The sequence below is a fragment of the Mirounga leonina genome, unplaced genomic scaffold, assembly GCF_011800145.1.
Source record: "Mirounga leonina isolate KUSES-001 unplaced genomic scaffold, KU_Mleo_1.0 Mir_94, whole genome shotgun sequence".
NCBI classification, from domain to species: domain Eukaryota; kingdom Metazoa; phylum Chordata; class Mammalia; order Carnivora; family Phocidae; genus Mirounga; species Mirounga leonina.
Genome location: NW_023270855.1, coordinates 13,486,513 through 13,558,601, shown reverse-complemented (window position 1 = coordinate 13,558,601; position 72,089 = coordinate 13,486,513). Strand labels below are relative to the sequence as shown.

At 38.0% G+C, this 72,089-nt stretch overlaps 1 pseudogene; it reads right to left on the bottom strand.

Moving 5' to 3' along the window:
• Window positions 1–13,774: 13,774 nt before the first annotated feature.
• On the bottom strand, window positions 13,775–68,152 carry LOC118005465 (annotated as a pseudogene).
• Between the last annotated feature and the right edge of the window lie 3,937 nt (window positions 68,153–72,089).

Here is a 72,089-nt window from a genome sequence, read left to right as displayed (position 1 = left end):
CCACCTACAGCACATTTGGCCACTGGTGATAGTTTGATAGTTAACTGTAGGTAAGTGTCTGCTGATAATTGTGCCCAAGAGGTTCCAGGGTGCCCCTCTGTGTAACAGCAACTCTGTACCATGCTAACCCCCACCCCACATCTCCAGTTTTCAGTCTGCTTCAAGTTAAAATGCATCTTCTCCTATGTGCAAATACCACTGGCCCCAGACCGTTTCAAGCAAGCAAATTTCATGTGACAAACTATTACTTTCTTAGCATTCCCCAGAATGGAGGCTCAGGGATTTATATACAGTAAATACCCAAGGGATATTTCAATAATGAAAGAGTGGCCATGTACCACATTACAAAGCTCTTCAGTCTCCCAAGTACCTCAGTCTACATGTAGAGGCCCAGCTGACATGCATGCAAGCAAACAACACTAAATAGTCCAAATTGCTGGGGACCAGAGCTCAACTGACCAAAACTGATGGGCCTGTCAGATCCAAATCTAGGTGACCTTGACTGTGAGCAGTGAGTAGGGAAAGGTCAGCTGAGGTTAAAAAAGCTTCAGTAAGTTCTAAGAAAAATCCGTGAAGTGCAAATATTCAAAAATGCAGAGCTCAGGAAAAGCCTGTACAGTAAACACCTTCAGTTAATCCCACCTATAAAAGTTCATTACAATGGTCAGATGACCTTGGTTAGAGATCACTAGGTTTACAAGTGTTTGTGCTTATTGTAATGCTATGCATCAAGGGCAGCCAATAAGACAGGAACATACAAGAAAGATGACTCATCAGAAAGCAGGGGAGTGGGAGCAACACAGAATACGAGGTTGGACATTACACCCACTATCTCCCAAGTCATACAGATGTCTTATCAACCTTTACCAATGGTCCCTTGGCTTGGGAAATTTTCGACCCACTCCAAATACACAAAGTCCATTAATTCTCCATTTATAAGCAATAGTGGTAAGCATTCAATAAATGTTAGCTACGTGGGAGGCACTGTGCTAAGCACTTTGTAAGCACCAAGTTAACACTTGGAAAAAGCTTGGCATCACATTTAGACACTTAGCAAGGGCTTAATAAATGTTGGTTACTATAATCATAATCATTTTTTATCATCATCATTTTTAATCTTCACATAATTCCATGAGTTTGGTACTTATTTGTTATGGTTATTTTATATGGAAGCTTAGAGACATTGAGTGAGCTGTACAAACTTATTCTATTAACAGAGGAGCCAGGATTCTAAACCAGAAAACCTGGCTCAAGAGTTCTTAAACTTTCTACTCTACTCCCATCCTTCAGCTCAAAAAGGAGTTTTCAAAATCCAAGCAGCAGCCCCTGCCAATAATGTTTATATGACACAGCTGTGTAAGCATGATCTACTCACTTCTTTCTATCCCCCATTCCAGTGGTTCCAAACATTTCTATGCATCAAAATCACCCAGAGAGCTTGTTAAAACACAGGTTTCTGGGTCCCACTCCCAGAGTTCCTAAATCAGGGCCTGTGTGGGGTAGGGCCTGAGAATTCGCATTTCTAGCAAGTCCCCTGGTGATGCTGCTGCTGGCCGAGGCACCATACTTTAGCAACCACTGCCCTACACTTGCCCTCAACTCTTGTCTCTAACAATCACTGAAATGACGAAATTCCCCAAGAAATACTCCAGAGCTTCATTAGGTGTAAAGATAAGATCACAACACATCTGTCCCCCTTCTTCTCCCACACTCTGATATCCTTGACTATTCAATTCATTCATTCCACACATAATTACCAAGCTCCTATATGCCAGCCACAGGCACTAGAATACCACTACGAACACTGTAGAACTGACTGCCAACCTAGAGAAGCACACAGCAGATATTAACTAAATGAACACATAAAATACACTAAATTTCAAATTGGACAAGTGCTATGAAGAACAACAACCATAGGGGCACCTGTGTGGCTCAGTTGGTAAGCGTCTGACTCTTGGTTTCGGCTCAGGTTGTGATCTCATGGGTGGTGAGATCGAGCCCCTGGTCGGGCTCTGTGCTCAATGGAGAGTCTGCTTAAGGTTTCCCTCCCTCTGCCCCTCCTCCCACGCTCTCTCTCGCTCTCTCACTCTCTAAAATAAATAAATAAGTCTTAAAAAAAAAAAAGGCAAAGAAAAACAACTGCATTCTAAAAGAGAAAGCCATGAGGGAGACTACAATAGAGCTTTCTGGCTTTTGTCCATGTAGCATGCATTCCTCCGTGTCTCCCTTCCACGCTCCTCACCCCTCTCCATCCCATGCACGCACATATATGTTCTCCACACTACATTGGGAAAATATCTCAAAAAAAGGCTCCATGCCCTCCCCAAACCCAGGCCTAGCAAAGCCCTGGAAAGAGGAATATAAAGTGGTCTTTAGACATACCTCCTTCTCCTCCCCCTCCAACTACATGGTAGGATAAGCCTCTAGACAGAGAAAATGAGTTCAACAGTGTCACCAAGCTGAGAGATGGGAAAGACAGAGGAGAGCTAGAACCTAGGAGGTATTGTTTTTGAGTCCCCAGATCCAGTCATGCCTGAAGCTAGCTCCATCCCTGGGCTCCCTGTGTCAAAGACCAACGAACACACTTTTCTGCTGGATTTTTATCATCTTATGAGACATAATTATTACAAATATAGAAACCTTAATTGTATTTGAGAGCAATGCTTGTTTGAAGAAGTAACATTTGAGTTGAGACCTAAAGAATGAGCAAGAGAAGTAGCCATGGGAAGAGTTGAAGGTTAAGGTTCCAGGCAGAGATGACAAATATGCAAAGGCCCTGCAACGGGAAAGAGCTTTCTGAAGGAACTAAAAGTGGGAGTGGCATGGGGGGTGGGTGCGGTGCGAGAGGAGGTAGGAGAGGTATGTGAGATCAGATGCTCCAGGCTGCGCAGAGGACCCTGTAACTCATTTTTTAAATATTATCCATGACTACAAATTTATGTTTAATAGCATGATTTACACTAAAATTACTTCAACCAATAGATTTTCCTAGACACCTGCTCTAACTCAAAACATAACTATGCCCACACCAAGCCACTCTACCATGCCTCCCTGACCCTCTCAATATGCGTATTTCCTACTGCACTCAGCTGAGTCCAAATATCCCTCATCCTACAGATGGCAGGAGACAGAACACTCAGGGTAACACTGCTGTTCCAATAACTTAGTTCATAGAAAGTGGCCCCCATGGGCCCAATTAGAGCCAATACCCAACTTTAACTAATAGCGGTAGCCATGTTCTCTGATCTGCCCTCACCTTCATGCAGCTCTGCTTCACTGCTTCTCTAGATCAGATGTAAGGGGGATTTAAGGATGGTGGAAAATGTGGTTACAGAGAAATTAAAACACCTGCTCCCTCTAAGTAAAGAACATTCAGTATTCTTTCCTCTAGCTTTCTAAGGTTCAAAATCCCAAAAAAAAAAAAAAAAAAAAAAAAAAAAACACTGTAAATTCTTAGACCCCTGACATATCAATTCTTTTCTTTTTTCAATTCTTTTAAATGGACCACTTTAGTTAGTAACAGAAGTACCTGTGGCACCAGCATTAGATACTGCTTACAGTCATTACCAGATGTCAGTCTCTGAGAAGCCTCTACATGCTTTGTCTCATACCTCCAAGAGGTGAATGTTCTAATTTTTCCCAAGTTACAAAAGAGAAATTGAGGCCCCCAAAAGGGGAATTATTATGACTAAGGATACCCAGTAAGTAAACGTAGGAAATAAGAATCAAACCTGGATGCAAAGACTATGCTCATAACCACTATGTTATATAAACTTCACCATCAAGAAAGAGTGCTGACTGGTTTACAAAGCAATCAAGATCAAGACAACACCTAGTTCTAGGAACATAAACTCTAAATAAATAAAACCAGTAAAGGATATACAGAGAGATAAGTAAACCACTAGACAAATAAACACACAGTGCATGGCCAGTTCCTCCCTGGCTGGCCTAAACCTAGGGCTCAGGATAAGGCCTATTCTTTCCTGCATTCTTCTCTAGTTGTCCATGCATATACTGTTTCTACTCACAACACTTCTGACACCAAATGGGTGGGTTTTTACCTCACACCAACCAATTCTCCAACTCTCTAAATATCAGCTGGGTGGCCTACAATTTAACTCTGACACTGTGCAGTGTTGGCATCAGACTTCATAGGTTTAAGAGCTCAATCCCACAAGACTACCCTCATTTCAGATGCCAGTTCCAAGTATTTGGTGCCCATGGTACCCACACTTCTGTCTGACCTGGTACAAAGTTGAGGGTTCCCACGACATCCCATTTTGGGTTTGATAATTTGCTAGAATAGCTCAAAGAACTCAGGGAAAGACTCTACTTATATTTACTGGTTTTTTATAAATGATACAGCCCAGGAACAGCCAGATGAAAGAGATGCATAGGGCAAGGTGGGGAGGAGATTCAGATTTTCCATCCCCTTCTGAGTATGCCATCCTCCCAGCTCCTCAATGTGTTCACCGCCCCCAGAAGCTCTCCAAACTCTGTCATTTAGGACTTTTTATGGAAGTTTCACTACGTAGACATGATTGATTAAATCATTTGCTATTGGTGATTAATACCAATGAATGCTGGAGGTCAGGGGTTGGACTGAAAGTTCCAATCCTCTAATCATGCCTTAGTCCTTCTAGTGACCAGTATTCATCCTGAAACTATCTGGGTCCTCAGATAGTTTCTGGTCTGGTCCTCAGATAGCTGACTGGTCCTCAGCCACCAGTCATCTCATTAGGATACAAAAGATACTCTGATCACTCTAAGGATTACAGGGTTTTAAGAGCTATGTGCCAGGAACCTGGGACAAAGGCCAAATATACACTTCTTATTGTATCCACATTTGGGTACCCAAAACTTAACTTACTAAAACATTTGAATTATAGAATTTAATAACCCTATGTCCACAAAAAATTCCTAGCAAGGAAAGGAATAAAAAGATCTTGTCATTTCTAGAGGATTCAAGCCAGCTAGCAGATATTTCCAAATAATGTATTGTGCAAGAGAACAAGAGAAAGCAAAACCTTCTACCTTGGAACCAGCTAGAGAGCTGGTCTGTTAATAGCTGACCACCACCCAGTTCTGAGAAGCAAGAATGAATTTATTACAAGAAATCGAGGAAGAGTGTGGTGTAACCAACCATATAATCTTAGCTAAATTACATAACCTTTATGAACTTCAGTTTCCTCACTAATGAAATGAGATAATTATAAATAGATGATTTTTCAGGCCCCTTTTTGCTTTCAAATGCAATCACCCATTGCCCGGGGAAAATAATACAGAGAATTTGTCTCAAATAACATAACCCTTCAAGTAGAAAGCATGCTGTTTTATTTCAACCTCTCACCCTGTCCCTTGCTGTTACCCTTTATCAGAGGAGTAGGTCAACAGTGCATTATATTATCCTGGTAAGGGAGAATCCTGACAATGGGAGGTACATATGTATGCCATATGGGAATCTGGGATTAAAAACCATGCTACCTTTACACCATGGTCATCAATATTACATTGACTCTCAGAGTGATCTCATTATACAGGAATTCATCCCATGTTTTATTAAGCCTAGGGAAAATATGTGTTTCTTAATCTGTCAAGTGGCAAAGACTATAGGTGAAAATTAAATGGGAATGATCAGAACAAGTAACTACAACTAGTGAGTGTCCAAGGCAAATTACTCCCAGTCCCTCATTGATACGTAAAAGGAGTTCATTTTAGGCCACTAGACTTGGACACAGGCATCAGAGGGCTTGATCATAAGCAACACAATTGAGGTTGACTAACAAACAAAAGCAAATATATTGGATGGAATGTCATAGAACCAACAGAGCCTGGGGAGGCAGGTTTAGCACCATGCAGCAACCAAGCAAACCCCAGAAAGCAAGAAGCAAGAAGCAGAGCAAGCACACTGTTGCAGGGGGAGGAGGAAGCTACTGCAGCTGCTCCCCAAGATAAATAATTTCCAACTGTATTTTGTGTCCTTAAATCACTTGCTCAGGAGAGAGAAAGAATCTGATTGCCAGGGAGAGGTCACATGTCAGCCCCCTGGACGCACAGAGCAAAGGCTCTGTCTTCTTCAGATTCCATGGAAGGAGACAGGCACCTTCTGTCCCAGAAACATTAAAGGAAATGATGGAGGTCAGTTCTCCCAAAGGAAATCAGGGTACTATACAAGAGGAAGAATTTATGCTTGCTTTCAGCCAAAAGAAAAAAAGGAAAAAGAAAGCTATAACAACAACCTGTATGTGTATTTGTTGATCATTCAATAAAACTTTCAAGGTCATATGAAATTATAAAGACAATCCCAGGGCACATAAGATCTCACCAGCCAAAAAGGTACAATCTCTAATACACTCTCACTACCTTAGATATCCCAAACTGTTGTGCATTAAGAACGAAAGGGATTCCAGTGTGGTTGCTACACCTGTATTCAAAACAAGAATGTTCAAGCATTTGAGGCTGGACCAATCCCCACAAGGTCAGTAGATTATTTTCCTTCCTTTCCTCCTTTATCTAAAGAAAGGTAAAAAATTCAGGAGATTGCACAGGTCTCACCAGGAGTCCCTAACTCTCAAATTTAGTAATTTCATATGTGCAGCTGCAGCTAACAAAAGCCTATGGATTTACATAAGGCAAATATCTGTACCCTCTGCTAAGCTAGGCTTTCAATAGTGAATCCCAAACAAATGATCTGAACTTACGAAGACTCATCCTCAGATCCAGGTACAAATGGGGTGTTTGGCAGCAGCATACCCTTTGTAGATCAATGAGTAAACACTACACTTTCTGTGGGAGCTTGGCCAGTGTTTATATTGAGATCTGCAGATGGTATCATGAGGGATGTCATTATGGCCGATCATGTCAACGTGAGTTGATACGCTTCAAAAACCATCTACATCAAATCTTCCTACTCTGCTGAACAATGAGGTGTAAGATATGGCAATAAAACTCCTTGTAGGGGGTTTTTACCTACAGTGGGCAATTTTCTTATTTTTTATAACCCATTTTCATTTTTTAATTTATCACAAGCTGTCTTTCCTATTCCATGAGGAAGTAGTCAATCTAGATCATTCCAGTCAGTGATTACTAAACTACAAAAAGTACCACTTTAATTTGGTAGTTGTTTCTTTATATCCACAAAAGGCTACACTGCTCTACTAACAGAACACACTACCAATTTGAATAGTTTAAAATAAAGTATGCAATTCAATAAGGTCTTAAACTATCACACTGCAGTTTCAAAATGACTGAGTCATGAAAAATTGTTCGGGTACAGATGAGCAGAGATGAAATGCTGTTATAGAAGTTTCTCAAGGTAGTCCCTGAACCTGGGTAAGTTAGGTGAAAATATGAATTATAAACTGAAGTCAATATAAAATGAGCCCCCAGAAAGAAGGGTAAATGGGAAAAGCAGGGTATTGCTGCTCCCTTCCCCAAAATAAAAGCATCCGTGTTTTGGGCTCCTGGGTGGCTCAGTCGTTGGGTGTCTGCCTCGGCTCAGGTCATGATCCCAGGGTCCTGGGATCGAGTCCCACATTGGGCTCCTTCCTTGGGGGGAGGCCTGCTTCTCCCTCTCCCACTCCCACTGCTTGTGTTCCTGCTCTATCTCTGTCTCTGTCAAATAAATAAATAAAATCTTTTAAAAAAAACACATCAGTGTTTCTACTGATACACCAATAAATATTTCAGTATGCCCACAGGTGCCCCAACAATTACCAGATTCTCCCAGGGACTAACCAGATCACCCCTGCCTAATTAGTTATTAAGTCCTTATTATTCATCAGTGTCCCATATGTACTGGACTGATTACATCCTAACCTTAAAAAATTACTGTCATTTTTCTAAGGTGTCTAAACTGGGAACTTGGATAACTTTCTACAAGAAACACAATGCTGTTTTATGGGTGTTCAATATATACATAGTACCTGAGAATAAAGAGATCTGGCATCTGGTCCTGACTGTTTCTAGAACAAGTCACGTAGCCTCTGTGACTCTGTGTATTCTTACTTTTAAAAATCAACAAATTAGGGACAGGTAGTTCAAGACAGCAGCATAGGAGGATCCTGGACTCAGCTGCTCTCATGGACACAACAAATCTATAGCTACATATGAAACAATTACCTCTGTAAAAAACAAAAAACAAAAAACCTGGAAACTAGCTAAACAGATCCTCCACCACAAAGCCACATTAAGACAGGAAGGAGAAGCAGAGATACGGTTTACCAAAAACCCCACCCCTGACACAACAACCCACAGCAGGAAGAATCAGGAGGGACCACAGAAATATAAAGTTTCTCTCCAAAGAGTGAGGGGTTTCTGGCTCACATCAGGCACCCCAACCATTGTAACCTGTACTGAAGAGATGAGCACCCAAAACATTTGGCTTGGAAAACCAACAGGCTTAAATCTAGGAGAAATATACACTTGTGGAGAAAGGATATTCCACTCTTACAGGGCTCAAGTGCAAACTTGTTCACTCCAGGACCCAGCACAAAAGCAGCTGACTTTAAGCATTTACACCATATGTGAAGGGGATTCATTTGTTAACTTTAAGGTGTCTGCCAAAGAGGCAGAAACCTATTGGGACCTTCTCTGAGGACAGAGGAGCAGACAAGTACTATTTTTGGCATTCTACCTCTATCTTGCTAGTGCTGGCAAGGTGGGCACCATCTTCACATTCTCCCTCTACCTTTCTGGCACTGACATAGGCAGGTATCATTTTCACTCTAGCCTGCTACCACTGGCAAGTGAGTGCCCTGTACTGTACTGTACAGTGAGTACTCTGTACTATTCCTACAACTGCTGCCAGACCCAGCACATAAGTGCAACACACACAGGGGACACCTATTGAGTGTTTGGCTCTAGTGGCCACGGAGAATTTTATTTCTGGACCCAATGGGTCTGAAACAATGAGAGAGACAGTTCAAGAAACAACCAAGAGCTAGGGCAAAGTTAAAAGATAAGGTTCATCCCCTATACAAGGCCCTTCCTTCAAGACTGTAAGAGATAGCTGTTTAACCTAATACATAGAAACAAACACAGAGAGTCAAGCAAAAAGGAAACAGAGGAACATGTCCCAAATGAAAAGAAAAAAGGATAAACCACCAGAAAAAAATACCTTAATGAAACAGAGACAAGTGATAAAGAGTTCAAAGTATGTTCATAAAAATGTCAATGAAATAAGAAGAATAATGCAAGAACACAGTAAGAACATCAACAAAGAGATAGAAAATATAGGAAAGTACCAAACAGAAGCCACAGAGCTGAAGAATACAATAAATGAACTGAAAAACTAGGACAACAAGTAGAATAACATTCATGTTATAGGGATCCTAGAAGGAAAAGACAAAAAGGAGCAGAAAATGTATTTGAGAAATAATGGCTGAAATTTTCCCTAACCTGGGGAAGGAATCGACCTCAAGATCCAGGAAGCCCATGGGGCACCTGGGTGGCTCAGTTGTTAAGCATCTGCCTTCAGCTCAGGTCATGATCCCAGGGCCCTGGGATCGAGCCCTGCATCGGGCTCCCTGCTCAGAGGGAAGCCTGCTTCTCCCTCTCCCACTCCCCCTGCTTGTGTTCCCTCTCTTGCTGTGTCTCTCTCTGTCAAATAAATAAATAAAATCTTAAAAAAAAAAAAAAAAGATCCGGGAAGCCCAGATAATTCTAAACAACATGCACACAAAGAGACCCACACCAAGACACATTATAATTAAAATGTCAAAAGTAAAAGATAAACATAGAATCTTAAAAGCAGCAAGAGAAAACAACTTGTTACATACAAAGAAACCTCCATAAGGCTATGAGCAGATTTTTCAGCAGAAACTTTGCAGGCCAGAAGAGAGTGGCATGATATATTCAAAGTGCTGAAAGGAAAAATTTCCAAACAGGAATACTCTACCTACGGGCACTTGGGTGGCTTAGTCAGTTAAGCTTCCAACTCTTGGTTTCAGCTCAGGTTATGATCTCACAGTTGTGGGACTCTGCCCTGAGTCAGGCTCTGTGCTCAGTGCAGAGTCTACTTCAGATTCTTTCTCTGAAATGGCACTAAGTACATACTTATCAATAATTACTTTAAATGTAAGTGGGCTAAATTCTCCAATCAAAAGACACAGATTGGCTGAATAAGGAAAAAGAAGACCTTCACAATCATCATCTACCTGCTGCCTAATAAGAAACTATAAATGTAAAAACACACACAGACTAAAAGGAAAGAGGTGTGAAAAAATGGATTCATGTAAGTGGAAACCAAAAGATAGCTGGGGTAACTATACTTACATCAGACAAAATTGACTTTAAAACAAAAACTATAATAAAAGACAAAACTGGGCATAACATAATAAAAATGGGTCAACCCAACAAAAAGATACAACATTTGTAAATACTTATGCACCCAAAAAAACTAAAGGGAGAAATTGGCAGCAATACAATAGTAGTCAGGGACTTTAATACCTCACTTACATCAATGGATAGAACATCCAGACAGAAAATCAATAAGAAAACATTGGCCTTGAACATAAAATAAGATCAAATGAACTTAATAGATATATAGAGAACATTTCATGCAAAAGCAGCAGAATAGCCATTCTCTAGTACACATGGAACACTCTCCAGGGTAGATCATATGTTACACCACAAAACAAATCTTAATAAATTCAGGAAGATTGAAATCATATCAAGTATTCTTTTTGACTACAATAGTATGAAACTAGAAATCAATTTAAAAAAACTGGAAAAATTACAAATTTGTAGAAGTGAAACAACATGCTACAGAATGACAATGGGCCAATGAAGAAAACAAAGGAGAAATAAAAAATACCTTAAGATAAATGAAAATGGAAATACAACACATCAAAATCTATGGGATGCAGCAGCAGTTCTACACGGAATTATTTTAGTGATATGGACCTACCTCAACTAACAAGAAAAATCTTTAATAAACAAGCTATTTTACACATGAAGAACCTAGAAAAAGAATAAACAAAGCCCAAAATTAGTAGAAGGAAGGATATAATAAGAGCACCCACAAATAAATAAAACAGAGACTAAAAAGATAACAAAAAATATTAGTGAAACTAAGAGCTGGTTCTTTGAAAAGATAAATGAAATTTGACAACCCTTTAGCTAGACTGAACAAGAAAAAGAGAGAGGACCCTAATAAATAAAATCAGAAATGAGAGAATTAAAACTAAAACCAAAGAAATACAAAGGATCATAAGAGACTACTATGATCAATGATACAACAAATAAGACAACTCAGAAGAAATAGATAAATTATTAGAAACATACAATCCTCCAAGAATGAATTAGGAAGAAATAGAAGATCTAATCAGACCAATTACTAGTAAGGCAACTGAATCATTAATCAAAAACCTACTAACAAACAAAAGTCCAGAACCAGATGGCTTCAAAGGGGAATTCTACCAACCATTCAAAGAATATTTAATATCCATCCTTCTCAGGGTGCCTGGATGGCTCAGTCATTAAGTGTCTGCCTTCAGCTCAGGTCATGATCCCAGGGTCCTGGGATTGAGCCCCACATTGGGCTCCCTGCTCAGCAGGAAGCCTGCTTCTCCCTTTCCCACTCCCCCTGCTTGTGTTCCCTCTCTCACTGTCTCTCTCTCTCTCTCTCTCTGTCAAATAAATAAATAAATAAATAATATCTATCCTTCTCAAAGTCCTTTAAAAAACAGAAGAGGAAGGAATGCTTCTGAATTCATTTTATGATGCCAGCATTACTCTAATACCAAAACCAGACAAGGACACAACAAAAAAAGAAAATTACAGGCCAATATCCCTGATGAACATGGATGCAAAAATCCTCAACAAATTACTAGCAAACTGAATTCAACAATACACTAAAAGTATCATACATCAAGATTAAGTGAGATATATTTCAGGGATGTAAGATGGTTCAACATCTGCAAATCTGTTAATGTGATACACCACACAAACGAAATGAAGGACAAAAATCATATGATCACCTCAACAGATACAGAAAACCAACTGACAAAGTTCAACATCTATTTCTATTTTTATGAATTAACATTCATGGAAAGGAACCAATTTATCAAAGATCAAAGGGAATATGAATTATTCCATGTTTTTCTCACTTCAAGTAGAAGCAGTGATTGGAAAGTTTACCTTCTGGTATTAAATGTTTTCTTTCATGTTCTTGCTTTTATTTTTTTCCTTTTACAGACTTCTTTTTAACACCAAAATCTATGTAGATGCTGGATAGAATCTTTCCATTTCTCATGTTCACCCACATATTCATTCAATAAACATGCATATAAATGCTTGTGTATATTTATATATGTACAGAACTCAGCCTGCTGCGATCAAATATGCAAACAAGAATTACTATACATCATGATAATATATCCTCATGGAAGAAGCAAAAACATTTCCCTAGGAGGACTTATGAATGATACCTATCCCAGATGTCAGCGATTAAGGAAGGATTCAAGGAGAAAAAGATATGTAAGCCAAGTCAAGACACAAAAGATGAGAATGAGTTACCAATTAAAGAGGAGTAGGCATAATAGTCCAGGCAAAAGAAATAAACTGTGTTACATTCCAGAAACACAAGAGAGCATGGCATAATCAAGGAAAAGAAATTCTGGGACACCTGGGTGGCTCAGGTGGTTAAGTGTCTACCTTCAGCTAAGGTCATGATCTCAGGGTCCTGGGATTGAGCCCCACGTCAGTCTCCCTGCTAGGCAGGGAGTCTGCTTCTTCCTCTCCCTTTGCCTCTCCCCACTGCTCAGGCTCTTTCTCTCTCAAATAAATAAATGAAATCTTTAAAAAAATAAATAAAATTTTAAAAAGAAATAAATTCTTCTAGCAAGAAGAGGCTAATGAGATCTGGAGGCACATGTCTTCAAGGGTATGTTTGTGTGTATGTGTATGTGTGTATATGGATAGATATATGGGCAGACGGATGGTGTATAGATATAGATGATAAAGATTAGATATCTCCATATTGTGATCATTAATTTTACAAGTCAACTTGATTGGGCTAAGGAATGTCCAGTTGGCTGATGAAAATATTATTTCTGGGTGTGTCTCTGAGGGTGTTAATGAAAGAAATCAGCATTTGAATCATTAGACTGAGTAAGGCACATGGCCCTTACCAGTGCAGGGGGGCATAATTCAAATTGTTGAGGGCCTGAATAGAACAAAAACATGCAAACAGGACAAATTCACTCTTTCACCTTGAGCTGAGACATTGATCTTCTCCTGTACTGATTCATCAGTGCTCCTGGTTCTTGGGCTTTTGGATTCAGAGACTTAGACTATCAGTCCTCTGATTCTCATGCCTTTACACATAGCCTGAATTATACCATTTCCTGGTTCTCCAGCTTACAGACAGCAGTTGCTGGGACTTCTGGGCCTCCAAAACCACATCAGCCAATTCCTATAATAAATCTCTTCCTATGTATCTCTCTGCCTCATTCTCATTGGTTTTGCTTCTTTGGAGAACCATGACTAATACACACATTTTTATATTAGAGATTTAAGCAGGAAAGTAACACTGATTGAATTTGTATTTTAGAAAGATCATTCTGGTTGAGCACAATGAATAAATTTAAAGAGAGTAACACTGGAGGCAGAAAAATCAGACAGAAAGCTGCTACAGTAATCCACTTGAAAAACACAGTAACCTGGACCAGGACAATAGTGGTAAAGATAGAAAAAAGTAAATGGAACAGTAAAAAAAAAAAAAAAAAAAAAAATGTAGCAGGGACAATCAACAAGACTTGACCAGCCAGATGTGGGAAGATAAAGGAGATGGAGGAGTCAAGGATGACACCCAATTTTTTTGCCTGAGCAACTGTTTGAAAGTGTTACCATTCATTGAAATGTGGAAGATTAAGAAGTTCTGGAGAGAAAGGACAAGTGTACTTGTGATTTTCGTAAGTCTGAGGCACCTGTTCAAGGAGAGTAATAATAGACTACACTAGAGATGCAGATTTGGGAGTCATCAGCATACTGCAAGTAAGATCAGTGAGGGAAAATGTACTAAGAAAGAAGAAAATAGGGCCCCCAAAAAAGCTCTCAGGGATAATCAATCAGTAAATGGCTAAATTAACTATTATATAACTCTGTAGAAAATATGCAAGTCCTAAAACTATAATTAGAAAAAATGCTTAATAATATTCTGTTGGATACCTCATGTCCTCAAGTTTCTTATGAAAGTGGAAGGTTGGAACAAGAAGCAAGGGAGGCTATCTGCTGATTTTTTTTCTCCAGTTTACTATATAGCATTTTATTTTCCTCACACAATGACACATTGCTGGGAGCCTAATGTTTGTTTTCAGATGACAGTAGAAAACCAAAATTTGTTGTCATCTCTTAAAGAATTGTGCATAAAAACTTTACATAAATTAAAAGGATGAATAAATTTATAGGTGTAAATGCAAACTGTTTTCCAACTCAAGGCAGTAACAACCCACAGTGTTCTGAAATGGGTCCTAAGGCTCAGACCTTCTTAAAGCTGTCAGATCAACAAGACATAAAAATGTCAACTGATTCAAAAATCTTGCCAGCCTCTAGAGAAATCCTGGAATAGGCAGCTCTTACACATCAATACCCTACACAGATCAAGAATCTTATGGAGGATGCTCATCAAACCAATGGATTTCTCGTCCATAAACATGTTTTTACCTTAGCCATGAAGTGACTGAGCCTCATGTACAAGGGGTTTAAATCAAAGGTATGTACAGGATATTAAACACATACCAAGGGAAAAGTTAGTTTGAATACAAGGTCAAAATCAGCAACAATTCTACCATCCAGTGCTGACACCAAATACAAGCTTCAAGGACAAATTTCTTTTCAAAGGCTTATTCCAGTTTATGAGGCCAGCATGAGGTATATACAGTTGCCAGGGCAAATTTATACTTAGGAATTAACTCATGCAGCAAATGCTACATATCTGCTTGCAGGGCATTTAGAAACATCTGAGGTGGGCAATGGAGGGGCCCGACTCATCATACTCCTGCTTGCTGATCCACACCTGCTGAAAGGTAGACAGTGAGGCCAGGATGGAGCCCCTACAGGAGAAGCAATGACCTTGATCTTCATCATGCTGAGCTCCAGCATTGTGATCCCTTTCTGCATTCTATCCGAGATGGCTGGGTGCATGGTAGTCCCACCAGATGGCACTCTGTTAGAGTAGAGGTCCTTTCATACTTCATGATGGACTTCAAGAGGGTCTCCTGGATAACACAGTATTCCATACCCAGAAAGGAGAGCTGGGAGAGCACCTCGGGGCAGGATTACCACTCCTTGCCCATGGTGATCACCTGACTGTCAGGCAGCTCACAGCTCTTCTCCAGGGAAGACGACAACACTGCAGTGGCCATCTCCTACTCTAAGTGCAGGGTGACCTAGCAGAGCTTCTCGGTGATGTCACACATGAGTTCCCACTCAACTGTGGTGGTGAAGCTATAATCACTCTCTGTATCTTCATGAGGTAGTCCATCAGGTCCCAGCCAGCCAGGTCCAGACACAGGATGGCATGGGGCAGGGAGTACCCCATACAGATGGGCACAGTGTGGGTGACCCTGTCCCCAGAGTCCATGACAATACCAGTGGTGCAGCCAGAGGCATATAGGGACAGCACAACCTGGATGGCCAGATACATAGCGGGAATGTTGAAGGTCTTGAACATGATGAGTCATCTTCTCCTGGTTGCTCTTAGGGAGCAGGGGGGCCTCAGTCAGCAGCATAGAGGACTCCTTGGGGCTATGCACAGTTCATTATAGAAGGTGTGGTACCAGATCTTCTCCATGTCCTCCTTGTTGTTGATGATGCTGGGCTTGATACAGTACTTGAGGATCAGGATATCCTGCTTGCTCTGGGCCTTGGTGCCCACATAGGAGTCTTTTGGCCTATGCCCACCATGATGCACTGGGGTCCAGGGGGCATCTGACAATGAATGGGAACATGGCCAGGAGAGGGGAGTCATCATCCCCAGCAAAGCCCACCTTGCACATACCAGAGCCATCATCAATGATGAGTGCAGAAATCTCCTCTTCCAGTGTGACAGGTGGAGGTGGCAGCAGTGGGCATGAAAAATGAGTGGCAGGAAGACACCGAGCATGGGCCAACTGCTGTGACTGAAACCCCTGATTGTTTTTAATGTGTGAGCATCTCAGATCTTTTCCAATTGATACTGCTAGAGATTAAGAGTGCCATTTCCCTCCCTTCTTTTAACTCAATGCCGCCCTAAATTACTGCATCCCTCCCCCACTACCACCATACCTATTAATCTTTGAGGTGGCTTCCATGACAATGGTGACATACTGAAAAGGAAAGCCAAACACACCACTATCCCAAGATGTATAATACATTAAAATTAAGATACCAAAATACAGTTTAAAAGCTACAAAGGAAACTACTAGTAAAACCATATAGCCAACAAAATTACGGGGGGGGGGGGGGGCGGTAATAAACATGAGCTGAATTCCTCATCTTTCTTAGCACAGAATCAACAGAAACTTCCAGAAGCTGAGAAATCAAGTGTTAGAGATGGAGATATAAGCATCTTACAACTACCAGAGTAACTAAAAAGAGAAATGAGAAATGGCCAAAGATGAATTTTTTCTAATGAATGGGCCTGTAGAAAGAGGGGACTGGGGGTGGAGAAGCTTTTGTTTATTATGTAGACTGTATCTTCTAGAGTAGTTTTAGGTTTGCAGCAAAGTTGAGTGAAAAGTAGGAGCAGTTCCATCTACACCCTGTTTCCACTTCATGCACATACAGCATCCGTGCACCAGAGTGATACATCTGTAACAACAGATGAACCAACACTGACGTATCATTATCCCCTGAAGTCCATGGTTTACATGAGAGTTCACTCTTGGTGTTTTACATTCTATGGGTTTGAACAAATGTATAAAGACACATATCTACCATTATAATATCATACAGAATAGTTTCTTCACTGCCCTAAAAATTTTCTATGCTCTGCCTATTCACCTGCCCTCCCACTTCTATCTCTGGCAACCACTGATCTTTTTACTATCGCCACAGTTTTACCTTTTCTAGAATGTCATGTTGCTGGAATCATCAAGTATTATAGCCTTTTCAGATTGGCTTCTTTCACTCAGTTAAGTGTTCAGGGTTCCTATGTTTCTTTTCATAGCTTGATAACTCATTTACTTTTAGTGTTGAATAACATTCCATTGTTTGTATATACCACAATTTGATTATCAGTCCACCTACTGAAGGTGAATTCACCTACTGTGTGCTTCCGAGTTTAAGCTATTATAAATAAAGCTATGATAAATATCCATGTGCAGAGTTTTGTGTACATAAGTTTTCAACTCCTTTGGGTAATACCAAGGAGCACAAGTCCTGGATCAGACAGTAAGAGTCTGTCTAGTTTTGTAAGAATATGACAAATTGTCTTCCAAAGTGGCTGTACCATTCTGTATTTCCAACAGCAAAGAATAAGAGTCCCTGATGCTCTACATCCTCACCAGGATTCGGTATTGTCAGTGCTTGGGATTTTTGCCATCCTAATAGTGGTATCACACTGTTTTAATTTACAATTCCCTAATGACATATTATGTCACACATCTTTTCATCTACTTATCTGTCAGCTATATATCTTCTTTGGTAAGGTGTCTATTCAGATTTTTTGCCCATTTTTCAGCCAGATTCTTCATTCTCTTATTGCTGAATTTTAAAAGTTCTTTGAGCATTTTGAATTTAACACTCCTTTATCATAGATGTCCTTTGCAAATATTTCCTCCCAGTCTGTGGCTTGTCTTCTCATTCTCTTGACAGTATCTTTTAAAAGAAAAAAGTTTTTAATTTTAATGTGGTCCAAATTATCAGTTATTTCTTTAATGGACTGTACCTTTGGTGCTGTATTTAAAAAGTCATTGCCAAGCCTGAGGTCATCTAGATTTTCTCTTATGTCATCTCCCAGAAGTTTTATAGTTTTGCATTTATATGTAGGCCCATTTTGAGTTCATTTTTATGAAGGTAAAATAATGCTTTTAATTTTTATTTTGAACCCTTTGGTACTATTTTATTATTGTTCCCAATTTTATATTTTACTTTTAGAAAAATGTGGGTTTTTTTTTTCATTATTACCCATGAACCTGATGATTCAACTTCTAAGCAATTATCCTAAGAAGATAATCATAGGTTTGGAGAGAGCTGTTCGCCCAACACAATTTAGGGTAGTGAGATATTAGAAACAATGTAGGTATTAAAAAATTGCAAGGATGGTTAGATAATTATACTCAAATAATAGAATGCTCTTATAAAGCTATTTAAAATAGTATTTTTAAATAATTTTTACTTTCCTGAGAGGGATTATGCCAAATGCTATCATTAGAATATGGAATGTGGATTATTTATGTTTATTCTTTATACGGTTTTATATAATATGTATTAGTTTCATATCAAAAGAATTAAGATGTTTATAAAAGCCCTCAAAGTAAGATTTACAGTGACAAATGACATATTTTTCAGAACAATGGACCAAAATAAGGATAAATGTCCTTTCCCATTGTTATCACGCAATAGATTTAAGCATCCAAAACACACATAAAACTCCAAAGCAGAAATGAGTGGAAAGTAATTAGTAGAGTTTGGTTTATTACAGAGAGAATTTCAATAATTAGAAGGGAGACTTGGGGGTTAGGAAGGATAAATGACAGAATTATAGTCAGGAACCAGAAAGGGTTCTTCCAGTTGTATAACATGATATCTCAACAGAGAGCAAAAGGTCTTCAACTTCTGAAACCTGTTATATAAACTACATCCAGCCTAAGCTGATACTGTCATTTATCCTTATGGTGGGGCAAGGGGCTACCAAATGAAATTCACTGATCCCTTGCTTCCAAATAATATGTCCACTTAGAGAGGAAAAAGCTTGGTGGTAGTAGGCTAGGTCAGGAACTGAAGTCTAAGGCCCAAGTTTAAGTCCCAGCTCAACTGTGTATTTAGGGCATGATTTGGGTAAATCACATAACCAACAGGAGACAGTTATCTCATTTGTTAATGATGCCAGCTCTGTCTCTATAGTAGAGCTGTCATGATGACCAAATGAGGTCATATAAAAGAGAGCTAAGAAGAACTAAACAAACAGAATGTATTTTATAATAAAATAATTCTCACCCTGTCAACAATCGTTTGCCCTCCAATAGCAATTCAGAAGATAAAAAATTAAATCCCTGGTTGAAAGGGCAATTGACAGACTGATGATCTGGCTGCTGCCCCATGTGCAGTGCAACTGAATCTGGATCCAAAAGGCAGATGACCTTCTCAGGCGAACAAAGAACATTCTTTGGCTGAAGATTATGTGTAGCTGTGCTTCCAAGGTAGACCATCAAACAAGTTTTAAAAGGTACCACCAGTCACTCATTATTTTACTTGATCTGTTCATTCATTTATTCACTGAGAGCAGATTATGTGCTAGGCACTGGAAACAAACAATAAGAACACAAATCAGACAAAGCCTTGCCTACTTGGAGCTCATACCACTCATACTTGGAGCTCATATTGATGGAAAAACAAGTATTAGTCACAGAATCATACATGAATGTATCATGAAAACTCTGATGACAATAAAAAGAAAGGATTAGAGGGGCTGATGTGGATTGAGGAGTTCAGAAACATCATTCCTGAGCTGAGATGAGAGATGACTCGGTGGGGAGAGAAGAGTCAAAGGATCAAGTAGAGGGATCAGCATTAATAAAGCTCCTGTGGCCCAAGACAGTGACATTCAAGAAACTGAAAAGAGGACAGTATGTCCAGAACACAGAGAATGAAAATGAATGAGGTGTAAGATGAGTGTAAACAGGTAGGTATGTTAGGGATTTCTGCCTTTATTCTGAGAGCAATGAGAGCCAATGAAAGCTACTGAGCAGAAAAGTGACAAAATCCATTTTGTATTTTGAAACACTGTTCTGACCATAATGTATCAGGATGCCAGGTCACTGTGTATGAGATTTACATACAGGTGTTTTACACACAGAGTTACATTCAGGGTCCTACAGTTGAAAATTTTCTATTAAAGTTCTAATTTCAAAAGACCTCTGTATTTCTTTGACAATATTAATGACCACACACAAGAGATTCTTGATGATTCCTAACTGGATCAATACTACCTAGGAAGAATTAATAAAATGTAATGACTTTTTAGCTTTACGTTTCTCATCCTTTTCCAACACGGTATACCAACAGATTTTGGCTAACAAAAAGAAACAGACTTAAAAAGGTAAGGGCCAAAGTCTGAAAAAACTGGAAAATTCTAGGAGGCACTGTGAGTTTAAGATTTTTATTTTATTTATTATTTTAGAGAGAAAGAGAGAGAGAACAAGCGAGGGGAAGGGCAGAGGGAGAGAATCTCCAGCAGACTCTGAAGCAGAGCACAGAGACCCATGTGGGGCCCGATCTCATGCCCCCAAGATCATGACCTGAGCCAAAGCCAAGAGGTGGATGCTCAACCTACTGAGCCACCCAGGTGCTCCCACAAGCACTATGAGTTTAAACATCAACATCTAGAATGGAGTTCTTATCCACAGTATTAAGATGTACTAATGCATCAAACAGTGAGGTATCAAAAGTAACTGGATTCCAATAATAGCACAAGTACTAATACGCTAAAGTTTGTAGATGATCAACCTGTTTGTGGACATCCCTATAATAACTTCACTTTCACTCATGTCCATTCTGAAATATTTTCTCGAACTAAAGAGAAAGGAGCCACCACAGCCTGGGACATTACATACAACCCCTCATTTGTGCTAAAAATTCACTGTCCCCTTATTACTAATATATAACTGGAAATTGAAAGTATTTAAAAAAATTACTGTACAGCATGATATCAATAACTTAATTTTTTCTCATAAATATTTAATAATGAAGCAAGCACAGATTAAGAAAGCATAAATGGTACATGCACACTTACCTAGGGCAAATGTGAAGAGGACTCCAAAAACATTGCTGCAAAAATGGCACAACAATTACAATGTCTCAGTCAAAAATCACGTGAGAGTACACATGACACAGATAATATATAGTTAAAATCCTGAAATTATAAGCCTTATAATCATCACAATAAAATAAAACATTTTATGTTTATTCTTTGATGATATATACTTGCTTGTTTCATTAACTAGTAGAGCATGACTCCTAAAGTGAAGATAAAAATTAGATTAGTCATGTTAACTGATTTTCCTACATAAATTATAATTTTGAGATTATAAAATTGGTAAACTGTATTACTGACATACCAGAAAAAATACCTTAAGGAATGCAATGTGAAATGAATACAAATTGGTGGTACTATCTGCTTATGTACTTTGGATTTTATCCAACTCTGGGTATACTTGTGGAACAGTGTTATGCATGGGAATAACACTCATCCTGTACATCATATCAGGAAAAGTCTGATGTCTGGGGGCCTTGGCAAGAGAAAGTGAAGCAGGCAGCCCAGATGAGAGAGACAAGAGATCAGCACAGGTGGGAAGGAGAGATAGGCATCAAAGAGTCTCACAGGGTGTGGCTTTTAGCACAGTGTGGGTAGTATAAGCATGGAGTAAGGGTGCAGGGAACTAGGAGCAAGAACTTCAATTAGAATACAGGGAGCATAGGGGCGCCTGGGTGGCTCAGTCGGTTAAGCGTCTGCCTTCAGCTCAGGTCATGATCCCAGAGTCCTGGGATCGAGGCCCACATCAGGTTCCGGGCTCAGCAGAGAGTCTGCTTCTCCTTTTCTCTCTGACCCTCCTCCCCGCTTGTTCCCTCTCTCTCTCTCTCTCTCTGTCTCAAATAAAAAAACAAAAACAAAAAAATACAGGGAGCATGGAAGTGGCGACCCAGACATGAGACTAACAAGAACTAAAATTCAGACTTGAATTTTGAGCAAGAGATCAAACCTTGAGAGTGCAGAGTGCAGGACTTCAACAGGAGCTGGAAGACAGACTGAAAAAACTGACAGGAGGACCAGAGGGGTGATGACCCTAACTGCAACCTTGATTGACTCAGGGCAGGATGATAAAGATGTACACTGGTAGCCATGGAGGGGCATACACATCTTCTGACTGGAGAGTTCAACTTTCTAAGGAAATCTGACCTAGAGACTCAAGAAAAGTCAGGGGAAACCTGCAAAGAGCATCAACTGGGAAAGATTCATTGTGTGAGATGCTTCAGGTAGAGGGATGAGGAATCAGCCCTGGGTTCAAATCCTGACTTTCTTAACGATAACTCAAATTTAAGTCAGTTCTTCAATTCCTATGTGCTTCAGTTTTCTTTCATATAAACAAGATATATAGGGCTAATAATTCTCACTTTTCAAAGCTGTTAAGGAGATTAAATGAGAGAACACATGTGAAAGAACATGGATCCTAGGAAATATATACTCATTTTTGTACCTTCTCCCTTCCATTTACCAATACCTATACCTTTCACCAACAGGGCAGTATTGCTGATTTCTGTTCCACATGAACATTACAAAGCCACAGTGGCCTTTTCTACATGCATTTGTTACTCCCCACCCCCTTAATTTTATGTGATGTTTCTTTCCTTTCTATCTATGTTGTCATGATTGAACAATAGTCTAGAAATGAGTGACTTTTGCTCGAAAAAATCTGGTCACTAGCTGAACAGTGTGTTATCTAGGGAATAACGAAAAAGATTCACTGGTCTGCAATTCTTTTTGCCAAGCTGGCTTCAATGCTCAAAGTAGCTAATTGGCTCCAGGCATCTTTTCTGATCAGTACTGATGCCAAAATCATACCTCTTATTCAAATGACAGGCAAAAGAAGTAGCTGGATTGTAACAATGCAAAATCCTTGCTGCTTCTAAACAAACTTAATTAAACTGCTCCATTTTTGTACAAAGAGCTTCAAATGAAGATAAGCATAACTCACTGAAAATGTCAGGTTAATGACAGCACTGTCTAAATTAGTCCTGTTGGGAGCAGAAGGTTTCAGAGACATACATAGAAGATGAACGATTTAAAAAAAAAAAAAAAGGAAAGGTTAACTATAAATTTGTTTAGGTAGCTAACCACCTCTATGTTTTAATAGTAAATACATCCCTTTCTCCTTATACTGTCATGCTGAAACATCAAATTCTAAAATCAGCTCTGTAAGCTTCATGATCTCAATGATCATGAAGATCAGTTTACCAATAACCCTGACAAATCAACCAGAAATCATGGCAAATACAAAACTACAAGGCATAACAATAACATAAATCTTATATTTGCATTGTAATTATTGATTGATTTAGTCATTCATTCAATTTAACACAGTTACTGAGTGTCTACCACATACAGAGTATTGTGGCATATAACAAATTATAATTTTGTACCTCAAATTAAAAGATAAAACATAAAAACAAAATGTTATTGCAAATTGAAGAAAAATGGAAAGCACAGCATTCCAAAAAATCAAAAAATTTTAAATTCTTTTAACTACTCCAAATGACAGTGTTTCTCTCTCATCATTCAGTCTATTTCACATCCCTAACCCCCATAAAAGTTAAATAATTCTGATAACTAATTTACTAAAATCATGATCCTGTTCTTAGAGTTGTTTCTATCTTTCTAAGGTAATTATTAGGACCTCTTCTATTCTGATCAGAGTGAGAACCAGTTCCTGATTTGCATTATTTCTGTTGAATACATCCACCTTTCTGTGATAGAGAACACTGTTAAAATACTTCCTCCAGGGGCACCTGGGTGGCTTAGTCGGTTGAGCATCCAACTCTTGATTTCAGCTCAGGTCATGATCTCAGGGTCATGGGATGGTAGTTAAGTTGTCCAGACCAGGGAGCGGGGGAGGGGGCTCCACGCTCAGTGGGGAGTCTGCTTAAGACTATTTCTCCCTCAGATGAACCATGAGAGACTATGGACAAACTGAGGGTTCTAGAGGGGAGGGGGTTGGGGGGATGGGTTAACCTGGTGATGGGTATTAAAGAGGGCACGTATTGAATGGAGCACTGGGTGTTATATGCAAACAATGAAACATGGAACACTACATCAAAAACTTATGATGTAATGTATGGTGATTAACATAACATAATAAAAAAACTAATGATGTAATATATGGTGACTAACATAACATAATAAAGTAAAATTAATAAAAAGATTAAAAATTAAAAAATAAAGACTATTTCTCCCTCTCCTGTGCCCCTCCCCTCAGCTGGCTCTCTCTCTCTCTCTCTCTCTCTCTCTCAAATAAAAAAATAATAATAATACTTCCTTTAGACCCCACAACCTTTTGTTGCTTCGTTCACTGATGTAATTACATTTCCATATCTTTGGCCACAATTTGTATAAAAGCTGCTCTTGGTATATGACCTTCTGATAAGGAATTCATAAGAATCTCCCACAGTCACTCATCACTTCTTTTTAGTCACCACTGTCATCTGAGCTTTTGGTTTTTCTGTTTCCTGATGCCTTTTAATTGAAAATACTTCACAAGCCACCAAGAGAAGTAGTTAACTTGTCAGCTTTAGACAAGTGTCCCCCAAATCTTGACATTCCATGATTCTCTATGACATAAGAATAAAGACGAATATAACCATAATCAGAGGAAGTACAGCACTAATTCTGTAGGTCACAGATCTGCTGTTTTTTTAATTACGTATTTTTTTAACACACAGTTCATTTTTGGTTAAGTTCAACCTATTTTTTTCAGGGTTAATGAGTCCCTAGCAGCTAATGAGCTTTAAGCATATATCATGTGCAATTGCTTTGGAGCCCTATTTATGAACTGACTTCGTGTCTTAAGTATTAACTTCCATCCTGCTACTTAAATGAATTCTATGCAAATAGTAAAATAATACAAAAACACATGGCAAAAGAGGCATTATTCTGCACTGCCCCATTGCCCAGATGGTAAATCAGTGAGTCAGTAGCAGAAATGGGACCAGAATCAAGGCCAACTAATTAACTCACTGTGCAACATTCATTGAATGAAAGATACAGTACTTAGGAACATGTGTTTTACAATTTCCACATTTTGCCCAGTCTACTCTGAGCTAGTATGTCCTTGATATTCCCAAGAATGGCAAAACCATTAATTCAACTCTTCAATTCTATGTTAGACTAAAATCAACAGTCCCCAAAACATCAATAAAGATTTCTATATAAAGCTATATTAAATTCAATATTAGATTGCAAATCTAGAACTCAGGATTTTGGAAAGGGGGCAACGTTCACTACGTTCTACAAAATCCTCTAGGAAATCTGATTATAATCTCCTACATTAAAGAGGCAGAGGAGGATTAGATGAGTGAGAAGCCCAGCTGGAGATCTGGAATGCTAGCTGGGGGCAGGGGCATGGTTTAGATTTATTGTAGCCTAAGCAAGACATGAGTTGGAGAGAGCAGCTGACAATCAGACTAAAATTAGAAGAGCAAGTTTAACATGGAGGGAGTCCATCCAGAACTGGAGAGCAGTGGTCCAATAGGCCTCAAAAAGTATCAAGCTGAATTTATGACCAAGACAAGTCGCCACAAGACCTATTGATCCAGAAACCAAGACTCTGATGAAGTGCAAAGAGTACTTAGAATCAGAATACCTCAGTTCCAGTCTGGAATTGAAAATTCATGAAACAGGTGACCTTGGAATAGCCTCTTGATCCCTCTGAGTCTTAATCCCCTTACACAAAAAAGGGAATTTTAAAAAGCTACCTTGCAAAGTTGTGGAAGGTATTAAGTATTTCATCAGAAAATGGCTTGTAAGATGTAAACTAACACACAAATGTAAAGTTGTGTGGTGGCATTATTATGGCTCTTGATATTAGCAGTATTGACTTGATGGAATAACATTTCAAATATTGTCTGATACATTTTCATCCTAAATCTTGTTGACCTTATGACCTTCAAGTCACTGAGGATAAAGCATCCACTGCTGGAGGGCAGAAAATAAGGAAGTCATTGCTCAACCTTGATACTTTTAAGTCAAAAAAAAAAAAAAAGTGTAATAGTCATGAATGCAATAGGGCTCAACAGTAAGAGCCAAACAATTAGGAGGGGGAAAAGAGGTTTTCTAAGTCCCAGAAGCTTCTCTTTATATTAAAAACCAGTGACTGACTAATTCAAGGCATCTGTTTTTTCCTATAAGCAACAGAGTAAGAAACATATAGGACATAATGCTAGAGCAATTTCCCATTACAAAGAAAAGCCTTCAAAATCATTCCTAGGCTGGATTAAGAAAGTGAGAGAAACAAAAGAGAATTCAATTTAAGTGAGGGCTTCTTTCACATCCTCCCACATATCCCCACAGACCTGGGGTTTCATTCCTAGAATGGGAGAATGAGTAGTAGAAACATCCTTCTCCTCAACTACACCTTGAGGATATAAGAACAGAAGGGACTTTTTTCCTGCTTCCATCTGGACTCCTGGGAGGATGCAATCTTTCGGAATATATTCCACCAACAGGAAGGCTGTAGTAGAGGAAGACGGTTATAGACAAAGGGAGAAAAGGTACAGGCAGAGAAAAGGTCTGTGAGAGCAACATGTTCCTGGAGCCTACATGTGGTATGGAGGAAAAACAGATATACCCAACTGCCCCACTGGGGCCTGCAGACTTGGGAAGGGGATATGGGGATTCAAAGAAGCTTGACATAAGATTGAGACACAGACAGCCTTTGCATGAGCTTTTGTCCCCTTCTACTTTTCTTACTGAGTGGAATCAGCTGATGTGCCTGGAACCACGTAGCCCACATGTCAGAGGGGGTCTCCTGCCCCTAACTCAGGAGGTATCGTGGATTGGCATGCAAAATTAACAAAAAAAAATAAGCTGTGTTCTCTAGCAGAGTTGAATGCCATTTATCTTTGACATTTAGCAAACCAAATATCAAGGGAATTTTAGTTGGCTATGAACTATGCATTCTACTAAGCCCCCAAAACAAATATAATACATACAGAGGTAGTTTCTATCCTAATTTCCTTGTCCTTACAACACTGACCTACTTAAAGAGAGAAATGGGTAATTTGGGGTGTTTTACCTGAAAAAATTATTCAGTTTCTGAGAAAGATCCTAATCGCCTACAAAAAAATACAGTTTCTGCAAAATGAAGATAGAATTAAATGTTTGAACTATGTTTTTTTCTTCTCCTGAAGCTACATAAGTGTCATCTCTAGGACAATCAAAACCCCTGAAAAAAAAGTAGAAAATAATAGTTCTGCAGGAGGTTTTGGACTCCCCATCAAATGTGCATGCATATGCCCATGTGTGTGCACACACACAAAAACTCACACACATACACACACACACACACCATGAGCTGTTTAAAAATATTTGTACAACCTGCCCACATTATCTTTATCCTAAAACTAAATAAATAAATAAATAATCCCTAAATAGATTCACCCTTATGGAACTGCTGAACTTTCAAATATTGAAAAATAAAACCTGAATGGCAAGAGTAGGGAATGAACACAGCCAAGCTCATTACAAGCCTACCTTTTTGGCTTTTTTTACAGGTACAATGAACTCAGAGGTCTCAGGGAGAGAATGAAAAGTAGGAAAATTGAAAGTTACAACCTCAAGCAGTTTCCATCAAACCACTTTCTTCCCAATTTGTTATATGCACCCAGCCAACCTCTTCAATGAAGGAGAAAATCTGTTTTTTCATCAGATACAGTGGGAAATCATAGCAAAGCAAGGAAGTCTACTTCCGAGAGGAAAAACTGCAAATTGCCTGACTTGGTGAATATTCAGGCAGTCAATAGACAATCTGAAACTGCACTTCTGTATCTTTATATTTAAATGCAAAAATGCACCCTAAAACAAAAGTGTTCATGGTGTAATCTTATCTAAAATGCCAACTTCTCTACTGGCTCATTGCACTTCTGAAACCAGAATTAGAGAACATTTGATTTAGATCATCTGACTTCCAATGCAATTCATCAACAATTACACTTTATTTGTGCTTTCCCATAAAGGTTTTCAATTTTTTTTAAAATCCAGCTAACTTTTATATGTTCAATGAGTTGTAGTGTAAAAAAAAAAAAAAAGGCACTGTTAAAAAGCTTTTAAGACATAAGCTCAAATTATGTAACTAATTTTTGGTTTGCTTTCCATCTTTTGCATTCCCTTCAAAATGGGATCATCAGTTGAGGATGAATCTTGCCTATCTCCAGCAAAGCTTCTTTCTGTTGTTCCCATATTTTCATGGCTATTGCAATCTTAATTTAGGTTAATATCACCCTATTTGACCTATATAATGCATAAGGCCAAAAGATAGCTTTCCAGGAGTCTGCAATTGTTTAAAATGGTATGATCATTCAACATAAGGTGAAAATCTCAGATGTGAATTATTTACATGTTTCTACCTTTTCAACAAAGTAACATTTGGATTTGATGTGGGATATAGCACTTTTTTGGACTATAGATTGGTTTTTGTTTATTTTGTTTTTGTCTATCAACAAATCTCAGCACCTTGCCCTTTGGTTATAAATGGCTCTGAATAATCTAGGAAGGGAATTGCAAGTCTCAAAATACCAAGCAGTGAACAATTTTCCGTTCAACTCTTTTGCCCAGAGCTCAGTAGTGGTAGCACAAAACCCTAGTGGCAAAAGTATGTTCTTAAAATAAATAATTTCCATTACATTTTTTCAGATTATAAAAGTATCACTTGCACTTAGGATAGCTAGAAAACACATTTTCAAAAAGAAGGTTATCAAAACAACCCATAATTTACTACTTAGAAACAAAGAGCTATCACTTATTTTTTTATTTTTCTTTTTACAAACAGAAGGAAGTCAAAAATATTGAAAACCTCAATTAACTGTCATGCTCAAGGGAAGGGGTGTAGCTCTGGTGAGTTTGAAAGTTTTCTCGAATGCCGTAATATATGTATTGTTTTTGAAACCATAAAAAAAATACAGTAATCTATTTGTCTAGCTCAATAATTAATGAATAAAGCATAATTAATGACTCAGGAGCTCTCAGTACTCCCTGGGTCATCAGGGTAAAGATCAATTTTATAGTAGGGGTGAAGTTATAGAAGGGATACAATAGCACTTGAAAATTCAAATGTCTACATAGGACCAAGCAGACAATATAAATAATCAGGTACAAAATTCCTGTCGATAGAAGACAATCAGTAGATATTCACTACTCAAGTCTGGCTAATCGCTGCCATCCAAAAGAAAAAAAGAAAAAAAAAACCCTAATGTTATCAAATTCTCCTACTTTTTGTTGTTTTTGTTGTTCCTTCAAGAGAAGCCAGATATATTCGTGTCTTTACATGACATCTTCCAATTTAAAATTTTTCAATTAAACATTTTTAAAACATGTCAGCCAATCTGCATAACTACAAGCCTAATTTGGCCTATCAATTATCAGATTGCAGCCCTTCTTATCACAGACTGAGTCGAATCTGGGTCAAATCTAGACCATATTCTTGATTTATGGGACATTGCTGGAAAGAAAGTAAGCTTCTAAAACAAAATTTAATATTGAAAGGGACTTTGGGGTTCACTAACAAGTAGGCAGATGAATAACACACCACCCCTCAAAGATATCCATACCCTAATCCCCAGGACCTGTGAATATGTTACCTTACATGACAAAATGGACTGTGCAGTTGTGCTTAAGGATAAGGACCCTGAAATGGGAAGATTTTCTTGGATCATCCTGGTGGGTTCAATCTAATCATACCTGTCCTTAAAAATAGAAGAGGAAGGCCCAAGAGTAGGTCAGAGAGATACAATATGAGGACTTGACCTGCCATTGCTGGCTCTGAAGATGGAAGAAAGGAGCCATAAGCCAGGGAACCTAGTGGCCTCTAGAAAGGCAAGGGGACAGATTCTCCCCTGGAGCCTGTAAGAAAAACAAAACGAAACAAACAAAAAACACAGCCCTGCTGACAGCCTGATTTTAGCCCAGTGAGACTCATACTGGGCTTCTGACCTACAAAACTATAAGATAATGCATTTATATTGTTTAAGCCATTAAGTTTATGATCATTTGTTATGGCAGCAGTAAGACACTAATACAGTGATCCTAGTTTGAAGTTTTACAGATTAGGAAACTAAGGTCCAGAGTATAAAGACAAAGCTCATAGAAAAATAACGCTTCAAGATTCCCAGGGCAGTGATCTTCCCACTGTACCAGCCCATGTTGATTGATTTTGTTTGCCTTTATGTGATTTTCTCATAAAAGAAAAGTGATTAACTTGCAAAAGGGGGAAATGGTGGGGGAGAGAGGACAGAGAGAAAAAGAGAGAAGGGGAGGGGGAGAGGAACATGGAGAGAGAAATACTCTGTTTAACTAGGACTTACTATAGTAGTAACATTCGGTTTGGGACTCAGAGCTAGATAAGAGGACATATAAGTGGAGGGAAGAAGGAAATGTATTAAGATTAAAAATGCAAAGCTGCTTCAGTATATAATCAGTCTACCTTTTTATTGTTACTTAAATGCCTGCCTCTAATCCTGAGCTGTCTAACTAGTTTGGAATTTGCAGAAATTTAAACAGCCTGGGCATGGGTTGCACGTCCTGCTGTCTGTGAAGGATTTGTAAGGATCTGTTAGCCCAGGATTATGCACATTTTCTGTTGGCTTGGGTGTCAACCATCTGCAATATAACCGGAGCTGTGATATGCCTGCCGAGATCATGATTGCAATCACAGTTCAACAGCAAGAGCAATGCCAGAGTCAGCAGCGTGAAGGACATCAGAGCTCAAGCCTGCTTGGAAAATCTGTTCACTTTCACTTCTGTTCCCCCTTCCAGGGTGTAGCAGAACAGCCTTGGTGCCACATACAGACTTCTCCCAAAGGTCCCACAATTAGTGTCTGTGCTGCTGGGACCTGAGCACTCATATAGAGAGAGAGGTAGGGACAGGAGATACTTCTGCTCTTTGGTCCTAAAAGTACACAAAAAGTCTACAAATAAGGCTGTCCTTGTTTATTTTAGACAGATTCCACTAGGAAAAATATTCTGGGATAAGAACAAAGGGAAGAAAACCAAGCATGTGACATGGTCTGCCACTCTGTCTCAAAATGGCCAAAACTGACCACATCTCTGATCCTCTCTGCACACTCAGAGCTGCTATAAGCAAAAGTATGTCCATGCCATGTCTCATCCCAGGCATACAGTTGAAAGGCAGAGTAGCTGCCCCTTCTTTCCTAAAAACTGACCTTGAGAGTACCTGGAAGTGCCCTTTCTTTGCCCAGATAGGGGGAAGCACACTGCTCAGCAGAACCCACAGTGCACGATGGAGCAAGCTGAGCCCAATTCTAGCCAATCCTTCAAAGTTCATTAAAAAATGCCATGTCTGGGGCGCCTGGGTGGCTCAGTCATTAAGCGTCTGCCTTTGGCTCAGGTCATGATCTGAGGGGCCTGGGATCGAGCCCCACATCGGGCTCCCTGCTTGGTGGGAAGTCTGCTTCTCCCTCTCCCACTCCCCCTGCTTGTGTTCCCTCTCTCGCTGTGTCTCTCTCTGTCAAATAAATAAATAAAATCTTTAAAAAAAAAAAAAATGCCATGTCCAACATTACCACTTCCCAAACCATTTCAGTTCCCTCTTTTTTTTTTTTTTCAGGCTTCTTCCTTTGAATTCAAATCCTAACACCCAGAGTATTTCTCTATGTGCACTCACCAGTAACAGAAACACAGTTAAAAGTAGCCAAAGCAAAAATATATATATGTGTGTGTGTGTGTGTGTATGTGTGTTTTATATATACATGGTTTATATATATATATGTTTTGGGCAGACACAACTAAAAAAATTCATGACTATAATGCCAATTTCTAGCATGGCTGATGCTTAAGCAAGGTATTGGTAATCTCCCTCTCTGGCTCTTGGTTCTGCTTTTCTATTTATTTATTTATTTATTTGAGAGAGAGAATGAGAGAGATGGAGCACAAGATGGGGGAGGGTCAGAGGGAAAAGCAGATTCCCTTTTGAGCAGGGAGCCCGATGCAGGATTTGATCTAGGGACTCCAGGATCATGACCTGAGCTGAAGGCAGTCACTTAACCAACTGAGCCACCTAGGCACCCCTTGGTTCTGCTTTTCTGCCAGTTGGCTTCATTCTTACCTAAGTGATAGCAAGATGACTACCAGCAGTTTGGGGCTTATATTCTATTTTCTCAGCAACCCCAGCAGAAAAGCATGCTTTTCTAAAAGTTCCAGCAAAAGTCATAGAATTGAGTCTGTGGTTCTGAATGGCCTGGCTTAAACACATGCCCATCTCTAAACCAATCATATAGGTAGGACAATGCAACTGTTCATTTGGCTATGCCAGGATCTTCTAAATGTAGCAATAGGTCAGTTCAATACTGACTATATGGCCTAAGAGTAGTTTGTTTCTCCAGGGAAAATCAGAATGCTACATAAGGAAGAAAAAACAATGAATGCCAGGGTGGCAAAAACCACAAAAGTCCAAATTTGCCCTAACCCCTAGCCAGAGGGACAGCAGTAGCTCTATGAGAGGAGGAGGCTCATGGATATGTTTTCCCCTCTGTTTCCGAACTTTCCGTAATGTTATTCTATTGTCTTTATTTTTTAAATGAAGGTGGAAGGCATGGAATAAAAGAAAAGTAATGAGAGGTTTTAAATAAATGTAGATATAATAATGTAAAGGTCAAGGATTTTCTTCAGAATAGGAGAATCTCCCATTTGTAATAGATATCACCCTTTTCAAACTCTCTCCTTGTATATTATCTCATTTGATCAGGTTTAAAAGTCACTCCTTCAAAGGGCACCTGGGTGGCTCGGTCGGTTAAGCAATCAACTCTTGATTTCATTTCAGGTCATGATCTCAGCGTCATGAGATGGAACCCTGTACTGAGCCTCACATCAAGCCCCACGTCTGGCCATGTGGAACCCAGAGCTGGGCCTGCGTCGGGTTCCATGCCCAGCTCCATACTGGACATGAGCCTGCTTAAGATTCTCTCTGCTCCTCGCCTACCTGTTCTCTCTCTCTCTCTCTCAAAAAAATAAATAATAAATAAATAAGTAAATGATTAAATAAGACAAATGGCATTGTGAACTTACCTTTCAAATGATTTCTGCTTCACTAAAATGTATTGCTTTTACACCAAGAGCATGACTCCAAAATAATTCAAGGAAAAGGCGTGACTTTTTTTAAAGCAAACAAAAAAAAAATTCAACTGGTTCCAAACTCTATGGGAAGAGATCTAGAACCGTACAATTCCCTAGCCTACCAGATTCAAGACCCTCCTAGATCCTACTCCAACATGTCTCTATAGTTTAGTCTCCGAGTACACCCAACCATGTACCCGATACTCATCAATAGTTATCTATTTCTACTCCAGCAATTCATCAAGCATTCTTAAGACACCTGTCTCAGGAGTCACTGACTGGGAAATGCCCCCAGCCTCCTCTTTGCCTATAAAGCCTTCTCATCTTTAAAGCCCTACATAAATACTGCATTTTCTAGGGAGCATTCCCTCATCCCCTTAAAGTTTTCTGAGCTCTCAAAGGACACTATAAATAGTCCCCTCTGATCTTTCAGTCTGCCTTATATTATCGTTATGTGCTCTAAGTGGGCAAGGCTGTGTCATTTTCTACATATTTATAACCTTTACCACACTGAAGATTGCAAATGAACTGCTCATTTTATTTCACTTTATTTATTATATCACTGAGTGATAGAAGACCCAAAGAAAAGAAGAGAGAGATGTTCCTTCAAAATCTACAGACGAGAAAATACATAGCAAATCTTTAGTATTACGCCCATAACATTTTCCAGGGAAGTCTAACATTTTATTCCCTTCGCATAGTGGCAAAATATAAGAAGAAAAGAGTTATGAACTCTACTAAATAGGAAAAAAAAGACCTAAGAATGAAAGGGAGCTCTCCTCACTATGATCAGACCTCAGCAATCATCTGAAAGAAGGAGGCGAGTTAAAAATAAAGCTCTCACCCAAGAGGCAGCCAAGATCCAACCCAGTTACTTATGCTGAGCCAGCATCTTTCCAGAGCCACTTCCCAGGTGGTTAAATACAGCCATGCAGTCCTCTGGGCCAGAGCCTGAGCTAATTAGGGAGTCTCTGAAAAGGAACACAGAGACTTTTAATAAAAGAGCCACCACAAGCCACTATATTGGTATTATTTCTCTTCAAAATGCCAATCCCTTTCTCACCAACAAGATCACCACACCAACAAACACAGGAAAGGGGAGTTTGGGGTGACAGTAATTCTGTGAGCCATAAATGTTTCTGTGATCTGCAGCACCAGAATCCTTTTTTGTAAAGGAAAAACAGAAGGGAAAGGCACACGTATTATTTTTCCACAGATATGACTTGTAAATGTCTAACTCAGCTGCCCTTTAACTCTTTCAAGTGCCTTTTTTCTTGAGAGAAATAACATCCCATTTAGGTTTTCCATAAAGCTTATTAATTTGAATGATAAAACAGATACTATTACAAAGTACATCACTGGAAAGTAGGCTCCTTGTAAATGGTAGGGAGATGTCAGGGAAAGACAGCCCTGACTCTCTCAGACTATAAAAGTGATACTTAACCAATATCAGACATTACAGCAGTAATGTCTAACAAATCTGAATCCAATTCTCATCAGTTAATATATTTTTTTAAGATTTTATTTATTTATTTATTTGACAGAGAGAGACACAGCTAGAAAGGGAACACAAGCAGGGAGAGTGGGGAAGGGAGAAGCAAGCTTCTTTCTGAGCAGGGAGCCCGATGCGGGGCTCAATCCCAGGACCCTGGGATCATGACCTGAGCCGAAGGCAGACGCTTAACAACTAAACCACCCAGGGCCCCTCTCATCAGTTAATATTTAGGAGAAAACTGTCCTCTGCATAGGGTAAGAGCAGGGACTGCAATGGTTGTGCAAATATTTTTGTTATTTTTGAATTATTGCTTGTATTTTCAGAGAATCTCAAGGTTGATTGCCTACCTTAAAGATAATCTTGTAAAACCTTGAATCCAAAGACCATAAAACTTGTAGAACACATTACAGTTCCTTTAAAATTCCTGTAGTCATTTATAAGTGATTGCAAGTGTGGTTTATCAACTTTTTTTTGGCAATGATTATGATTCCTCATATATAAATAACACTTTTTCACAAACGAAACTATCTAAATTCTCACAATGGTATCTCTGTTAATTGCCCCAAGCTTACCTAAACCCCCAAATTGTAGTATTTCATAAAAAAAATTCCAAATCTTCCCAATTTATTTTTACATAGTAAAATATGATTTTTTAAAGAAGGAAAGAATTATAAGATCACATTTCAGAAATGTGAGTGCTTTAGTTCATTTTTAGCAACACATACTTATCAAAGTATATAACATAATGCATTGGAACACTTAAATGCAGAAGTAAAACTTTAGTTTACTCATAAATTATAATTAAAGGATTTTTAGTAGATACCTGCAAATATAAGGCAATTTTAACAAAAGTGCTATACTTCAAATTATTTGGCATATGCAGAACATAGGACAGAACTAACAGGAAAAAACGTTAATAAAGGCCAGAAGTAAGGGAAAGGAAGAATGAATGGGTAAAGTAGTCATACTGATAATCAAAAATTCAAGTTTTCAAAAGCCCAACAGTCATGCCCAAACACAAAATGGGTAAATTCCTTACGTGGAATAATTTTGGAAGCCATGAAGAAGCTAACCAGCACTCCATCAGATCCTTCTATTTGGCTAATTAATGCCTGAAATTCCACCAGAAATGCATCCCTTTTCTTTGAGGATTTGGCCCTATTAGATTTCCATTCCTTTTAGGATGTAGTGGGAAATGTAGGATGTATAATACAAGCTGCTCTTGGTTATCTATACTCTGTGTAACTGGCGATCTAAAACAGGGAAACTTTTGAAGGTGAGGAGCTGATGAATAGGTAATGATCCCACACTGACTGTTATGGGCTAAGCATTTTATAGCTACCATCTCATTTAATCCTCACATCAATGCTATGAGTTAGGTATTCTTAACCACATTTTATATATAAGGAAACCAAGGCTCAGCAAATTTAGATGATTTACCCAAGGGGGAACAAATAAGAACCTAGGGTCAGAGCTGGACCAGTAGGAAAGATAAACTGACACTAAACTGATACTAAGCCAACGGCTTTGGGTTCCTTAAAAAGAAACCTCAGTACTGAAAGAATTAATCAGTGAAGCATGACTGACTCTTTAAGTGTTTAAGTGGCCCCAGGTCTGAATCTAGAAGAAAACAAGCAGGAAGACCAATAGAGAAAACATCTCTCTTCTCTTCTCTTTTCTCACCCATTCCCCACCTCGCTCCTTTCCTCCCTCCCCAACACCATTCTTTCTCTCACACACACCTCTTAAATTCAAAGCACATTGATAAAGAGATAGAAAACTTAAACTGCCCAATTAGCAATGCATTTATAATTACACTTCCTAATTCTTTAGGATTCTGCCACAACAAGGGTACATATTTACAGAGACAAAGGGAATTGATAATTCATGGCAAGAAGGTCATCAAAAAATAAATGGCACTGAACTTTGCCTCAGATTTGAACAAAGGACAACCAGCATGTGGAAAGCTCCCTAAATATAACTGGTATTAAAACTTAATCAAGTCTGATAGCAGGATATTTCCTGGTTTTGCCAAGCAAAGATGTTCAATAATTTGATATTGATAATAACAAAGATGAAGGGAGTGGTTATTTGAATTTCACTTTGTTAAGAATTTCCCTAGAAGGTTTTATATTCTCAAACTATAGCATTTCACCCAGGAGAAGAGTTTTGGACACCACAAAATAAAACCAGATCATGCAAGATAGAAATTGGTCAACTAGATTTGACTTCACTAATAACGCAAATTGTTAAGACAGTAAATAGAAAATAAAGTTAAATTGGAATAGTCACACACATCAAAAATGTAGTATTAAAAATGACTGGAAATGCAGAGGAAGAAAACAAATCCTGGCATATGCCAACTCAGTCCCTGAAAATATCATTGTTAGCCTGATTTGCCAATGCTAACACCTATTAGCAATCACATTCATGAAGATCTATAGTGTTTTTCTTAATGAATAAATGTTTTTAATTCCCTGGAAAACTGGAAATAATCAAAGTCCTATAACAGAAAAAGGAGAGCAAGGTTTAGTTAAAAAAGATTTTTTTTAACTAATTTTTAGGCCTTATTCTTCTTGGAATTCTTAAACTAAGCACTCCAAGTCTTACACATCATGTATTTCCACCTATAAGGAGGACAAACTAGATAACTCGTGAGTCTAACATTCTCTGATTTTATGTCATCCTTGACTAAATTTTTAAAAACCCACTTTCTTCGGGCGCCTGGGTGGCTCAGTTGGTTAAGCGACTGCCTTCGGCTCAGGTCATGATCCTGGAGTCCCGGGATCGAGTCCCGCATTGGGCTCCCTGCTCGGCAGGGAGTCTGCTTCTCCCTCTGACCCTCCCCCTCTCATGCTCTCTCTATCTCATTCTCTCTCTCAAATAAATAAATAAAATCTTTAAAAAAAAAAAAAAACCACTTTCTTCAAATGATTCTTTACTATCAATGGAAACACTAATAAAAAATTAAAAGCATTAAAAATGTCTTTTAAAAAAAGGAGTTCAAAAACTAATGATGTAATGTATGATGATGAACATAACATAATAAAATAAAATTTTTTAAAAATGTGGTGTATATATAAAAAAAAGGAGTTCCTTGGAATTCTGCTGTTATTGGAGTATACTAAATGAAGTTTATTCCTACATATTCTACAGATCTCTGGATGATATAGGAAGAGCCAACAAAAATAATTATTTTAGAAAACAAAGTGCTGGAAATTTCAGAAATAATTAAATTCTCCTTTATTCTTATCACATGGCTGCTAGTTTAACTAGCATCTCACTGCCCTCTCTTGGTAGATTAAAATAACAAAAGCTGATTTCTTTGGTAGATTAAAATAACAAAAGCTGATTTCTTTGCAGGGATTGGAATTGGCTTCAAGCTTCAAGAAAATAGTCTGATTCTTGCCAGTAGGGGGATCTATTTAATAAGACAGGTGTCAATGTAATCTGTAATATTTAAAAGGTAGCAATTTGTTACTTTCAAGGCTAGTTTCTTCCAGGAGCCAACTTAGTAACATGCAGAAAGTTTATTAGGGAATGCTCTGGGGATCAACCTTCTTCTGGAGAAAGGGAAGAAAGAAGGCAGCAGCTGGGCTCTACTGCAGTTCCAAAAAGAGCCTTATTTGACCCCAAAGCTCTGAAGCTAGGTAGTTCTTTGGGAGCAGCCCTGAGTTGGGGCAAGAAGAGGACTTCATAAGCCTTGCTTCAACCAGTTATTGGATACTCACTGCACTGAGAAGGGGCTCTGACCATGGGCAAGGTGACTCTTTAGTCAGGGGCAATTTCTGGAGAGGGCTAACACCTGAGGACTAGCACTTCTGGAAGCTGGAGCAATAGAAGACCCTTCAGTCTTGAAGGAGGATCGGAGGTGTCACATCACAGTATTTGCTATATACTGTTGTTAATAACCTTCTGTTTCTTAATAAACACCATATAACTAATCTTACAATAATTACAAAAATCAAAGGTAATAAATACAGGAAATGGTACAGCCACTTTGAAAAGCAGTTGGGTACTTCCTTTTAAAAGCAAATATAAATTTACCATGTGATCCAGTAATTCCAATCCTAGGTGGAAGAGAAATGAAAATATATGTCCGCACAAAGACTTATACAGAAAAAGTTTGTAACAGCATTATTCCTAATAGACAGAAAATGAAAACAATTTAATGTTAAATGGGTAAACATAATGTGTTATATCCAAAAAGCAGATTAATACTCTGCAATAAGAAGGAGCAAAGTACTGATATATACATGTTACAACATGGCTGAACCTCAAAAATACTATGCTAAGTGAAAGAAGACAAAAGCAAAAGACTACATATTTCTGATTCCCTTTATAGAAATGTCTAGAAAAGGCAAATCTATAGACAGAAAGTAGAACGAGGCTTGCCTGAAGCTAGAGGTGGAAACAGGAAGTGACTAAAAATGGACATGAGCAATATCTTGGAAGCGATGAAAATGTTCTAAAATTGGATTGTGGTGATGATAACACTGTAAATTTACTAAAAATCTTTGAACTGTATGCTTAAAGTGAGTAAATTTTATAGTAAGCAGATTATACTCAAGGAAATGGAAGGAAGAAAGGCAGGCAGGCAGGAAGGGAGGTATCATTCATCATGCACTAGGTGGCATGACCTGATAGGTGGGTTTTTTTCTCCAAACATAAGACCATAGGGTTAAAATAACAGCCTAGTCTGAATCTGTCAAACTATATCAGATCAGCAAGTCCTTGAACCTTGATGTTAATAAATGAATTCATTTTGGGTAAGGGTCAACATAGACGAGGACTCATAAATATTATGACAGACACTTCCCTAAGGCAGCTGGTAGGAGACCAGCCTATAGTCATACTAAAACAAACAAAGTAACAAACAATTCTAAGATACATATATTCAATGTACCTATAAAATTTCCAACTTCACCCAGACTGACAAATAGGATGGTTCTTCCACACTTATATATGTGTGTGTGTATATATATAATTAAAAATTATAATTAATTAAAATTGTTAATAACATTAAAATTATTGCTTATTAATTAAAATTATTATTTTTTAAAGATTTTTTATTTATTCATTTGAGAGAGAGAGCAAGCAAGAGCATGAGCGGGGGGGAGGGGCAGAGGGAGAAGCAGGCTCCCTGCTGAGCAGGGAGCCCAACGCAGGACTTGATCCCAGGACCCTGGAATCATGACCCAAGCCAAAGGCAGACACCTAACCGACTGAGCCACTCTGGCGCCCCAATAGTAATTATTATTACTTAATAATTATTAATCTTAAATATTATTTAATAATGTATACCTACACATAAGTATATATACTTAATAATACATATAATGTGTATTTATATATGTATACATATATACTTAATAATACCATGTTTGACTTATTTCTTCCTTCATGATTGCCCTTGATGTTTACTGTAATTTTATTTCAACAAGACACAGAATTCATATGGGGCTAAGACAGAAGTGAGAATGGTGAAAAAGAAGAAAAAGGAATCTAACCTCAACTAAGAACATACTACATTCAGCACTCCCCTAGGCATTCTTCATATACCATTTAGTTTAACTACAATTCTGTGAGGATAATTATTTTTATTTAATGAAAGAGAAAGCTGAGACTCAGAGGATTAAGCAATTCACCTGAGGTCACCCAGCATGGCAATAAAACAACTATGGATCAGACTATATAAACCAGACAACACAAATATCAGACTCCTTTGTGATTGTCTTTTTGGAGTTATAGAGTGAGACTCTGCCCCTATGAATAAGGATGGGGCTCCCTTGGAAAAGAAAAACTGAATACCCTATGGCAAAATATCCTGGGAAAAAGTTTTTCCTGTATTTGGAATTAATCTCTGAAAATTAAAAAAAAAAAAAGCTTCTGCATGGTCAATTTGCCCAGGACACAGAAGTTCACAGAGATCTGGAATGATCATGGGATATGAGCCGCTTCTGGATACAGAGAGACAGGACAAAAGTTAAACAGGAAGCTGGCTGGTGGATTCTCTAGAAGCAGATGCCAAGATGGTGTATGGAGTGCAAGGCGTTTATTAGGGAATGCCACCAGTGAAAGGAAAAATGAAGAGGCAGGACCGGGTAGAGGAAGAAGTTCAAATGTGATGCAGGCCTGCTAGACCCCTGACGAACCTGGAGCAGGTATTGCCCATCACGCTTGTCCTGTGCTGCATCTGTGTTGACCGCACTTAGGGAGAGACCCCAGGTGGGTTTGGCTTTGTGAGTCGATGAAAATTATTCTCCACACTGCATATCCATTTCATTAGAGTCTAGTCTCAGTCTGTGATGAGAGCAATTAGAAGAACCTGTGACCAGGCTAGAATAATAGACACAGGAGAAATACAGGCAAGAGAATGACTTCAGCTGCAAGTACAGACTGTTTCAATGTGTTGAAATAATGGTGTGTATTGTCTCCTATACAAGTAAGTTCAGAAGTAGAGCAATTCCAGAGTTTGTATGATCAGGGCCCCAGCTTCACACCCCTGCAATGATCTTGCTTCTCTTCTCCTCTATGCTGGCTTTATCCTTAGGCTGGTGGTAAAAGAAAAGCTCCAAATAAAACGTAAAACAGGATAATGTCAAGAAGCAGAAGAAGGATGGTCTCTTCTGATATAGCCTTCATAAAAACAAAACAAAAACTTTTCCCGGTACCTGTCACTTCCTCCCCAGCAGTCCTTCCCTCACGTCTTATTGGCCAGAACAAATCATATGTCATCCCTAAACCAATCACTAACACGTGATTCATTTAAATCATCACCACTGGCTCACTCTAATCAGGGTCTACCTGCTATACTACAAATGAGGCCCACTTCCCCTAAAGCACATAGCTCTGAGAGGAGGGGTGGATATTTGGACAAAATCAGAATTCTCTTAGGAAGAAAGAAAAAAGCAAAATGTTGGTTGGGCATACACCCAACACTATTCTGTATATAAGAACTCTATTGGGCGCCTGGGTGGCTCAGATGGTTAAGCGTCTGCTTTTGGCTCAGGTCATGATCCCAGGGTCCTGGGATCGAGTTCCGCATCGGGCTCCCTGCTCCTTGGGAGCCTGCTTCTCCCTCTGCCTTTCTCTCTCGCTCTGTCTCTCAGGAATAAAAAAAAAAAAAAAAAAAAAAAGAACTCTATTGCTGAAATCAGCAAATATCACCCAGCCAAGCAACTCTGCTGCAAGTCTCAGAAGTAGCAGAAGCAGCAGCTTCAGAACAAGAACAGAAAAAATCGTATTGGCTTGTTTCTGCTGGTCTCATAGTGTCCTAAGAGAATGTGTATCCTAAAAACATCTCCCAGGAGCCTAATTTCTCAAATTAATTTCATTTTACTGTGGTTCTGGTTACTTTATACATGACAAATAAAATATATGAACTTTGATCTGTCTGGCTCCCAAGTTCATGGGTTCAAGCATGGGGTGAGAATTTTTCTCAGATCCCAACTCCCTTGGGGGAATTTAGTGACCAGACCCAACATCATTCTCTGACAAGAGATTTGAAAGGAACCTATACAAGAGACAACAGGGATGCCTAGGCTTAACTGCTACAGGAATGGGCAGAAAATACTTCTTACTGCACTTCCTAAAACTGAAGCTATATGGAAGCACACTGTGAATATATAAGTTGATTTAAATGAACAAATAGCCTGAAATGATATTATGTGACTCACCAAACAATAAATGTTTAACTGATCTCCCTAAATACTATTATTACATGAAAAAATGTAACTATGTCTTTTACTATGAAAAATAAGAACTTTTGAGCATAATTAAAAATCAGTAGCACATTTCATTAATACTTTATTGTAGAAATAGCCCTATTTGTTTTCATTATAAGAAAATAAAAGAAGGGCCGCCTGGGTGGCTCAGTTGGTTAAGCGACTGCCTTCGGCTCAGGTCATGATCCTGGAGTCCCAGGATCGAGTCCCGCATCGGGCTCCCTGCTCAGCGGGGAGTCTGCTCCTCCCTCTCCCGCTCCCCACTCTTGTGCTCTCTCACCCTCTCTCTCTCTCAAATAAATAAATAAATAAAATCTTTAAAAAAAAAAAAAAAAAGAAGAAGAAAATAAAAGAAGAAATTCTATTCCTATGAAAATAGTTTGTAACTCCAGTTCTGCCACTCATGAATGGAGGGCTTAAGCCATTGAGGGTCTCCTCATTTTTTTCATTTGTAAAAAGCAGATGATATCTAGGTTCCTTCTAAGCCTATCAATCTAGGGCTGTAACATATACTTGATTCCAGGAACCAGTAATACTATGCTATATGATAAATTTTGTATGGTTCTTGGAAGCAACAAGCTATTTCTTTTTGTTTTCTTATTTACTAAATATGGTTTTGTAGGCTATCGGGTGACAATGTGTGTCTTTCATTAGTGGTTTTATATTTCCTAGGATTAACTGCAATACTGTACATTTTATTATTAGCCATTGAGTTAAACCAAATCATTGTATAAAACACAGTAGTGTTCAGAAACCTTAACAAAATAATTATATAAATCTAGATACAACAACAATCTCCCAGTGCCTTAAATAGGTTCACACTTGTAGCCTTCAAGACTTTCTGATAGGAAGTGGGGAAGATGGAAGGCAAAGAAAGATGAGGTAAAATATCAGACACATAATTTCAGAACTGTAAAACACCTTGGAGGTAATCTAATCCAGTGGTTGGCAACCTTACATATGCAATCTAGTGACATGCAGAACTGAGCTAAAATAAAATTCTCCCCCACCGGCCATTCCCAGTCCCCCATTTCCAAAAGAGACTCACTAGTTTTGAATTAAAGCAAGTCTAGCCATCTCTATTTTTATCAAGTTCCCTGAATACTGGAGCACAGGCAGGTTTGGAAACCACTGATAGAATCCAGCTGCATTATTTAATAAATAGGACAACTAAAGTTCAAGTAGTTAAAGAACAAAAGCAAAACGAAATTACCCAGGCCTCCTTTACCAAAAGTCTAGGGTTCTTTCTATTACCTCATCAATATACATCTTAATTATATAAAAACAGTATGCTCAACATTAAATTAAGAATTAGTTGTAATTCTTCAAATCCAGGAAGAAAGACTACCCAAGAAAGAGCATGAAAATGAGGATTAATTAGAGGAAAATAACTGTATGGAATGAGGTAAAGCACATAGAGCAATCCAGACCTACTAAGAAAGAAAGAGGGAACTGGAGGGAAAGAAGTAGGAGACAGGAAAGATAGGGATGTGATCGAGGTTAGTAAAGAATAGAGTAGGATTCTGAATCGAACTAAAAATGAAAAACACTTAAATTCTTAATCTCCAGAAAAGCTGGACAGAACTAGTACATACAAGAATGACTTCGTATGTACTATTTTTGTGTTACACTTTCTCATTCAGCATAATAATCTGAGAAAGGATAGTCAGATTGCAAAAAGAGACCTAAAAGCTGTGTTAAAGTATCTCCATTAAAAAGTAGGTCAATACCCATGTAGGAAGAGCTTCCCTTGAGGTTCCATCATTTCCAGACAACTAACTTTAAGCAGGGCCCATCCAAAGATTTAAAGTACTGATGGGATGATTTAATCATCACTATCATCATCATCATCATCATCATCATCACCATCACCATCATCAAGTATGTACTAGATACCCACTATGCTAGGTGCTAGAGATAAAGGGACAAAAAACCTTCTTCCTGTTTGGTAGGCAAGGTTGAAAAGCACAGAATTAGCTGTAGGAAACCTGGAAGCAGTCATATGCTGGTAAATGTTGAAAAACCAGGGGAAAGTCCTGACTGAACAGTGTTTGTCAATTTCCATGGTGTAAATGCATCCATTACAGTTAGTTTCATGCTACCAGGATGACACCAACCAGCTAAAAAACATACCTATAAACTTAACAATTGTTTCTTATAAGCTGGAATGAACTGGCCTTAGCCTCCCACTGCTCAAAGACCACAGAACTATTTTCCCCAAAGCACATTCAGATAAAAAAAGAGAGAGATAAAGTGACTTGTCAAAGGTCACATAACTAGGTTATGACAAAACTAAAAATAGAACCACTTCCTTGCTTTTTCCATTATAACTCACCCTGTAAGTTGAAAGATGGTACTTTATGGCATTTGAATTTAGAGACTGAGAGCTCAGGTTCTGAAGTCCACAGACCTGGGCTCAAATCCCAGCTCCATCTGTAAATGAAGATTATGACCTTGGAAATTTACTGAATTTGTCTGAGCCTTATTTTTCTTTTATCTGTAAATTGGGGATGATAACACCACCCATATCTTACTAGATGGTGGTAATTACATAAGATAAAATGTGTAAACTGCTTGCCAAAGAGCCTGGCATACAATACAACTTCAATATACATTGACTATTATTACTATGGCATATTAATACCTGCTAGGCCAGCACTGGTTCACAGAATGTTAAGGTCCTTGACAGGATAACTATAGAATATGACAGTAGTGTTTAGAAACTTCTTTAGCAATTTGACATTGACACAACATCCAAACATGGGACCAGTGGATTCATTTTGATAAACAAGGTATAAACAAGTTTGGATGCTGTCAAACTCAAGCAGTGAGCAGCATGGAGCATAAAATACATGCTAGTTAAGCACAATAAGATTGCTTAAATGTGATATTTCAGGTTAGTTTACATCTGTAACCCACAAATAAATAAAAATCTGATAAAATGTAGGTATTTGTTTTATCTTTAAAATGTATTGTTTTTACAATCATTATGATTTGAGGTCAAGCTTACTTTCTAAATTTAGTAAGCTAAATTAGGAAAATGAAATTATTTTATTTTAACTCTAATTTACATATGCCGAGATAAGCCTCACTGAACTTCTGTCAAGAATAGCCACTCATTTTTTCTGAATGCAGCAGTGGTAATAAATCAAATAATGATGGAAGTAATTCCAAATAAATGAGGACCAAAACAGTTTGTACTAATTCTCTTAGGAATATGATATCTTTTATACTGACTTTAGTTGTGTAGCTATAATTAAGGGTGCAATACTAACATAACAATGTAATATTTGTGGAGATGTATTGACTAATCAAAACTTAAATGGATCTGGGCGCCTGGATGGCTCAGTTGGTTAAGCGACTGCCTTCAGCTCAGGTCATGATCCTGGAGTCCGGGGATCGAGTCCCGCATCGGGCTCCCTGCTCGGCAGGGAGTCTGCTTCTCCCTCTGACCCTCTCCCCTCTCATGCTCTCTCTCACTCTCTCTCTCTCAAATAAATAAATAAATAAAAATATTAAAAAAAAAAAAAAACTTAAATGGATCTTACATATAAATCATAAATAAATAAGCTCAAAACCAAAGAATTTTTTTAAAGAAAGGGCACTGAGTTAAAAAGCTAACACAAGTATACGCTCAATATCCCACATATAAATATTACCAATTCTCAGCCCTTTTTTAGGTACCACTTTGGGCTGCTACCACTAAAAGACCACAGACAAAATTGTTTGGAAATACAAGTAAATCTAAGGCAAAGAAAGTAGCTCAAATACCACTTTTCAAGGTTACAATAGCTCAACATAGCTAGGCACTGGCTAATGATACAGAAGACCAACTAATACAGCAAATAAAGCCAGTCAAGTATTTTTCATTGTTAATATAGCTGTTTTTAAACTATATTTATAATTTTCTTCCAGATTCACTGCTGATAAACACAAGTAATTCTGAACTGTATAATATCCTAAGTTGTCAACATATGTGATTTGGAATTTAAATTAAATTTTGTATATGAATGTGTTCACATGGCATGGCTCCAATGACAGGAAATGTTTTTGGAATAGCAATTCAGATTAAGGAGTTTGAGCCAAAATGTAAATCATCACACCACCTCCTTCAATGACAAGGTCCTGTTATTAAAAAAAAAAAAAGTCAACAGAATTAAACAGTGTGCTTAGTGACATAGCAAAAATGGGGTCATAATAAAAACTAATTCACTTAAATCTTATATAATTCTGTTTTTTATAATAATAACAAAAGTTGACAATAAAAATATTTGTATGTGTAAGCACAGTGCTAATCAATTGGAGAAAGTCTGTAAAGAATGTCTGAACTCAAAAATTAACTTCTTGTGCTGCTATAACATAAAAAAAAAGCAGATTTCAAGGATATAAATTGAATGAACAGACTTGCTTATTTGTCTGATATTTTTGGCATTTTAAATTTTCCTAATATTTCTACTGAAAGAAGGGATACAACATCTTTTTTTAAAGGCAGATAAGAGGGGCACCTGGGTGGCTCAGTCAGTTAAGCGTCTACCTTCAGCTCAGGTCATGATCCCAGGGCCCTGGGATTGAGCCCACATTAGGTTCCTTGCTTGTCAGGGAGCCTGCTTCTCCCTCTTCCTCTGCCTGCCACTCCCCCTGCTTGCGCACTCTCTCTCTGTCAAATAAATAAATAAAATCTTTTAAAAAAATAAATAAAATAAAGGCAGGTAAGAGCAAAAGACAAAATGATTGTAAAAGCTTACAAGTACACATTATGATGTTCTATAATTTATCAATATTATCAAAGAAAAAGGTGGTCTTGATGTACTAAACACTGGTCTAATTTGATAAAATTTCTGAATTTTAGTTTCCATTAAAAGGAGATCTATTCATAAAAAATTCATGTATCTGGGATCTATTAATTTCATTGATTTAGTTATAATTTTAAATGACAAAATTGTTAGAATTTGTGAAACTGATGAAAAATTGAAGATGAATTTTGAAAATATGGAATCATTTGCTTAATTTTGAATAAAATTTTAAAAATTAGTATCTTGAGCTTGATGAGCTTGTTTTAAAATCTCTTCTTATACAGCCATCAAATACTTCTGAGACTGGTTTCTATACTAGAGTGTTATTAAAACAGACCATAGACGGAGGGGGGAAAGATGGCGGAGGAGTAGGGGACCCTATTTCAACTGGTCCACGGAATTGAGCTGGATATCTACCAGACCACTCTGAGCACCCACGAAACTAGCCTGAGATGTAAGAAGATCTGGATCTCTACAAACAGAATATCGCAGGAGGTTGGTTTTGAGGTACGAACGGAGAGCCGTGATTTGCGGGCAGATATCAGAGGATAAACGGCAGCGGGAGGGTGCCTGGTCATGGGGATCCTACACCACTGGTGAGTAACAGCCTCGCGCTGCGGACTGGCACAGACTTGCAGACCGGTAGCGTCAGGAAAGGACTTTAGGGCAGCCCCGGGGTGGAGGACCAGACCGGCAGGGTCGCGCGCGCGCACGCAAACCGGAGCCGCCCGGACAGAAACCCAGAGCTACGGTCACGCAAACGCGAACTGCAGCCTCCAAGATGGAAACCCGGTGCGCCGGGGTCCAGCCGATGAACTGCAACCCCTGGGGGTGGAAACCCCAAGCGCGGAGTCGCGCATGCGCGAACTGGGAGCGGCTGGCGGATTTAGAAACACAAAGGGCAGAGACGTGCCCCGACCTGGAGGCAGGACTGGGAGTGCTGAGGAGGGGCGCAGAACCCAGGACGCTGCAGTTTATAGCAGCACAGACAGAAACGGAGACAGTGTGGCCTGGAGAGCTCACTGAAGAACAGACTGAGGTCTCTCTGCTCTGAGGCAGAGGGTTGGAAACGGTCTCTTCTGCTCTGACTCACGGAAGAGACATGGAAAGCAGCCAGGGAAAGGCGCCAGAGAACAAAAGCCCCAAAGACTGATTCCCACTGAGCCCATCCCCTGCCACAGGGGCGCAGGGCAACTCCGCCCAAACAGGGTTGCCTGAGTAACAGCACGGCAGGCCCCTCCCACAGAAGACAGGCTGGGAAAACAAGAGGCCAGCAACCCTAAGGTCCCAAGAAAACAGGTGTACCTTGCTTGGGTTCTGGTCAATAATTTCGACTCTATACATTCCCTCAAACACCCATCAACAGAATGACTAGGGGGAGGAGCCCCCAAAACAGAAAAGACTCAGAGATTATGACTTATGCTGCAGATTTACAAATGGATGCAGATATAACCAATATGTCGGAGCTGGAATTCAGGCTAGCAGTTTGAAGACAATGGCTAGAATGGAGAAATCAATTAATGGCAACAGAGTCTCTAAGGGCAGAAATAAAAGGGGAATTGGCAAAACTTAAAAATGCTATCAATGAGATCCAATCCAATCTAGATAATCTAACAGCTAGGGTAAGTGAGGCAGAAGAACGAATAAGCGATCTGGAAGACAGTATAATAGATAAAAAGGGAAAAGAGAAGGCCAGGGAAAAACAACTCAGAATCCATGAAAATAGAATCAGAGAAATAAGTGACACCATGAGGTGTTCCAATGTCAGAATCATTGGAATCCCAGAGGGAGTGGAGAGAGAGAGAGGGCTAGAAGATGTATTTGAGCAAATCGTAGCTGAGAACTTCCCTAATCTGGGGAATGAAACAAACATTCGAGTCCTAGAGGCAGAGAGGACCCCTCCTAAGATCAAGGAAAACAGGCCAACACCCTGGCATGTAATAGTAAAACTTGCAAATCTTAGAACCAAGGAAACCATCTTAAGGGCAGTTAGGGGGAAGAGATTCCTTACATACAGAGGGAGGAACATCAGAATAACGTCAGACCTATCCACAGAGACCTGGCAAGCCAGAAAGGCCTGGCAAGACATATTCAGAGTACTAAATGAGAAGAACATGCAGCCAAGAATACTTTATCCGGCAAGGCTTTCATTTAGAATGGATGGAGAGATGCAGAGCTTCCATGACCGGCAGAAGTTGAAAGAATATGTGACCACTAAGCCGGCCCTGCAAGAAATATTAAGGGGGGTTCTATAAAAGGAGAAAGACCCCAAGAGTGATCTACAACAGAAATTTACAGGGACAATCTATAAAAACAAAGTCTTCACAGGCAACATAATGACAATTAATTCATATCTCTCAATAATCACTCTCAACGGAATGGCCTAAACGCTCCCATAAAACGGCACAGGGTTGCAGATTGGATAAAAAGACAAGACCCATCCATATGCTGTCTACAAGAGACTCATTTTGAACCTAAAGATACATCCAGACTGAAAGTGAAGGGATGGAGATCTATCTTCCATGCCAGCGGACCTCAAAAGAAAGCTGGGGTAGCAATTCTTATATCAGACTAATTAGATTTTAAACTAAAGTCTGTAATAAGAGACACAGAAGGACATTATATCATTCTTAAAGGGTCTATCCAACAAGGAGATCTAACAATTGTAAATATCTATGCCCCCAACATGGGAGCAGCCATCTACATAAGCCAACTGTTAACCAAAATAAAGAGTCATATTGATAACAATATGTTAATTGTAGGAGACCTCAATACTCCACTCTCAGCAATGGACAGATCATCTAAGCAGAAAATCAACAAGGAAACAAGAGCCTTGGATGATAACATTGGACCAGATGGACCTCATAGATATTTACAGAACATTCCACCCTAGAACACCAGAATACTCATTCTTCTCAAGCACACATGGAACTTTCTCCAGAATAGACCATATACTGGGTCACAAATCAGGTCTCAACCGATACCAAAAGATTGAGATTATTCCCTGCATATTCTCAGACTATAATGCTCTAAAACTGGAACTCAATCACAAGAAAAAATTTGGCAGAAATTCAAACACTTGGAAGCCAAAGACCACTCTGCTCAAGAATGTTTGGGTCAACCAAGAAATCAAAGAAGAACTTAAACAATTCATGGAAATCAATGAGAACGAAAACACATCGGTCCAAAACCTGTGGGATACTGCAAAGGCAGTCCTAAGGGGGAAATACATAGCCATCCAAGCCTCACTCAAAAAAATAGAAAAATCCTGAATTCACCAACTAACTCTACACCTTAAAGAACTAGAGAAAAAGCAACAAATGACACCTAAGCCATGCATTAGAAGAGAAATAATTAAAATTAGAGCAGAAATCAATGAATTAGAAACCAGAAACACAGCAGATCAGATCAATGAAACTAGAAGTTGGTTCTTTGAAAGAATTAATAAGATTGATAAACCACTGGCCAGACTTATCCAAAAGAAGAGAGAAAGGACCCAAATTAATAAAATTATGAATGAAAGGGGAGAGACCACGACCAACACCAAGGAAATAGAAACAATTATTAGAAATTATTATCAACAACTATATGCCAATAAACTGAGCAATCTGGGTGAAATGGAGGCCTTCCTGGAAACCTATAAGCTGCCAAGACTGAAACAGGAAGAAATTGACAACCTGAATAGGCCAATAACCAGTAACGAGATTGAAGCAGTGATCAAAAACCTCCCAAAAAACAAAAGTCCAGGACCTGATGGATTCCCTGGGGAATTCTACCAAACATTCAAAGAAGAAATAATACCTATTCTACTGAAGCTGTTTCAAAAAATAGAAACAGAAGGAAAACTTCCAAATTCATTCTATGAGGCCAGCATTACCTTAATCCCCAAACCAGGCAAAGACCCCATCAAAAAGGAGAATTTCAGACCCATAACCCTGATGAATATGGATTCCAAAATCTTCAACAAAATCCTAGCTAATAGGATCCAACAATACATTAAAAGGATCATCCACCATGACCAAGTGGGATTTATCCCCAGGATGCAAGGGTGGTTCAACATTCGCAAATCAATCAATGTGATAGAACACATTAATAAGAGGAGGGAGAAGAACCATATGGTCCTCTCAATGGATGCAGAAAAAGCATTTGACAAAATACAATATCCTTTCCTGATTAAAGCTCTCCAGAGTATAGGGATAGAGGGAACATTCCTCAAGCTCATAAAATCCATCTATGAAAAACCCACAGCGAATATCATCCTCAATGGGGAAAAGCTGAGAGCCTTTCCCTTAAGATCAGGAACACATCAAGGGTGCCCACTCTCACCACTGTTGTTCAACATAGTACTAGAAGTCCTAGCAACAGCAATCAGACAACAAAAAGAAATAAAAGGTATTCAAATTGGCAAAGAAGAAGTCAAACTCTCTCTTTTCACAGACAACATGATACTTTATGTGGAAAACCCAAAAGACTCCACCCCCAAATTACCAGAACTCATCCAGCAATTCAGTAATGTGGCAGGATACAAAATCAATGCACAGAAATCAGTTGCTTTCTTATACACTAACAATGCAACTGTTGAAAGAGAAATTAAAGAAACGATTCCATTTACAATAGCACCAAAAACCATAAGATACCTCGGAATAAACCTAACCAAAGAGGTAAAGGATCTATACTCTAGGAACTACAGAACCCTCAGAAAGAAATTGAAGAAGACACAAAAAGATGGAAAAATATTCCATGCTCATGGATCGGAAGAATAAACGTTAAAATGTCTATGCTACCCAGAACAATCTATACCTTCAATGCCATCCCGATCAAAATTCCAATGACATTTTTCAAAGTGCTGGAACAAACAATCCTAAAAGAAATCAGAAAAGACCCCGAATCGCTAAGGAGATGTTGAAAAAGAAAAACAAAGCTGGGGGCATCACATTGCCCAGTTTCAAGCTATATTACAAAGCAGTAATCACCAAGACAGCATGGTATTGGTACAAAAACAGACATACAGACCAATGGAACAGAATAGAGAACCCAGATATGGACCCTCAACTTTATGGTCAAATAATCTTTGACAAAGCAGGAAAAAAACATGCAATGGAAAAAAGACAGTCTCTTCAATAAATGGTGCTAGGAAAATTGGACAGCCACATGCAGAAGAATGAAACTCGACCATTCTCTAACACCATTCACAAAGATAAACTCAAAGTGGATGAAAGACCTCAATGTGAGAAAGGAATCTATCCAAATCCTAGAGGAGAACATAGGCAGTAACCTCTTTGACATCGGTCACAGCAACTTCTTTCAAAATATATCTCCAAAAGCTAGTGAAACAAAAGCAAAAATGAACTTTTGGGACTTCATCAAGATAAAAAGCTTCTGCACAGCAAAGGAAACAGTCAACAAAACAAAGAGGCAACCCACAGAATGGGAGAAGATATTTGCAAATGACACTACAGATAAAGGGCTGGTATCCAAAATCTATAAAGAACTTCTCAAACTCAACACCCAAAAAACAAATAATCAAGTCAAAAAGTGGGCAGAAGACATGAACAGACACTTCTCTGAAGAAGACATACAAATGGCTAACAGACACATGAAAAAATGTTCATCATCATTAGCTATCAGGAAATCCAAATCAAAACCACACTGAGATACCACCTTACACCAGTTAGAATGGCCAAAATGGACAGGGAAAGAAACAACAAATGTTGGAGAGGTTGTGGAGAAAGGGGAACCCTCTTACACTGTTGGTGGGAATGCAAGTTGGTACAGCCACTTTGGAAAACAGTGTGGAGGTTCCTCAAAAATTTAAAAATAGAGCTACCCTATGACCCAGCAATTGCACTGCTGGGTATTTACCCCAAAGACACAGATGTAGTGAAAAGAAGGGCCATATGCACCCCAATGTTCATAGCAGCAAGGTCTGCAATAGCCAAACTGTGGAAAGAACTGAGATGCCCTTCAACAGATGAATGGATAAAGAAGATGTGGTCCATATATACAATGGAATATTACTCAGCCATCAGAAAAGATGAATACCCAACTTTTACATCAACATGGATGGGACTGGAGGAGATTATGCTAAGTGAAATAAGTCAAGCAGAGAAAGTCAATTATCATATGGTTTCACTTATTTGTGGAACATAAGGAATAACATGGAGGACATTAAGAGAAGGAAGGGAAAAATGGGCGGGGGGAATTGGAGGGAGAGATGAACCATGAGAGACTATGGACCTGAGAAACAAACAGGGATTTAGAGGGGAGGGGGGAGGGGGATTGGTTAGCCCGGTGATGGGTATTAAGGAGGGCACGTACTGCATGGAGCACTGGGTGTTATACGAAAACAATGGATCGTGGATCACTACATCAAAAACTAATGATGTATTGTATGGTGACTAACATAACATAATAAAATTTTTTTAAAAAACCCTCTAAAAAAAAAAAAAAAGACCATAGACACAATTTAGATATACATTATTTCCTATGAATAGCATTATCAGCAATCTAACCAAGATTAAATAAATTAACAAGAAAAACACAAGTCACACTGAGTTTCAATATGATAGATTTGTCACACTGAAATTTTTAAATTTTGACATATATAGTATTCTTTTAAAGTGGGATACAGGCATTTAATACAAAGGGACACTGCTTCACTTATAACATTCTATGTAGTTATAATGGGAGAGAAACAAAAACTTGCAATAGAAATTCTGTGTCGGTTGTTCTTAAACTTTTTGGTCTCTTTACCTCTGAAAAATTATTGGACCACATTTTAAGAACCACTGCTCTGTATTAATCATGTGGACGTTTCATTCTGTATGCTTTTTTAAATTTTTATTTTTCTGATTGTTTGTTTTTCCTGCATTTTACAAAGGTATCAGTCTGCAAAGGATTGGAAATTTTTTAAAAATCTGGGTCTTTCACCACAGATAGTTTCAGAAGAATTGCTCTAATTCAACTCTGTATGACTAAGTTAGACACTTTTATTTTAATACTGAATAATTCATCAGCCACTTCATTTGACAGATGAAGTTTATTAGTATTTCATTGAAGTACTACATGAAAGCCATGATGACTGAATAGCTCATTAAAAACCAGGTATGTGAAGAAAATCATCTAAATGCTCTTAACCTTTTATTCTGCTACAGAATGCCAAAGTTAAAAAGTCTAGTTCCTTTAAGAGGCCAAATATGTGTTTTGAATAGCTGAAAGAATGGCAACAACTTTCATATCCATCAACAATTAAGTAAATTATGACACATCCATATGACAGAATACTACAGAGTCATGAAGAATAAAGTACCTCTATGTGTGCTGATACACAACTATCTCCAAGATATATTAAAAAATGCAAGTTACAGAAGAGTAAGTGCTATAATCCCATTTCTATAAGTAAAAAACTGGGGGATGTGTATATACAGCTCTACGCTTATAACAGAGATCTTTCTGGAAGGATTCACAAGAACCTGGAAAAAGCGGTTGACTTCTGAAAGTTAGAGTTTAGAATGGGAAGAAGACTTAATTCTACTGTATTTTCATTTGTTCTATATGTTTATCATGTGCATTTTAAAAAACTAACTTTCTAGAGTAAATTGCCTAACCTTAAAAAAAATAGAAGTCAAATTACAAATTGAGAAAACGCTGCTAAATCAAGGGTCCCTTAATGAAAGTACAAACATCTACTCAGGGTCTTCCGTGTGTCAGACACTATTCTCAAGGTTGGATAACTACTAACTAAAGATAATGTATGATCCTTGATTCAATCCCGGATTTAAAAACTTGTCCTTAAGAACAGTGTTAGGACAACTGAAAAAATTTGCATATGAACAGTGTATTTGATAAAAGCACTGCATCAATGTTAAATTTCCTAAGTGTGGTAACTATACAGTGGTTATATGAAAAAGTGTCCTTGTTCTTAGGAGATGAAGTATTTAGGTCAAGTGTTCAGTGTAACGTGATGTTATCTAAATTGTCTCAAATGATTCATTTAAAACTGAAAAAAATGATATGTAGGTATTAGACATACATATATGTAAACATGTATTTATATATAAGAGAAAAAGAGAAGTAAAACTAATGTGGCAAAAAATGTTAACAACTATTTAATCTGGGTAAAGATATATGATTTTTCATTATAGTATCCTTGCAACTTTACAGTAAGCTTGAAATTTTTCAAAATAAAGACTTGGTAAAACAAGAGACCTTTCCTTCCATCCTTCACAACTCAGTATAAAAACCATTAGATGGAACCCGCTGAGCGATCAGATGTCTGCTTCATGGGGTGAAAAGGTGTTAGAGGGTAGAGAGGTAACATTGGCGTTAAGGAGAGCACGTGATGTGATAAGCACTGGGTGTTATATGCAACTAATGAGTCACTGAACACTACATCAAAAACTAATGATATGTTGGCTCTTGAATTTCAAGAAAAAAAAAATGGTCCTGCAAAAGGTAGGGAGCCCAAAAGAGGTAAGGGGAAAATCTACGAGTGGGAGAAGGCAGCATCAGCACTGGGAGATTGGCTACAAACAAGAGGGATTGTTCAAATAAATAAATATATGGAAGATAATGGGAGTCAGTTTTCTCATTGTTGGAGAATGGAGTTATAAATATGGAAAGACAGAAAAATAGTGAACTTCCTCCTATGGACTGGAATCATCAGTATAAACTCATGGTTTTCATTTTTTGTACCTATATGTTTACAGATACTAATTAGACAAATTCTGGTGATCATTTTGCATACATACACAAATATCGAGTCGTTATATGGTACACCTCCAGCTAATATGATGTTATATATCCATTATACCCCAGTAAAAAAATAAATCAAAAAATCCTAAAGCACCCATTCACACACACAAAAACTATTAAAACTAATAAAAGTAGTTCAGCAAGGTTGCAGCATACAAAGATCAACATACAAAAATCAGTTTATTTCTATACCTCGCAATGAACCATTTGAAAATGAAATTAATAAAACAATTTTATTTGAAATAGCACCAAAAAGGATACAATATTTAGGGATATATTTGACAAAAGAAGCATAAGCCTAGTACACTAACATCTACAAAACAATGTTGAAAGAGATTAAAGACCTAAATAAACGGAATGACATCCCATATTTACTGAATGAAAGATATACTACTACTTAGATGATAATCTTAGCAATTCCAGATTAGGCAACAATTTCTTAGGTATCTAAGAAACAAAGCACATGAACACAAATGAAAAATAGATAAAATATATAGCATTAAATTTATAACTTTATGTATTAAAAGACACTATCAAGAACATAAAATGACAAGCCACAGAAGAAAATATTTACAAATCATATAAATAAGAGTCTACCATCAAGAATAAAGAATTACTGGGCGCCTGGGTGGCTCAATCGTTAAGCGTCTGCCTTCGGCTGGGGTCATGATCCCAGGGTCCTGGGATCAAGCCCTGCATTGGGCTCCCTGCTCAGCGGGAAGCCTGCTTCTCCCTCTCCCACTCCCCCTGCTTGTGTTCCCTCTCTGGCTGTGTCTCTTTCTATCAAATAAATAAATAAAATCTTTAAAAAAAAAGAATAAAGAATTATTGCAACCCAACAACAATAAAAAGACAAATAACCCAATTTTTAAATGGGCAAAGGATTTGAAAAGACACTTCTCCAAAGAAGACATACAAACGGCCAATAAGCACGTGAAGATGCTCAGCATCATTGGTTATTAAGAAAATGCAAATCAAAGCCACAATGGGATACCACTGCATACTCACTCAGATGGCTATAATAAAAAAGACAGAAAATAACAACTATTGACATGAATATGAAAAAAAATAAATATACATGGCCAGTGGAAATATAAAACCGTGCAGCTGCTCTGGAAAAGAGTTTGACAATTCCTCAAAAAGTTAAACATGGTATTTCCATATGACCAAGAATTCTACTCCTGGAATTGAAAACCTATGTTTACACAAAAACTTCACACAAATGTCTACAGTAGGATTATTCATAATAGTGTGGAAACAACCTAAATATCCATGAGCTGGTGAACAAAGAAGCAAAATGTGATATCCACACAGTCAAATATTATTTCATAAAAAAGGCATTAAGTACTGATACATGCTAAACATAAGTGAACCTTGAACTTTGTTAACGGAAAGATTTTAGATACAAAGGCCACATGATGTGTGATTCCATATATGAAAGTCCAGGATAAGTAAATCCACAGAGACAGAACACAGATTAGTAGTTGCCTAGGGCTGGGGAGTGATAACTACTGGTGTGGAGTTTCCTTTTGGGGTAATGAAAATGTTCTGCAGTTAGATAGTGGTAATGGTTGTACAACCTGGAGAATATACCAAACCATCGAACTGTACCCGTAAAGGGGTGAATTTTATAGTACGTGAATTATAATTCAATAAAATACATAGGTATTGGTAAGCAGATAATTAGGTAGGGAGGTAGGTGAATGATAGATAAGGAATAGGCCTTTGGTTGAGGTAATAATAATAATAATAATGGCTGGCATTTTGTATCCTAGGTGGACATCAGCCTGGTCAATGAATTTGCTGACTTTACTCAATATTATTAGTTAAGGGGGAAAGAACATTAGACAGATATGGCCCAGAAATGGCCAATTCTGCTCCCAAGTTGAAGTAACCAGCTCCTGACCAGTATGAACAATGGGTCCCATTCTTGCCTGCAAGTCCAAGAGTTGGCCAGACAAAGCAGATGAAACTGGGGTTTACATTCTTATGGAGGGTCATCACAGCATAGGACAAAAAAAAAAATGTGACACGAAGCTGCCAACTGGGGTCACCCAGAGAATGTAGTCAAGTCCTGAAAGGGGTTATTATTGTCTCGGGGACATTAGACTTGAACATACTTGAGAGTAAGACATTTGTCAGCAGAACCTGCTGAAGCCACCATACTTCCACAGTGTTCACTAACCAGAAATGTTAAGGCCAAAGGCAGTAAATTAGATATGAGATTGAAGTTTTTAAATGAAAAGGACTAAGCTTTAAAGAAAGGGAATGAGGCTATTCTAACGACAGAGTACCTGAAAAGTTAGGCGATTGAGCTGACTGTATTCTCTGTGGGAGGTGGAGTTTCATCATAGCAAAGCTGGGGGCAGCAAATGCAAAGAAAACAACAAGAACAAGAAAAAACCATTCTGTTTATACATTGAGAGGATGCTAATAATATGAGCCAAATTACGTATGCCACTTCTACAGGCTGGAAGATAACTTTTCTAATGGGACCACTTTTTCCCAGCTCTCAGCTGTATTCAGGGAGCCTAATTCCTAAGATTCTCAACGTTAGTATGCATACAGACTAGCGTACCAGATGGTACATACCAAAAAACTGTATATACTATACTTAAGGGAATATTTTTTTAAGATTTTAAGGGGAATTTGGACAACATCTTAAAGATAACTTTAAAGAATCCTTAAAGCTATATTCTTTAAAGGATTTGACTCAACTGCAGTAAAAACATATATAATAGGTGACAATATCCATCTGTAGAAAAGAACAATTCCAAGAAGCATTTTACAAAAATGCACTGCTAATGGAACCAAGGTTCTGACAAGAACACCTTAGAGTTTTTAAAAAAGCTTTAACTTAGGTTTACTTAATCCATACTGTGTGTTACGGGCCACAGGGAATTCAAAGATGAAAACACATGATGCCTGTCTTCAAGTAGCTCAGGGTCTAGAAGTACTTAATGTAAACTACCTTAACTTATAATTTTTAATAAAACAAGATAATCTGATAGAGAAAACAACAAAGAACACAGAGGCAGGAACGCTTTATATGAGAGGAAAGTCAGGAAAGCTTTACAGAGAAGGCGACATTTGAGATGAAAATTTTAAAGATTGTGTATTAGTTTCCTGAGGTTGTTGTACAACATACCACAAGCTGGTTGGCTTAAACGTCAGAAATTTATTCATGGTTCTAGGCTAAAAGGCCAAGATCAAGATGTTGGCAGGACCATAGTCCCACTGAAGGTGCTAAGGAAGAATCTGTTCCAGGCCCCTCTCCCAGCTTCTGGTAGTTTCTTGGTTTATGGCAGCATAATTCCAATCTTAAAATGGTATTCTTCCTGTGTGTATCTGTCTCTGTGTTCAAATTACCCCTTTTATAAAGACATCTTATTGAATTAAGACCCATCCTAATAACCACATTTTAACTTGACCCTATTTCCAAATAAAATCACAGGTACTGGAGGTTAGGATTTCAACATTCTTTTTTTTGGCGGGGCGGGGGCTGGGGGGAGTGCAGGCACAGTTCAACCTACAATAGCTTGTCAGGTGGATAAACAGGGACTGAGAACTCTGGGCAGAGAAAAATACATATACAGTAGAGAAGAAGAGGAAATGCATAAAACAAGGGTGAACCAGTAAGAAGAACCTAGATCATGAAGAGTGTCACATGCTCTTTGAAGTATATCCTCTGTGCAGAGGATAGAAGACACAGCAAGACCACTCTACTTGCAGCATGAAGGATGGATGGACAGGAGCTACACTCGAGACAGGGAAACTATTTGTGAGGTTACGGTAGCTTTAATTCAGGGAATAGATGATGGAAAAGGGTGACTGCACTTTGGGAGAAAGAAAAGGCCAGAGTAAAGGGACATATATTGATTGCCCAACAGAGGCTACTACTGGCTGTGTATTACCTCATTTAAATCTCACAGCAACCCTATGTCATAGGTACTGATTCTTCCATTTTAATAAGTCACTGGAAACTCACATTTAACCCAAGGTTGCACACTTAGTAAGTAGTAGAGCCAGGACTCAAATACAGGTTTGTCTAACTAAAAGGCCAAAAAGTCTAGTGAAAATGTTTACAGTTCAGGAGTGAGAGAAATAATTAAAAGAAATAACAGGGAGATTCAGAACAGTCTATATATTAAGTGAACTTTTAGGGGGAAAACTGGGCTGGAGAGAATAAATATATGTATTTACATAAAAAATAACTTAAAGATTTACAAGAAACTGGTAAAAGTTGTTATGTGGAAGGTAGAGTGTAGGGAACAGAGAAAGAAGAAAAGTAGGAAGAGGAGTAGGAAGAGAACTCTTACCACATACTTTTTATATTGTTTTGATTTTTTTACCTATTAAACATACTTCCTTTTCAAAAGGCAGCATTAAATATTCCATAGAGAAAACACAATTCAATATTATAGCCAGAATACAGAAAATTAAATGAGTACTTAGAAACTGGCTTTGGCCTTTGGAAAAATCCCACAATATTAATCTTGTTTATTTAACATGCCTGATTTGTCATTATCACTGTACATTTTATTTAATGTTGTTTAGAGCAAAGAGAAAACATCTTTAAAGACTCTCTTTCAGTTAAAAAGACAACTAAATCCAATAACAATGTAGAAAAAATTAGAATCTCTTATTTTGTTAAACTACTAATCTCCGTGAAACATAAAATCGATGAACTTATTTAGCCATAGAAAGAAATCACATGCAGGGGCGCCTGGGTGGCTCAGTCGTTAAGCGTCTGCCTTCGGCTCAGGTCATGATCCCAGAGTCCTGGGATCGAGCCCCGCATCGGGCTCCCTGCTCGGCGGGAAGCCTGCTTCTCCCTCTCCCACTCCCCCTGCTTGTGTTCCCTCTCTAGCTGTCTCTCTCTGTCAAATAAATAAAATAAAATATTTAAAAAAAAAAAAAGAAAAAAGAAAGAAATCACATGCAAATCACCAGTGGAGTGGTGGGGGGAGAGTCTTACTGCAGTTATACCAGAAGTAATACCTGGCCATTAATAAAATAGAATACTAAGAATTTAAAACCTTGTTGTTTAAAATGAAGAAACATACAGGAGGAAAGGATCTAGAATTAATGCACTTCTATTTCCAATTTCCATAGTCATTAATTAAAATCAAAAATTGATTCACACAAATCTTCCACAATTTCTCTAGTCTATAATTCTTGTTTTATCAGAGCAAAGAAATATAACTAGTTGGTACTAAGAGTGGGAAGAAAATCCTTACAGCACCATGAATGGCTCTTAGACCACAGTTACTACAATTTCAACCCTTTTACATTAAATGGCACTTTTGGTGAAAATAATAGCCACACAAGAGTGGAGGGTGACAGAACTGTTGCTTAGTCAATTCTTATTTAAAAAAAAATCTTTAAAGAAAATCTTATTTTAAAACTTAAAGGTCACAAAGCACTTCTCTTAAAATAAGGTGTCTGGTTTTTTGTCCTGCATCAATCATGTATTCCTTTCTCCCGTAACTGCTATTGGAGATATAATATCTCCAAACACACTGCTAAACAAGAACTCCAAAAATGTCTTTATTGATTCGATACTCTGCCCAATGAAAAATTATTTTTTTATTGGAAATGGCTGTCAGAGCTATTTTTATTGCTCTCCTAAAGGCTCAATCTGTAATCATGCACACACTTCTCTACTCTGAGAAGAAAATGAATTAGATGACTGCCTCTCTTTCTCAGATTGCGTATTATGCCATTTTAGGAGCTCAAACTGTGGATGTGAAAGTAATTGATACTCTGCATTTGGTGTCTTTTCCTTGAGGATCTTTAGAGTCTTAGAGATATAGAAATCACTACAGAAAGAAGGCTTGCAAATCGGCTACAAGTATGTTCCTTTTACTTCAAATCTCTTCAGGAAAATTGTCCCCACATTTAACTTCCAGAGGCAATAATAAAGTCTATAAAACCTTGCAGAAAGGGAATTTCCACATGGCTATTTGCATTAAAAGACACAAATAGCACTTTCCTCTTCTATTCTCTTCAAAACAGAAGTATGTATTCAGCTGGAACTGTCTGGTTGTCTATAGGATGAACTGAAGGATCTATAATGTTAGCCCTGTCTCCAAATACTTTCTCCAAGCCATCTGAAAATTTGGCATTAGACATTTTTCCATCTTAGTTTAAAGCTTTGCCTCTCTAGAAACCTTTGTCAAAATTCAAATAGGAGTAAAAGATTAACAAATTTAAATATCCTAAAATACTAACATCTTTGGGGAAATCAGCCCACTGGCTTATTTTCGACATGATAACCAAGAAAATGGCCAGCAGTATGGGTTTCGCTTTAATAAAGGGAGAAAGCGTAAGTCTAAGTATTGGCCATCATATAAACAGGACAGGAGAAGGTGCCACCCACCAGAAAGGGACCATAGGAAAAATAGCAAGAGGGAGCTAAGAATGGGGAATGCTAAGAGAAGATGGGAAAGGAACCGTTTTTCATTTTGCATACTGGTGGCCCTGCTATCAGCTTTCCATTACCTACATGTGAATACTTGAAATACTATCTTTCACCCATCTTTCACTCCAGTGTGATATTTTCTTGACACCAAAAATTTTTTAAGCTAGCTCCTCCAAGGAATTCACACTAGTATCAAAAATTATTTAAAAGGTAAACAGAGGGGTGCCGGGGTGGCTCTGCTGGTTAAGCATCCGACTCTTGATATCAGCTCAGGTTGTGAGCTCAAGCCCCAGTTGGGCACCATGCTGGGCAAGGAGCCAAATAAATAAATAAATAAATGGTAAACAGGGAAGGGAAACAGATCTACTGGGGGAAAAAATAGGTTCCAACACAGGAAGAGAGATCTACTGGGAAAAAAAATAGGTTCCAAATATAAAGAAGCACAAATCACTTGATATTTTAGGTTATCTGTGACATGATGCTTTTAAATGAAAAAAAGTTAAGAAAAATGAATTGTTTAATATTTTCCTATGAATGGAAAAAGTATCTCAATAAGCAAATGCCAATTTAAATTACAAAGATTTAACTGATAACTTTTATATGGACCTACTTTTAATAGTAGATGTGCTAAGATTTCACCTCTCATGTATAATACTGTCTCTAAGAATCAGCTGACAGTCCTTCTCTTCTGTGAAGTAAGATAAGGTTTACTTTTGTTTCTGAGTAGAACCTATCACATTCTTAGAACTCCATGAATAAGATTCTCCTACCCCTAAGCCAGCAAGTGAGAGAGCTGCATTCTCTTTCAGATGTCTTGGACACAACTGTAAAGTTAAAGCCATAATCATGGCCAAATCACTATTGTCCATAAAACTACTTATGCTTAAAGTAACTTGACCTAATAGTGTTTCCTCTTCCAAAATCATCAGTACCAAGGGCTGTATTTAATATCTGCATTATTCCTAGAACTGTAACTGGAATGAATATCTTTACAAAGCACTTTTCAAAAGAATCTACTTAAAATAATGAAGTGGCTAAAACTAAATACCAAAATATTAATGACAGTAATTGTTAAGTGAAATTTAAAATTATGAGCGATTTTTCTTCTTTGTGACTGCCTAGAGTTTATGAATTTTTCACAATTAGAATATATTGTTGTAATAAGGAAAAATATATATGGTTTCAATCTTTGACAATGAAATTTCCAGACAAAACTGGTATCTCTCCATGAATGCAAATTTTTATTATTAATACTTCTTTTCTAGTATTTAGCCTTTTCTTCCATATACTCTATTTTCTTGTGTTGATATATCATAGATTACAAACTTTCTGAGGACACATTCTGAGTCATATACATGTTTGTAACTCATATTTCGTAAGTGAAAGTGCCTCATTTTTGGTAAGTGATCAGCAGCTATTTGAGGACTGAGTAATACTTCCATGAATGCAAAAAGGTTAGAATTGATATATTCATCTGATATTTGCCAGAACTGGTAAAATGTCAAAATACTTCTATACTGATTAATAAATCTTATAATACTAATGCAATAAGCAGAAAGATTTACTAAAAGTATCCATTATAATTTAAATTCATTAATTCAAGACAATTGTCAGGAAGCATCATGAAAATAAGCCCTAGGGGCCCCAGATGGTTACACGTCTGCCTTCGGCTCAGGTCATGATCCCAGGGTCCTGGGATCGAGCCCCACATTGGGCTCCTGGCTCAGCGAGGAGCCTGCTTCTCCCTCTCCCTCTGCCTCTCTCCCTGCTCATGCTCTCTCTCTTTCTGTGTGTCTCAGATGAATAAATAAAATCTTTAAAAAAAAAAAAAAAAAGAAAAGAAACCCTAAGTGAGCCTCCCATACTAGTGAAAGATAAGAAATAAATGCAGTATCCACTGACTTGGCCCACATCACAGTATGCAGCAAGAATATATTGCACAATCTTTAAGAGACACCCTTAAGACTATCAACAGTTTATTATATTCCCAAATTACATAGTTACTTCTACTTTTAAAGTGCTTAGCTTTCTCTTTGGTTTTATTGTCAGTACATTACATTTCTTAAATAATAAGTGTATAGTTTCTTGGTATTTTTAATGCAAGACTTTTTAATAAAGTATTAAAAACAAATACTCAGAATTAAAAGACTATAAAATTAGGATAGTTTCTCAGTGTTCCTTTTGAATATTATAAACATGAATTTTCTGAATCTATAGGAAAACAAGCAAAAACCATATTAGTAAAGAACATCTTCTAATACTGTACAAAGTGGTAACAGCCTAGAATGCTTTTTGATGCTGAACAGGAATCAGTGCGAAGTGAAACAATTTTTATTTCTGGAATGAAAAATGACTTATTTCAAAAAAATATGATTGGCTTATTTTCTTAACAAAATGTTGAATAAAAATGATGCTTAAAAGTGTTATTGTTTATAATTCATTTTCATCAGAACAACAATCAAGTTCCAAAAGAGAAAATGCAATGAGGATATAAATTTGCATATAAATTTCACACAGTAAAACATTTAAAATAATTATAAGTTCAAAAGATATTTAATCAGTATCAATAAAACAAATAAAAAATCTTAAGATCAATCATCATGTACCATAACACTCAACACACATTCATTTATCAAACTATGTACAACAGATAAAAATCATCAAGTATTTTTACACATGAAATATTTACATGGAACTTAAAAAAAAAGAACATTGCTATTGTATATCACTGCAATCCAGATTTATTTTCACTTATTGTAGAAACATATCTATTGCAAATGTTCTCCAAGTGTGGCCCACAGGCCCCTAGGATCTCTGAGACCATTACCAGAGGTCTGCAAAGTTAAAATTATTTTCATAATAATACTGGATGTCACCTGCCTTTTGTAACTATCACGCTCTTATTTTCATAAAACAGTGACCCCTCCCAGGCTTACATGTTTAAATAAGTTAATATGTATATATATATCTTACAGAAGCATATCCTTGACAAATATAAAAAGATATATACTAGGTTGCTAATGAGCTGCCTGGTAGGGAAATGAAAAGGTAGAGGAGAAGGAAGAGGAAAGCTAGGAGAAACAGAATAAAATACTTTTAAAAATAGATACATGAGGGGCATCTGGGTGATTCAGTCAGTTAAGCATCCAACTCTTTTTTTTTTTTTGACAGAGAGAGACAGCTAAAGCAGGAACACAAGCAGGGGTAGTGGGAGAGGGAGAAGCAGGCCTCCCACCGGCAGGGAGCCCAATGAGGGGCTCAGTCCCAGGACTCTGGGATCATGACCTGAGCCAAAGGCAGACGCTTAATGACTGAGCCACCCAGACGCCCCTAGCGTCCAACTCTTGATCTCAGCTCAGGTCTTGATCTCAGGCTTGTGAGTTTAAGCCCTGCACTGGGCTCCATGCTGGGCATGGAGACTACTTATAAAAAAAAAAAAAAAAAAAAGGCAGATGATTACATTTGTACATTTAGATAAAATGATGGGAAAAAAAATACAAGAGCTTTTTAGAAGAAAAAAAGGCTACCCAAACCAACTTTTAAAAACAATTTAAACTACTGGTTGCCAAACTTTTTGATTCATGATAACCTTTACTGTCTGATTTACTCTTTCATGACATTCCTAGGCCAGAAGAAATACATTAAGACTTCTGCTAGGCACAAACAACTTAATAACTATTTATGTCCCATCTACTTAATCGCCATCTGGAAGGTCAATTCACACAAATTGAAAAAAAAAATTATTTTAATCTTGACCACATTTACTTACTAATGTGATAACGTGTGTCTACTGCACAACTTCTCAAGCCTTGGAATCAAATTGAAAACTGTCACTCTCATTTCCTGTCACACAATTATTGTCAGTGGTACCTGCTTGGTAAAACAATAATCACCAAAAACCCAGCTTCCTGAAGATACTACCTAATCAAAAGGAATGTAGTATGATCTAATGTTGAAACTGTGAACAATCCCAGAGCAGTAATTGGTATATCACTGTGTTTCCCTTGAACATTTAAAATATCCTGCAGTATCCCTATGAGTTGTCTTCAGTGGCCCCAGGTGCCTCAGTGTATTTTGGGAACAATGGATTTCAAGCTTGGTGTCCTTTTTCCTTGTCACCATGGTTAGTTCTGCATCAACCAATTGTTTGTGGTTAGAAAATTCCATTATTATCAACTAAGCAAAGCTTAAATTAGCAAATCTAGTACAGGGAAATAGGATGTTTTAGAAGACTTTTGATAGTTCATGGATTTGGATAATTCATGCAGCTATTCTAATACACATGCTTTCTTTTCTCCTCACCTTCTGAGGTCCCTATCCCAAGTCAACAGTGGTATGAAAAATTTAAAGATGATTCCATATAAAAGCAAAATAATGATCCTTGAGAGTTCAGGCACCTACTACCTTCAATACAGGTCTAAGACCATTTAAAACTACCTCACCAAAAAACACCTAGGAAAGGTGAGGAATATACAATGATATAAACCAAATTCTTAATTGCTTCACTGTTGAGGCATAATGCCAGATCCCCAATTTCAGTGAATCTGTGTGAGCAGTATGCAAATAGTACTGACAAGTGGAAAAACTATGTGTGCATGGACAGAATTTCCCTCATGGCATAGCACAAAAATATCATGAGTTTAAGCAAAGAATAAAGAAGCAGAAATTATTGTTTTGCACATTTTTCCACTTAAAAAATAAATATCCTAAAGCTTTTGAGTATGTGGAAGGATTCTGAAAGAATTACTATGATTGGCCTCCATCCCAAAACAGTTAGCTGTTCCTGTAGGGTTAACATGTAGTTAGTCCCTCTAACCTAGCTTAGTATTACCATATAATCACCTCAAAAACTACAAGTTATGCAGTCCTCTATTTTTTTTTAAAGATTTATTTATTTATTTGAGAGAGAGAGCGGGGGGCGGGACAGAGGAAGAAGGAGAGAGAATCTTAAGCAGACTCCATGCTGAGCACAGAGCCTGACACAGGGCTTGATCTCACAACCTCGAGATCATGACCTGAGCCAAAACCAAGAGTTGGATACCTTACTGACTGAGCCACCCAGGAGCCCCTTTGCAGTCCTCTATTTCTAAATAAAATTTAATTTCCACCTACCAAAGAAGGTTTTGAACCTAAAAACTTCCCTTTATTTTGTTCTTTTCTTATTTATTGTTTATCTGTGAGAATCAAGAAGGATCCCAGGCCCACAGAGTATTATTGTTCTTTCTTCCAACTCTATCTCATTCTTCATTCATCCAGCTTTTTCTGCTACAATACGTAGCCGAATTTTGTCCCAGTGGGATATAATGACATTACAATCAGAGTAAGGGCTATTTTCACCTTCTCTCAGTCAAACCAGAACTGAATTAGATTAAAAACAACTAGGGGCTTGGGAGTAGAGATGGGGAGGAGGCTAATGACAGAAAGGAATCCCGGGAAACTCCAAGCGAAGGTCACAGGATAGCTGAAGGCTGAGACGGGCTCACTGGGGATGGGGGCAGTAATCTACACATCTTCGTCTCTTAGCACTTAAAAAACAGTTTCCAGTTCCCATGTCCCACATTTCGTTCCTAGTTACATCTTCTGTCCTATGAGGCTGAGAAAACTTGCTCTGTGAGAGAAAGGACCATTTGCACCACTCTGATGTAGACTGGTCACTCACAGATGGTATGCTGAGGTTACTCTTCCAACATTTAGAAACTTGAAATAAGACTGAAAAGAACCCAAGACAGGGCTAGGCCTTGCCTTGAAGCAAGTCTATGTTTTAATTACACCACTTCTGTTCTTGAAGATTTCCTCAGAAGAACCACCCGCCACATTAACCTACCTTCCATCACCCATTCCACTACTTTTTCTGGTGCAGTAGAATGGATCTACCATCTTTCTTAATTTAAACCCATTTTCTTTGGAGCTATCATCCATGTGGGGTAAAATACCTGGTTGTAAAGTTTCCAGCAGCAGCACTCTGCGAACTAAATGACCATTTAAAATAGCACATAGCACAATGGACAACACACAGCAGGTGCTCAACAAACGTGTGTTGAATAACTAAATAAACAAATGCTGTAAACGAGTATTCATTATAAATAACTCTGGCATCAAATAAGTTTTAGTGATAAAAACAACAACACATTTTAAAACTTGTACTACAATTGGTTAAGTTGCATTTTTGTGACTATTGGCAGATCCAGATATAATGAGACCCAGATACAAAGTGTAACAGGTAAAAATCACATGGCATAGGGACTGGCACACTTTAGCCATTCAGATCTGGTGAATGAATTTACTTTGTATCTTCGTCAAACTTATTCACTCTGAATTCCATACCTACCTAGGTTATATCTTGAATATGAAATTCTCTTAGATTGTATATAAATGTGAATCTAACACTACACAGCAAAAGAAAGCATTTTTCTGAAATTCCTCATCATGATTCCCACAATCATTTTTTAACTTTTCCTTATTTTCAACAGAGAAAAATTTCTTGTCCAGTTTATGTAAAATGGGTATTCCGTTATTTGCATTTAAAATGAGAAAAAGATAGAGTTATTCCTCCACCTTGTGGACTACTAGGGTATTGCTACTTCACAGCCAAAAGCACACTTTAAGAATGAGAAAAGCTTAGGAACATTGAACAGTGGTTGATCATGCTTTTTCCAACCCCTACAGCTGTGCTGTCCCTAATTCCACCTCATCAAATCGTACCCATTCCTCAAAATACAGTCGAAATGTCCCCATCATAGAACCTTCTCTAACTGCAAATTTAAATTACAAGAAAAACAGCTGAGTGAAAATGTATCTCTGCTATAAACTTCCATACCACCTTATTTGGTTCCTCTTATTTTCCAGTTGCATTACATAGTCTTATCTTCCCTACTGGATTTTAAGTATTTTGAGGACAGGCAGACAATCACCTTCAGTGGTGTACTGAAGCCGGCTCATACCTGCACTCACAAATAGTTTAATATTCAGAAATTTTGCAAGCCAACTGTTAAACTGTTGATAGCTGGAAATCAGCCATGATAGGTATACTTATACAACAAAAATCAGAACACTTTAAAAAAATTTTTTTCTATCAGCTCTAACTTCTCCACATCCCATTTTCTCTACATGTAATATACAGTGAGAAGAAGCAGTAACTCCTACCTCACAGGATTGTTGTAAAGATTAAACAAAACCTACAAGAAAGTCTTTGTCTAGCATCTGGCATAGGGTATTTGCTCACCAAATATTATGATTCCCCATACCCCATCACATTGCCTTGCAACTAGTAAATCCTCAGTATATACTCAATTGTTGAATGAAAAATAAAATCAAGAATTTTAATGGAAAATTTTAAAGAGACGTTAGTTAACCTGATAGTAGTCCCAGGTTAACAATGGGACAAACCATTACCAGGGACATAAGTTCATACTTATAAATAATCCATGGGGCGCCTGTGTGGCTTAGTCAGTTAAGCATCTGCCTTCAGCTCAGGTCATGATTTCAGGGTCCTGGGATGAAGCCCGGCATCTGAGTCCCTGCTCAGCGGGAAGCCTGCTTCTCCCTCTCCCTCTGCTCTTCCCCCTGCTCGTTCTCTCTCTCTCTCCTTCTCTCTCTCTTTCAAGTAAATAAATAAATTTTAAAAAATAATCCAGACATTTTCTTTCTTTCCCTCTTCTTCCTCTAAATCAATCTCTCTTGATAAAGATATATATATATATATATATAACCTTATCTCCTGCATCTCTCCCATTCTCATTTACTCTAAAGTGCCTTCCTTTCTCACATAACTTTAAACTTTATTTCATAATGCAAAATAAATAATTTATGCTGTACTTTGCTCCAGAAAAGGTTTGTGGTGAATAATAGATAACTTGGTTTCATATTTAGTGAATAAGCATTTTATATTTCTCCAAAGGAAGAAAATGAAGTAGGTTTTTAACCACCTCTTTCATTGATCGCACGCTCCTGTTTGATTGGCTCTTGGCAGAAAATGCGTTCTTTATATTGACCTTTGGGGAAAGACAAAACTAAGTTTCCAAATACAGAGTTGAAAACCAAATTACCATGAATTCCAGACACTTTCCAAAATGGGAAGCAAGAAATGACCTTGTCTTTTAAGGTTGACGTCAATCTCTTATCTCTACACCTACCTCACCCCAATCCTAATATGGTGTTTCTTTAAATATAAGGCAGCTTTCAATAATTAACTATGTTCAAGGATCTGCCATAGCTTCATTTGCTTACTAAAAAATAAAACCAAAAAATTGAAACAACTTAATTAGTTGTAAAAACCAACATAGAATATGATTTACTCCAGATGATTTGAAATAAAATTCCAGTTGTTCAAATGTAAATTTAATCATCTAAAATAAATTTTCCCAAGATACTCTTAACTATAGGAAACAAACTGAGGGTTGCTGGAGGGAAGGTGGGTGGGGGGATGGAGTAACTGGGTGATGGTCATTAAGGACGGCACTCGATGTAATGAGCACCTGGTGTTATAGGCAACTGATGAATCACTAAACTCTACCTCTGAAACTAATAATATACTATATGTTATTTTAATTTAAATCTTAAAATTAATTAACTAATTAATTAAATTCCCCCCTACTTAGATATTATTAATTAGTATGGAATTTTTTAATGGAGAAAAAAATTAAAGTATTGAAGTAATATCTCTAAGATGACTATTTGCCCTAAAATATACAAATTCTGTCTGTGATCATTTCTGGTTTAAAAATACACATAGGCTGGGCACCTGGGTGGCTCAGTCATTAAGCTTCTGCCTTCAGCTCAGGTCATGATCCCAGGGTTCTGGGATCGAGTTCCGCATCAGGCTCCCCGCTCAGTGGGGAGTCTGCTTCTCTCTCTGCCTCTGACTGCCGCTCTGCCTACTTGTGCTCTATCTCTCTGTCAAATAAATAAAATCTTTAAAAAAAATGCATACACATAGGCTGAAACAAATAGCACATCCACAAGGCATTGGTTAAATGCAAGGCACTCTGTTTAGTGGAAGATCTACTTTGATGTTGGTCTATATAGTTCCCTTGTCCAAGAACATGTGGATATGACAATGTGTGACAAAAAGGGGTTTCCTCCAAGAAGTGGAAATAAGGTGGATGAGTCAGAAATTAAAGTTCCAACTAACCTGCAGGCATCCATATTTGAGATAATATAATGTATTTGGCTCACCTCCTGGTCTGTTACCAAAGGACACTGTCAAACACAATGATTCTTTTTTCCCACCAGCTGTCACCACCACGTTGGCTATACTTTGTGTTTTCCCTTTGTGTTTGAAAGTCAGACCTACAGCAGATGGCTGGACTCAGTGCCAGAGCAAAAGTAAAATTGGTTGTCTCACCTCAAGAGATGCTGCCAGACTTCATTAAGACAAAAGTCCCAGCAACAAATACCTACAAAATCTAGGGTCTGGAAAGCACAAAGTGAACTTCACCAAGTATAAACAGCAACAACAAAAAACCCACTTTGGGGGAAAATTGTAATTAATTTGCTAAAAAGCGAGGAGAAAACTCACATATTTCATCTTCAGTGAGATGTGGTTCCTGTGTCATCAACCCTATAATTTCCCAGTTCTGTAAAAAAGCAAATGATATTCAACATTCTAAGCTGAGCTCACAGATAAATTCTAGAACATGAAATATAATCTTCCAGAGCTGAAACTTTACTAAAGCAAATAGATGTGAAACTATTTGACTAAAAAAACACTGCAAATTAAAATTATAAGGGAATTAAATGGAAGGTGAGACCATCCAACGGAGGGTATTAAAGCTAGAATCAGGATTAAAGAGGGGAATTCAGAACTGCAAGAAATGGCCATTCATTAACCACAGTGTAATTACTGAGAGTGGAAGAG